Below are 56,866 nucleotides of genomic sequence, written 5' to 3'. Positions count from 1 at the left end.
TTAGCAGCTATTAGAAGTGCAGCTCTATTGTCACAGTAAAGTTTTACAAGTTTCCAGCCCTTCATGCTAAGTTCTGCAAGTAAGCCTTGCAACCATACCAGCTCTGATGTGACAACTGCCATAGCTCTATACTCAACTTCTACTGAAGATCTAGCTACAACATTCTGTTTCTTTGATTTCTATGAAACCAGTGAATCACCAATCTTAATACAAAAACCAGTCACAAATTTTCTTTTCATTGGACATGATCCCCAATCTGAGTCACAATAAGCTGAAACTTGACAACCTGAAGAAGACTTCAGCAGGATTCCCTTTCTTGGTTCTTCCTTCACATACTTAACTACCCTTAAGGCTGCCTCCATATGAGATCTCTTAGGTTGCTGCATGAACTGACTGAGTAGATTAACTGCATATGTAATATCAGGTCTTGTATATGTCAAGTAAATCAGCCTCCCAATAAGTCTTTGATAAACTGATTTTTCAACCAGATTGTGTTCATCTTCATTATTTTGTTGTACAATCTTGTCATAATCCAAAGTAGTCAACTTCAGATTCTGCTCTAGTGGAGTAGCAGCTGACTTTGCTTCCTCCAAACCAGTATCTTTGATTAGCTAGAGTGCATACTTCATTTGATTCAAAAGTATGCCTCCCTTTGACCTCAAATATCTATTCCCAAGAAATACTTCAGCTCCCCCAAATCCTTCATTTTAAAATGGCTATTCAACTTTTGCTTTAATTCAGCAATCAATTCACTACTATCACCTGTGATTACCAAATCATCAACATAGACTAAAATCAAGGTCATTTTACCTTGCTGCCTCTTGATAAACAGTGAGTAATCGTATTTGCTATGAACATAGCCAGTTGAAACCAATGCCTCTGTCAATTTTAGATTCCGCTGCCTAGAAGCTTGCTTAAGGCCATACAATGATTTTTGCAGTCTACACACAATCCTCTCCCCTGACTGCAAAAACCCTCAGGCAGTTGCATATAAACTTCCTCAAAAAGATCACCTTGCAAAAAGGCATTGAAGACATCCATTTGTAATAATGGCCAATGGAAGACGGAGGCAAGTGCTAAAATGGTTCGAATAATAACCATTTTAGCCACAGGAGAAAATGTATCATCAAAATCAATTCCCTCCTTTTGGTTGTAACCTTTAGCAACCAAGCGAGCTTTATATCCTCAACCTCACCTGATACTTTGTACTTAACTCTATAAACCCACTTACATCCAATAGGAACTTTTTCTGTGGTAATAGAACAAGAGACCAAGTTTTATTAGACTCCAATGCATGTATTTCTTCTTTCATTGCTTGAACCCAAAGTGGATTTTGAACAGCCTCAGAATAAGATTGAGGCTCAGAAATTTGAGAAATAGAAGACAAAAACAGTTGAGTATGAATAGGCAGGTGAGAATAAGAGAACTGACAAGAGCAAACAAAATTATTCAACCAAGTAGGAGGCTTAGATACTCGAGAGGATTTCCTAGAAGGAATAGGTGCACTTATTGAAGCAGAAGACTGAACTGGAATTTGAGAATGATGTTCATCAGTAGCAGTACTCAATTCAGTAGTATTATTAGGAAGGGAGCTAGAATGTTGAGGACTTGGAGAATTTAAACCAAGAAATCATCATCAGAAACAAATGTAGTGGATGGGAAAAAATTGGATCAGAATCATAAAATGAAGAAGATCGGTGAAAGGGAAACTGATTTTCATGAAACTTAACATCCCTACTAATGAAGAATTTTTTAGAATCAAGATTGAACAACAAATAACCTTTTTAGGTTGGAGAATATCCCAAAAAAATAGAAGCAAAGGCTCTAACATCAAACTTATCATGGGGAGTAAGATTTGTTGCAAAACAGAGACACCCAAACACTCGAAAATGATCATAAGAAGGAGGTTTATGGTATAGTAATTCAAAAGGAGTTTTCCAAGATAAAACCGAAGAAGGCAACCTATTGATAATATAACAAGAAGCTGACACACATTCTCCCCAAAAATTAAAAGGAACTCGAGACTGAAAACGGAGAGCCCGAGCAACCTCTAAAAGATGCCTATGTTTACGTTCTGTAACTCCATTCTGTTGAGGAGTACGAATACAAGAACTTTGATGAATAATTCCCAAGGATGCAAACAAGGGAGAACACTCAGAGTTAAAGAATTCACGACCATTATCACTACGAACAATTTTAATTGAGACAAAAAATTGATTCTGAACCATTAAGATAAATGTTCTAAGACAGGAAACATCATCATTCTTAAGCTTCAATAAGTATACCCAAGACATTCTAGTGTAGTCATCTACAATAGTTAAGAAAAACCGTTTACCAGCATGAGTAGAAATTCGATAAGGCCCCCACAAATCAATATGAATCAATGCAAAAGGAGTAGCGGTCCTAGAATTGCTGACTGGAAATGGAAGCCTAGATTGTCTAGCTAAAGGACAGACATAACAAGTTTGAACAGATTCATGATGCAAATTCATATTATGAAACATAGGTAATTTTTTAACTGAGAAACTGGAACATGTCCTAAACGAGCATGCCAAAGATTTGTTTTATTTGCATCGACAGACTTACAAGTATTGGGAAAAGTTTCAGAACGAACAAAAGAATTACATGCAGCAACCGAATGATTTAAGGCAGAAACAGAAAAAACAGAATCTGCAAGAAACCTAAGCATGTAAAGACCTCTATATTCTTTACCAATCACCTTCATCATGCCATTGTAAAGATCCTGCAATATACAAAGATCAGGATAAAACAAAACAACACAGTTTAACTCATGGGCCAGTTTTGAAACAGAAATAAGGTTGTGAGTAAACTGAGGTACATGAAGAACATTAAACAATTGAAGACCATTTGGAAACCTAACATAACCTATATGTGAGACAACAAGGGATCTACCATTAGGCAGCTGAACATATTTAGGAGTGGATGTACAAGGCAAGGGATTAAGCATGCATTTAAAATCTGATAAAATATGGTCAGTTGCTCCAGAATCCATTCAAGTGAATTATAAGTAAGAGAATAGAATGTACATGCTAGATTTACAGACGAATCTGGACTGGAACTCTGAGCTGAAGATTGATTCAGAAGCCCCAGAAGCCGCTGATACTGTTCATTTGTAAAAACTGGTGGAGTTGGATTAAGCACCTCACGTGTAGAGGGAGTCACCATGGCAGCTTGAGAAACCTTCTTCTTGTTGAACTTAAAATCAGGAGGAAAGCCAATAAGGCGATAATAATTCTCCTTTTTATGACCCTTCACTTTACAGTGATCACATACTCCAGTAAACCGTCGATGATTACCGGAAGCATTGGAATATAATGCTGTAGAATCCATGAGAGGAACAACGCCAGACAACTGAAAGCGATGGGATTCTTCCTGGCTTATCATGGAATATGCGCTGTTGACTGAAGGCAAGGGATGCATCAATAGCAACTGACTGCGAATGGCAGTGTATGATTCGTTCAACCCCATAAGAAACTGAAACAACCTTTGTTGAGAAACATTGCTTGAACTTAACCGAGCATTTTCGCAGGTACAGTTCGAATAAGGAACCAGTGCATCGTACTCGTCCCACAGAAGCTTCAGACGCGATAAATATGCAGAAATAGAGAGCTCACCTTGGATCATCGTCTTAATCTCCCGATGAAGAAAGAAAATGCAAGAACCGTCGACCTTATCAAAACGCTCCTTGAGATCGGCCCAAACGAACGCAGCGCTGGAAGCAAAAACAATTCCAGCAGACAAATCTTTGCTCACGGAATTGATGATCCAAGACAGCACCAAGGCGTTGCACCTGTCCCACTGAGCTTGAAGAGGAGACTGGAAATCGTCGCGACAGCACCCTCCATCGACGAATCCCAACTTGTTCTTGGCGAGGAGTGCGATTCGCATTGAACGATTCCAGACGGTGTAGTTGTCTGGTTCAGACAGCTGATGCGAGATTAAAACCGTGCCCGGAGTATCCGAGGGATGGAGATACAACGGGTGGTTGAAATCGATGAGCACAGAGTTGGTCACCGGAGCCGTTGTGGATGGCATCGCGACAGATGCGACGGTGATGAAAGAGCTTTAGGAGTGAGGAAAGAAAGAAAGAAAAATGAAGAAGGCCGAGAAAGGAGAAAAGCCCTGGGATTTGGACTAGCCTGATACCATGTTAAAGTATAATAAGAAAATGGAAAAAATTACTTCTCATATATTCAATAATGATAACTTCCAATTTGTTCCTCTATTTATACAACCTTTCAAACTAACCACCCAACTAACTCAAAACTGCTTCTAACTAATTTATAACAGAAAAACTGATTACAAACTCAACATTAAACATGTCAAAATCTCAAAATAATGTTCTTTTTCTTCTAATTTTGATGTCAGCATTAGAAAATAGACACAAATTATTCCGAGCTCGAATATTTGAATTAATTTATTTGGCTCAAAATTTGATATAGACCCAAAAAAGTCGAATTGAATCAAAATTGACTAGAACTTTAAATGAATAGATAATAATTCAAAAGTAATTCAAACAAAACATAATTCGAGTCTAATTTGCTCAAATCCGATCCAAACTAAATATTGACTCAATTTTAATTCGAATAATTAAGTCAAAGTAAATAAATAATCTGTTTTTATTATTATATATTTTTAAAATATAATAGATAGAAAATGACGCATGCTTTATTCTCTTTTTATATTATACTATTAATTAATCATACATTTAGTAATAATTTAATATCCCATGTCCCACTAACAAAACCTCTAAAATTCAGAAGGTAATATCAATGAAAATGTCCAAATCTTTTAATTGAGTATTTCAGGGCTATTGGATTTTACAAAGCCTAAGATTATGTCATCGGTAGCACAACACATGATACAAGGGCAAGGCCACCGACGATGATTCAAATATATAAAAACTCCTTGAAAATCTAACCAATATTCAACAATCGTACCTGAGCCTGAATCTGAGTTCATAATGCAGGTACTGACCAGAAAATTCCATCTGAGAGTTTCAAATCCTTATCTAAAACCACAAGAAACATGATGCTTACCTATGGTACCCTGACTTAAGGTGAGTGCAAACACTAGTATGTTCTGTTTTCCCTTTGTACCAGGTTTTCCCATATATTAGGAAGATCGTACTTCATATCCATGTCGAAATACGTATCAGATATGGAACATGAGAACATTCCATGAATGTGAAAAAAAATATACAAAGTGATGGGTATTTTACATTAATGGTTGATAATCCAACACTGACTTCGTCTATGGGGTGTGCCTATATCTGCTCAGTTCCCTTTGTGTTGCCCATTTTCAATATCAAACACGAAAAAGATCGGCCAAGATTTGTTATGCTGATGAATGATTTCAAACTCACTTTACATATCTTTTCTAACAATATATCTTCATAAATCCCGGTACAAGTTCCACTACAGCAATCCATATTGCTCCCAAAGAACTACGGCTACCATTTGTTACTCCAAAAATAACGACAATCTTCGTTAAAAGCATTGTAGAAGGCTATTAGTTAAGCTAGGATACACCATTGGACATGCTTCTTAAAACCTTTGACTCTGTAACTAGCACACCCCGAATGCTACAGGTTATTAAAAGATTCTCTGATCTCAGAAGTCAGAATCGATATCTACATTTCAAAACTACTTCAGCTTTGTCCTAAAGGAAAGCAAACAAGGCAAAGTACGAAAGATATCATCAAATGCATTTACTTCTCCTAACAAGACGATTTCCATTAGTTAAATGTCCGGAAATGAAATCAAATTTAACTTAACAGATCATAACTTAGAACTCCAATATCAGTCTTTAACTAAGTTGTTTGAAGGCCATAACTTGAATGTTATCGACTTACATAACTACTTCACCTCTGACCTAAAGGATTGGAAATAAGACAAAGTACGGAAGATACCATCGAAGACATTTTCTTCTAGTTACAAGACAATTGACATTAATCCGAAACCTGCAAATGCAATCAAATTTAACTTAACAAACCACACTCTAAACCTCTAATATCAGTCTTTGACTAAGCTCTTAAATGGTCACAACTCCAATGTTTTCTACTTTACTAACACTTGAAAACATGGCTTTGACTTGATTTATATCTACAAGGATATAAACAACTATGAAAACCAGAATAACACATGATACACATCAATTATCAAATATAGGGTCTGTTTCCTGTAAAAATGATTTCCGAATTTTCTACTTTAACTACTTCCAATTGGCAAATCTATTCAAGTTCTACCACACAACCAAAAATCCAAGATTATCATTCACCCAAAACGGACAAAAAGGTACTAATTTAGTAGCCAAGAGAATCATTAACTTCAACAAGAAGAAAATTTGAAAGAAAAAGGAATACCCGCTTATAATAAAAGAAAACAAACAGAACCCAACATGTCATTTATCTCAAACAGTGCATGTATAGCAAAATTCACTTCATACGGTATAAAACTTGAAATTTATCTCAATGAATCAAAGTTTTTCCTTTTTTTATTTCTCAAAGGGATCAAGTCAGAATGCAATGATAAATATTTTTAAGAAGGCTTAATATCCATTATACTTTTGACCTTCGGAGCATAGAGTGAATAAACCAAAGCCCGTCTTTTGGCGACTTCCAGCTGAGCCTTACCGTCGGAGAACGCGGCGGAGAGCTGAGAGCAGTTGGTTAAGATCTTATTGTCTCGAAACGCGTCGATGGTTCGCCGTTTTGTGTACTCCCTTATGTTGTAATCACAGAACTGTCGCGCCACTCGCATGAGTGATCGGTAAAGCTGTAAAACATCTATTCTCGTCGGCGCTGCCGCCATTTGCCTTTTCTTTCCTTTTTTCCCCCTTCTTCTAAGGATATTAAATTTTCCGAGAAAATGAGTGAGATTTTCTTTTTCTAGACCAGTCGTGGGAAAAGGGGACCTTTGCAGTGCCCTTGTTCACGGTGACGGATGATTCGCTACGCTAGGTCCTTCTTTTTCTTCAAATATACCAAAAAAAATATTATAAAAATAATACACTCTCGATTAATTTATGATATAACATTCATTTTCATTTACAAAATTCTTCTATTTAAGTTAATTTTTATTAGTCTTAATAAATTCTATTTTATTCTCCAAAAATGTTTAACTGAATTCTGGATAAACAAACATTTCTGAAATGAACCATGAGACGGAGCTTGAAACACTAACAGAATCTTGGATCTTCCTGGCTATTTCTGATGCTACTAAGAAGGTTTGATTCAAGGAGGACAAAGATGAAATCAACCACGGTTCGGATATGATTACTGATAATCGTGAGACATTACCAAAGTCTTACGCATCGATCTTGGCTGACAATTCCTGAGATAGAACTGGTAAAGGCGGAAGTATCCTGTAGGATGAGGAGGACATTGACATCACTGATGAGGATGTAATGATGGGTACCAAATTTAGTTTACCGTCCATTTAATTTTCTGATCGTGCCTACCGACTCATAGAAGCGAGTATGACTCAAACAATTGTGTTGAAGCTTTTACGACGAAATATTGGCCTGAACGCTCTCGCCAACAAAGCCTTTTCCCTTTGGAAGCCGACCAAACCCTTTACGCTCATGGATCTAGAAAACGAATATTTTTTAGTCAAGTTTCAATTAGAGGAGGATTATGAGAAAGTCCTGTCTAAAGGGTCGTGGATCATTTATGGTCAATATCTCACGGTACAACCATGGATGAGGTAATTTAGCACCACTCAACTGTACCCCACAACGATCATCGCTAGGATTCGCTTCCCAAGACTTCCCTAATACATGTACAAAAAGTCGCTTCTTTCTAACATTGGTAAATTTGTTGGGAAAGATGTGGAGTTAGATTTTCACAAAAACGCGAGTAACATGAGAAGGTTTGCTAGAGTGGTCGTCTATGTCGAACTAAAAAAACTTTTAGTCTCTCAGGTGGTTACTGGGAATAAAATTCAGATCATGAAATACGAAAATCTTCCATTCATATGTTTTTCCTACGGTAGATTTGGTCATTTGAAGGAAGCTTGTACCTTTATCATCCAAGATCACAATAGCAGGGACAACTCGATCAATGTCCCAGACTCGAATCACGATGTTATATCAGATAACAGTACTAAAAGTGGGCCAAAGATAATCTAAACAAACAATCCTGGTACTTTGGTGGAGGAGTCTTACGGCTCGTGGATGATGGTGGAGAAACGGCATCGACGGCCACAAACAGAAATGACGAAAAAGACGAAAAGTACTAAGTCAAGATTCCGTTTCCGGGCTTTGATTGAGAATCCCGCGCCTAAAGGAAGGCTTAAACAATCTAATAGAGAAACATAAGGAGAAAATAATGAAATTGCCATTCCCAGTGTTACTTCCAAGGATAGAGAGATCATGCCTAATTTGACCAACTCTCCCACGGTAACAATGAATGTTGATGAGTGGTTGGATTTGTATATATTTTGTTGGTTATTATTTCTCTATATTTATTTGATGTTACTGATTTGGTTATGTTTTACTTATTTTCGTGACATGAGCTTATTTTTCATAATCAATAGTAAAGGGGGCTAATTTTTTTTTATTTTTTTTATTTTTAGAATCATGACAAGAAACATGAGCACGACTTGGGGCACGATGCAATACAACGTGGCAGAATCTAACGATCTAGTAACCAACAATAATTTCTAGAAGGTCCAGTCAATACTCTTGGAAGGTGGATGAACACATTTATTAAAGTTGTTTTAGGAATTTAAGTTTAAATTTTATGATAAATTTTTTGGATAAATTTTTTAAATTATTATTAGGATATTTTTATTTTACTTTGAATATTATCTTTTATTTTTTTAGGAAGTTTATCTCTTATAATTTTCTAGGCTATAAACAGTGGCAGATCTAGAAATATTTTTAAGAGTGAGCACATATATGTTAACAACATAAAATTTTTAAATGGGATGAGTACAAATAAAATTTCATAGTGGGCACCGTTTGTAAAATAAGTAACTAATCGAAGGAAACTCATATTTTAGGGTGAAAATCATCAATAAAATAAGTAACTAATCGAAGAAAATTCAGATTTTAGGGTAAGTACGTGCCCACTCTCACCAAGTTGTGGGTCTGCCACTGGCTACAAATACCTCTTAGGGTGAAGCTTGAAAGGTGTATTGAATATGACTTTTTTCTTCGGGTTTTTTTTATAAAATTTTTCTTTTCTTTCATCTTCGTTTTAACTTTAGTTTTCTTCTTACTTCCTTTTAAAAAAGGTTAAGCATGATTTCTATCATGCTTAGCTAAATTTTCATTTAGCCAAATGCTTAGCGATGACTCAATTTTGTTTGTGAGAATTGAAAAACACTTAACATCTTCAGATGACATTCTCGATTTTCTGAAAACTTGATTTGGCAAATGACTATCTCTTTAATAATCTTAACACTCTCAATTTAAAAAGACATCTTAGATTTGAAGGGTGTTTTAATTTATAATTTGGGAGAAAGAATCGGTTGGTTGTAATTCAACTTCCTATAAACAAACTTAGTGGCGGCTCACTAAGGTGAAACGTGATCGGATTCGATTCTCAGTGAGACACCATAACCCGAGCACGAGTTTTTTCAGTGCTTAAAGTTGTATTAATGCTAATGGTGATAGCTGTGATTAGTCCAAGTAAGGATTGAATTCTAGAGATAGACTTGAGAATATTCATTTACCGAAGAAAAAAGTAAGTTACAAAGGTTGAGCCTTGTAGACTGTAACATGCATGTATCTAGAGTAAAATCTTTCGATGATCAATTTGAAATTGAGACAAAGCGAGACTAGGCTATTTTTAATCTATCATTACCTTTCTCAAAATTTACTCTCATTTTATTTCACAACTTTTCATTCTACTTTGATTTATTTTACAATTTATTTTCAATTTTTATTCTCCTATTTTAAAACCCATATTTTTCTTTTTACTTTCTCACTAAAAACAGGATCAAGAGAATTTTACGAAGCTCCTTAGGACATGCGGGTCGACTTTTCTTCTCTTTACTTCATTTTTATTTATTTTATTTGAAAATAAAAAAAAAAATTTATTTAACTATTACAACGCTTATCACGTGCTTAATCAGGTGTCTCAACCGATTACTCAAACCAGACCGTTGGCAGCCCAAATGAATAAAGTGGGGTATAGCAAAAACCACGTGCCAAATTCCATCCCAGGATACGCCTCCTCCTACCTCATCTCACGTTAACCCTCTCATGCACGAGAATGGGATGAATATTACCATGCAAAGTTCTATAGCTTTGTACTCCACGAGCATGGATATGGATAATCTCACGACAGAATCTAAAGCAGCGGAAGCGGTTAGTTCGAATGGCTCAAATTTTATTTGCAATACTAATCCCACTTTCGAAAATTCTTTGGGTGCAGGTGAACGGATGTTAACTACGATGCTTGATCCCAAGGAGGCGTTCACGTTCCAATCGATACCCTCTTCATAAAACGAGAACCCATTGAATACTCCTTCCCCTACTATCCGTCGTACGTCCTGGACTAAAGGCACGACAACCCTTTACGTCAATCGCAATAAAGGAATAAGGTTCATAGGAAGCCCTCCGGCCCGACCATCAGTTCAGGAAGCCATGACCGATGTTATCAATAACATCTAGGAGTAGATTAAATGCCAATCCAATGGGACGAAACAATCAAATAATACGTCCGGTTATAGCCAGTAGAAGTATTTCTATTCATTTTTTTGTTATGGATTTTTACCTTCTTATCGTGGAAATGTCGAGGTAACAACGAATGTAAATTCTCGAGTCTTTAAGGAATATATACGAGAGCCCAAGCCAAACATGATGGTTTTTCTTGAACCAAGAATCAACGATTACAAAGCAGACAAAATCATAGCGAAACTTGGGTTCCATAACTCGAATAGAGTGCAGGCCATCAACTTCTTGGGAGGTATTTGGTTGTTTTGGAATTCTACCATTACGGTTGACGTTATAGCTACCCACCCTCAATTCATTCACGCGTGGGTTACATGTACAAATTTTCCTTTACCCATTTTGATAACTTTGGTCAGCAGTAGTCCTGAGAGTTATAAACACAAGGCTTTATGGAGGGACCTTAGTGACATTCAATTGGCGAGCGGAGCACCTTGGACCTTAGGAGGTGATTTTAATGTCATTCTTATTAATTCCGATACCTGGGGTGGTGCAAAAAGAGGTATCGAATGCAAGATTTCCTCCAAAGCTCTAATCTTTTTTAATTGGGTTTCAAAAGGACTGCCTTTTACTTGGAAACGAGGCGGAACTCTAGAAAGGCTTCATAGAATACTGGCCAACGAACACTAGAATAGGATTGCTCCTGAGGCGTTTATGTATCATCTCCCGCACTTTAAGTATGATCATAGGCCCCTCCTCCTCCGGGCTACCTTTTCGTTGAAAAGTATTGGTCAACGATTGTTTCGCTTTTTTCCAGGTTCTTTTGTTCGGGAGAATTAGCATATGGAAGGGAATATGAAACACAACTTAACGAAGTTTATTGATGCCCTCTAGTCTTTGAATAAGAATGTTTTCGTGCATATTATTCAGGAGAAGAAATGGCTGAAGCGACATCTCTCTAGGGTGCAAGCAGCCGTGGGTTTTCACGGTAATGATAATTTAAAAGAGGTGGATATGGACATTCGAGCTAAGTTGAAGGATATCCTTGATAATGAAGAGCTTCTGTGGAAGCAGAAGTCTAAAAGTACTTGGCTGTCGGTGTCGGAGGGTGACCCGAATATCAAGTATTTTTCACTATCGAACTGTTCTCCGCACAAAAAGAATCGTATCCAAGCTTTACGAATTAGCAACGGGGATTGGTGTTACGACGAAGACACCCTTATAAGAGAAACCTTTTTCTAAAGGGCTCTGTCGGGATGAAGGTCAATGCTCAGAGCATTTTCCGATTAGGAATGCCTTCCCCCGTCTTTCGCCCTCAGAGTTTCAACTTCTCAATGGTGATGTCTCGGACGACGAAATAAAACATGTCCTTTTTTATACGAATCCTCTGAAGTCTCCCGGGATCGATGGGTTACATGCTCTGTTTTTTTCAAAATCAATGGGATAAAATTGGCATATCAGTGTGTAATTGGATCAAAGGTAGTTTTGCGAGAATTCGTTAGATCTTGACCTCACTAAAATCATCTTGGTTCTCATTCAAAAAGTGGATGACCCTGAATCATTCTCTGATTTTCGACCAATCAATTTATGTACAGTTCTCTATAAGCTGCTTACGAAAATCATAGCAAACAGATTCAAGTTGATTTTTTCTAAGATAATTGCGTCCAATCAAGTCGACTTCTTTGTCGGTCAAAGCATCACAGATAATTTTCTTATTGCTCAAAAGGTTATTCACTTTATAATGGAAAAAAAAGGGAATACTAAGTAAATGGCTTTGAAAGTTGATATCGAGAAGACTTATGATCCAGTTAGCTGGGTTTTTTTGTCTGATTCCATTAGAGATATAGGATGTCAAAAGAATATCCATCGCATCATCACAGATTCAGTTACATCCTCATCTTTTCAGATCCTTTGGAATGGTTCTCTTTCGAAAGAGTTCAAGCCTTCTAGTGGTATTAGGAAATGGTGCCCTATTTTTTCTTATTTGTTCGTCATTTGCATGTAAAGATTGGGACAGAGTATTCATTGTGCGTTAGATGCTGGTCTCTGGGATCTTATGATTTTATCTCTAGGGGAGCCTTCTCTTTCCCACTTGTTCTTTGCGAATGATTTGATCTTCCTTAGCAAAGGGACAGAAGACCATTTTAGTTGATTCTCTCGGCCAAAAATTAATACGAACAAAACCAAAGTTTTCTTTTCTACTAATGTTGATGATGTCATTGTGGACAAAGTGTGCTCCTATGTGGGCTGTCAATGCTCCAAGGACCTTGGCACTTATATGGGCATGCCTTTGTTTTATAGTAGGGTGATTAAGAGTATGTTTCAGTTTATCATTGACAAAAGTTCGATACAAATTGAACAATTGGGTGGCGACTAATCTATTGTTGGCAGGCAGGGTTACCCTCGTCAAGGTTACTCTTATGGCTATCTCGAATTATTTCATACAAAGTGTGACCGTTCCTAAAGGAGTTGTAAACACTAATTTTTTTTTTCCATTTTTTGTTATTATTATTATTATTAAAATTATTATTATTATTAAATATTATTATTATATTATAATTATTATTTACAAACAGTTACAAACAAAACTGGATCGGCCCAGTTACAAACAAAACAGAACCGGCCTAGACCAACCAGAAACCCTAAACATTTGGGGTTTCAGCTAGGGTTTTCAAACCCTAGCTCCCAGCCGCTACTTCCAGTGATCCCCAGCCGCCTCCAAGATTCCAGAACAACCACGTGGCAGCCGCCGTTGCTTCCAGACGTTCCAGCTGCCGCTGCCCTCGCCAGAAGTCTCCAGAAGGCCAGCTGCTCCCCACATGTCACGGCTATGGGGTGAGTCACCACATAGCTCGGTGACTCACCGAACTTCCCCCTCTAGACCGGTCCGAGCATGGCTCGGTGGTGGCTATAAAAGCCACCGGATCCTGCAAAACAAAAAAAGAGACAGAGAGCAAAAAAAAGGAGAAAGCACGAACAGCAAGCAACAGAGACCAGAAACCAAATAGAGAGGAAGAAACCGAGGAAAACAGAAAGCTACCAACGATCCCAATCAACAACAACAAACCAGTAAAAAAAATAAAAGAGAAGAGAAGAGAGGAACTTACTCTATCATCGGAGAGCCCTAAACGTCGCCGGAAAATCAAAACGCTGAAGGTGAAAATCGTAGATTTACGATATATTATGAGGTTTTAGGTTAAAATAACCTTAGATCGGACCTTAGGACGTTTAGATCTACGCTTTGGGGGTATTTTGTAAATTCCGGCCACCGTTCACGGTGGCCGGCGGCGGTGATCGGCACCGGAGTACGGTGGCCTATGGCTGCCGGTTTCCCTCCGGCGAGGGAAACTAGAGAGAAGCCAGAGAGAACTCTGGTTCTTTCATTTTAGAGAGAGAAAGGAAAGAGGCAAATGAGAAGCTTTGGCCCTTAGGGGCCGGTTATAGGGTTTATATACCCTCATCAAAACGACACCGTTTTGACGAGGGTATGTGCGTAATTTCCTTCAAGGGAAAACCTCGTCCGCGGTCACTTCGAGTTTGTATTATTTACAAATTAGTCACTACAATCAACTTCTAATTATTTAAAATTTAGTCTTTACATTTTATTTTATTTTATTTTATTCCTTATCTGCATATATATTTATTTAGGGTAAATACCTAATTTAGTCCTTTACAGTTTAGTAAATATCATTTTAACCTGAATTAATTAAATAAGGCTAAATTATATTATTAGTACTTAGATCTTTTTATCATTCGATTTAGAACCTTTAATTTTAATGATCATTATTTTAATCACCTATTAATAATTAGGGTTAATTACATCATTAGTAATTATATTTTTATAATACTATAAATAAGGGCTGTAAATTTTAATTTTTAATATTTTTATTTATTTTAATATGTTTTAGTCCCTATTTAATTACAATTTAATTTGTATTATTATCATTTCAAATCCAATATGTTTAAATGATTACTTTAATTATTATTTTATTATTATCTTAGTCATATAAATATATATAATAAATAATATTTATTTATTTATTTTCTTTGTTTTCTATAAAATAAAAATCCTATTTATGAACTATATATGTTTAATTTTATTTTATTAAGAAAATGATTTAGGTATTTATTTATTTTTTAATATTGAAGAAAAGAGCTGTCTTAAAGCACCTAGAAGCTCTTTTCTGATATTTCTAAATAAATAAATATCTTATTTATACATATTAATATATTTTCTTAAAATTATTTGAAATAACATAATTATGAATTAAATATATTTGAATTCTTAAATTTCTAATAATAGAGACAATGTATAATTAAAAAGTACCAATTTTGGGCGTTGTAGGGGTGCTAATCCTTCCCTAAACGTAACCGACCACGAATCCCTTTTTATTATTAAAAAGAAAGAATTTTTGGTTATAAACGCAGATCAGTTCATCTTTTAACTGATATTTTCTTAAAAACTCTTTTAAAAGATAATTTTTAGGTATTCGACCTACCTGACCCAAAAGGCCGATGACGACTCCCAAATTATTTTAAAAACCATTTATTCACATCACTTTTCCCACCAAGTAAAAAAAAATTCGTGCCCGGACGAAAATCGGTTACGACAGCTTGGCGACTCCGCTGGGGACCTGTCAAACTTTAAAATTAATTATAAATTGTCTCTATTAATTAGAAATTAAAACTTCATTTATTTAATTTTTAATTCTTTTCTTTCAATTTTTTTATTACTTATTATTTTTATATTAATATTTTTTTTTCAGGTATTAATTATTTTATTTGTTTGTTAGAGGTTTTAACATTTCTCCTCACACACAACACTTGCATAACATAAAGCTCTATAATTGAGTTTGTCCCTTTTAAGTGGGAGTGAAAGCGACGTCTTCGTGAGAATTTATTCTCCGTGTCAGACCTAGAAAGTAACTTTCGGGGTTCATATACTCTACGTCTTCGTGAGAATTTATTCTCCGTGTTAGTCATAGAGAAATGTATCCCCTCGAATTGAACTCAATCCATTTTAGTCTATAGTGGACTAGGATTGAGGGTTGGCAGCCTAAGGGGACACTAACAAGGACAATTCGAGTACCTTTACTCCTAGAACTGAAACTCTGCATATAATAAACCCTAGAAATTCACCTGATCTAAGACAGTACTGAACCTCTGTTCATAGGTGTACACAAAGGAGAAATAAGCTCTAGCTTTTAATTTATTTTATTTCCTTTTCTTTTTCCTGAATAAATGCATGCGAACTAGAAATCATGCGGTTAGGTTAATTTTTTCCAAACAAAGCATGGAACTAGAAAGCATGAGGTTAAGATTTATACCTTGATAGATAGATTTTTTTCCATTAGTTGGTACTAACTATTCTATTTTTTCTTATTTTTTCATGCATGTTATATTGCTCTAATCTGTTCATATTAATTTCTTTTGTTTACATTGCATTATCATGGCATAACCATAAGGTGTTTACTTGAAAGACTGTTCATCATATTGGAAAGAAATCATAAATGGACAAAAAGTTCTATGATCAAACAAAATATGATGCGGCCAAGAAAAGACATCCTGAGGGAACTCTGAAGATAGAGAAGAGCTATGCACCCAAAGATCGTATGCCCATTAAAGAGCAAAAGGAGATACGAGAAATAAGAGAGCAGATGTCCAAGATGATGGATAGAATATCTGTTTTGGCCAAAAGAGAAGAGATTCCTGCACAGAAAGAGAGAAAGCTTAATGAAGATAATCCTGCAATTTCAGATATGCAAGGGACTTCTGATCCTAACCAATTTGAGAAATTACAGACAATCATCATTCGTATTCAAAAATTGTCTGGAGATACCAAAGAAATGGTGACCACTATAAAAGCTCATAGAGATGAGAAGAAATCATGTAATATGAAATCGTTGAAGTTTAGTCTGCTCCCGACATCTAAAACTCAGGTTCAATCCAAAACAAAAGGTGTTTCTCATTTTGATGCTATCCTTATATCATATAAATAGTTATATGAGAAGCTACTTGAAGCACGAGAAGTGGCTCCCTACTACATAAAACCATTCCAACCTCCGTATCCAAATTGGTATGACATCAACGCTTATTGTGAATATCATGCCGGAGCTCAAGGACATACCATTGAGAATTGCCTTGCTTTCGAACGTCGAGTTCAAAGTCTTTTGAATCAGGGAACCTTACAATTTATGGTAAATGATCAACCTAGTTTGGTAACTGAAGATCCTGCCAGATCAACACCAAATGTATTCAAAGGTAAGAGCATCAGTAGGTGCGTCCAAAAGGAAAAAGATTTGCTTAGATTCGAAGTTCAAATACGTCATTTGAAGGATCAAAACAAGGAATTGAGCACCAAAATTAAAACCATGCAGGAAGATTTCCAGAAGGTCAGTCAAACCTTTCAAAATGCTGGCATAGGAAACACCCCAGAAGAGTGGATCAAAGGGGTCACCAAACTGAAAAAGAATTGTAACATACATGAAGGTCGAGCAAAGAAGTTTTATCATGATTTACGAGTTGCAGAAGAAATACGCAATACGTCTGTCAGTGAATTGAAAAGATGTCAAGTCGAAAATCAAAGGTTGAATAGTGCTATGACTAACATGGAAGCATCATATCAGATCTATCAGCATGAGATTGATACTGAATTAAAAGCTAATATAGACAAGAACAAGACATTGAAGAAATTCTTAGATGATTATGGGAATCTTGTACGACAACTTCTTGAACATAAAGATTTCCTCACAAGAAAAAATGAACAACATTGTTTACAACTCCGAGAATCGACACGAAAGATAAAGGAAAAAGACAATATCATGAATGAAGCTGCTGTTCAAACAAACAATGTGGCTCATAAACTGGTGGACTTAGCTAGCTTCACGAGAGAATTAAAGCAGATAGATAATTCCACATCTGAGTATGAGTGGAAATTAGTTTGGCTTTTAAGTGAAATAGAGAAATTAGGAGTGAAAGCTATTCCCTACATATAAAAGTTTTGTTTGATGTACTGAAGCTTTTGTGTTCAATGAAATCTGTTCTAAGATGATCACTCTTGAGTAACACCTTTTCATACATGCATTTACATTTTGTATCTTTGCATTTCCATTTTGTGTTCTTACTTTTTCATCTTTGCATTACACAGTTTGCATTCTTATTTTTGCATTTATGCATTTATGCATTTTCTCATTTACATTACATTTTTTTTGTATTGTTATATACATTAATTATAAAAACATGTTAATAATTAATGAAAGGTTTTGTAACAGTAAAACCAAGGTCATTCATTCATTTTACTTTACCATCATCATGAAAACAATGGAGCAATCTTATGAGGGACTACAAGATCAGTGGCTAGAACAATTGACAGGGTTACCTCAGGATATAAGGAAAGAAACATCAGATTTAGTACCAGATAGATCAAATCAAATTATTCAGTGTGTGGCATCTGATAAAGAAAAGATAACTGCTAAAGAGCAACCATGCCATCAGAATGAAGAGTCAAGAAGGATATACTCTGGGGCATCCCACTTGAACCCAAAGAATAGCCTCGTTCATTATTCACAATATGAGGAAAGATTTAAGAGGATGGATGAAGCAATCAAAAATATGAAATGTATTGATACTTCCCACTAAGAACTAGAAGCAAGAGAACTCAGTTTGGTTCCAGATTTGATTATTCCCCATGAATTCAAAATGCCTGATTTTGAGAAATATGATGGTACCAGTTGTCCCTTAATCCATTTGAGAATGTTTTGCAAAAAAATGGAAGGATATTTGAGTTCTGATGATCTATTAATTCACTCTTTCCATGATAGTCTTGTTGGCCCAACAGTAGTCTGGTACAATTAGTTGACCCAAGAACAGATCAAGAGATGGGTAGATCTAGTTGATGCATTTTTGGGACAATATCAGTATGTTAAAGGCTTAGCTCCAACACGTATGGATCTTCGAAGAGTAAAGAAGAAAACTAATGAAATATTTCAAGAATATGCCTTAAGATGGAGAGGAGTGGCAGCACAAGTTCAACCTCCCATGTTAGAAGAAGAGATATCACGTATGTTTCGTAATTCCCTTCCAGCGCCTTTCTTCGAGTTAATGCAGGCAAATCCGACAAAGGAATTCGAGAATCTTGTGACAAGTGGAGATTTAATTGAGAATGTAATAAATGAAGAAAACTCAAAATTCACATCCAAGAACCCGACGGATCAAAAAACGAAAGCGGATGATGTAAATGAGTGTCGCATCCAGAGTCCTCGCAATTGCAAAAGAAAAAGAGCAAGTAACTGTTCGGATCGACCAAAGAAAGTCATGCGATCAAGAAAACTTTGGAAGTGTTCCAAACTTCCATTTCAGACTTGTATCTCATTTGGTTAAAGGTTAATACATCACACCAAGACCAACTAAAGTGACATCAAACCCTTCTGCTCATAGCTATGATCAACATAATGTTTGTAATTTCCACTTGGGGGTAAAGGGGCATTTTACAGGCAATTGTAGGCCACTGTTAAAAGAAATTGAGATGCTTGTTGACAAAGGGGTTTTGACACAAGAAATGATCAAGAAATGGGGGGCAAATGAAGAAAAAAACCCTGATCCTATTACATACCCAACATTATAGGAATAATGAGGTATGATACATAAACAAGTGGAAGTGTTATCTACCACTATAGTACTTTTCTATTTTCAGCATCCTGTTTAAACTTTTTTTTTATTCCTTTCTCCGCCTTTTGTGCAATAAATAAATTTGTGTTTCTTATTAAGGTTATGAGCATTCAGTCAATGTTGTAATCTTGCAGTTCTTTGAATATCAACTGGATTAAAAATTCTACATGATTAGAGTTATAATCTTTGACAGAATATCAGGATTGAAAACCAGAAAAACAAGGACCATTGACCTTACCTCAGAAGAAATACACCCAAATACTATCCTATTACAAATATGAGATAGCCTACTCCTATTGAAAGGAATTACAAAAAGGCTTGGTATTTATATATAGGAGCGTACAACGTGGGGCATCATTGGTGTATTACATTACAAAACCGACTAGAGTATTTTTCTATTAATGACGTTCGATGATGAACATAATTTTTACAAATAGGTAAATCTAGTTTAAGTTAGTTGCTTGGGAATTGAACTCTAACAAAAAAAAAATTTTTCTGAATTCCACCAAAACACCTAGACTATAACAGGTTCTTCTTAACAAGCTTAAGAAATTGGATTTGAACATCCATGTTATATTATTATATAATAAAGCTTGAGTTGTCCCTCTAGAGCAATTGGTTAATCGCATTGGCTTTATGGATAATATTCAGCCAACCTATTATACTATTATATGTAATAAAACTGTCCCTCTAGAGCAATTGGTTAATAACCCTGGCTTTATGGATAAGTTTCAATTAACCTGATAAAGGTGATTTATATACAATAAAGCTGAATTCAGCTAGCCAAAATGGCAAATGTGTTAACAAATGGACTAAGGGAGTTGTGAAACACCTGTTATAGTCAACTTCACACAAGCACTCAGAAATTTCATTTTAGACCGATATTTTCGCACTACTTTGATTAGATGAGTCTAAATGAAAGATTCCAGAGAATTGAAATGGAAAGACTCTAGAAGGTCTAGTGATTGGCAATCCTAGTTGCGTCATTTTGTACACATCCGGTTAAAATACCAAATCCTCAAAGTGAGACATGTGACAAAGTTCACAAAGAGCGAGAGATGAGTGACATCTTAAATAGATGTAATCATAGAAAATAGGAAGGCCATCCTGAAACCAAACCAAATCTTGATACTTGTCAAAGAATTATAATTCTCAAACATTACAGAGTTGTTGATTCTTTTGATATTCTTTGAATTCATTCTTATGATTTGATTTTATTGTGAACCTATGATAGGAAACATTCTACAAAATTCTTTCATTCTTCGATAAAGAAAGGAGGAAAAACATTTTCAAACAGGACAGTCTCAAATGGAGAAGGTCCTTGAAGCATTTATTGCTTATTCCACCTCTGTTGTAGAAAAAGAATGAACGAGGCCAGAATAATGAAGCACTTCACATTTTTGAAGGCAAGTGGTCTGAGAAGCCAGAAAGTCTGGAGAATTGAAATTGTGACACTCCCCTATGACATTATTTGAGGTCATCAAGAAAGATTATCGTTTATCTCATGCTGAGGGCGATAAGCATCACCAGACAAATTATTTTCCCCAACCATCAATTCATGTTCTCTAGAAGATTACATCATAGAGCCATGAACAAGTCACTACCTGCACTCTGGTTATATCATGATGTTGGCTCAAGTCTTGATACATTATTGCTACTTCTTCTATGCCGATCATTTTCTTTGTCAAGATGATATCTATTATGTCCTTCAGAAAATTGCTGAATTTGAATTTGAGGACTTATGGCACAGAATAAGACATTGGAACAGAATCTACCCTTATAGCCTTTTATATAGGGTAACATTGGTTACAGGATTCCAAAAGTTGAAGATGACCAGTTTTACTGTCAACTAAATCGTTCCATGATTCGAAAAGAGTGGGATATATTGGAGTAACAGAAGAGACAGTGGTCATAGCAGTCATTGCAAGAAAATGCACCAACAAAAATCTTTTAGTTCATCCTGATGATGTTTATTTCTTCCAGTAAGGTTGTTACGCTGGATGCCACTGACAACAAGGTCGAATTCCACAAATCTAACAAGGTCGAATTCGACAAATCTACTCATCAATTGCTCCAACTGATCATCATTCAGTTCTTGCACATCTGTTTTCAAAGATATGCCAAGACAGTAGAATGCGACCTCTGCATCACTGATTCCAGAAAAAGAGACAGGACATTGATATCACTGGAACATATCTCTAGCAGATCCTCCTCCTCGTGTATAGTTTTTAGGGAAACCTAAAAGCATTTCCACCTCATCAAGTACAAATGGAGTAAATTTATTCCTTCCAACCCATACCAGATTCCATTTTCAGCACTCATCAAGAACATACTTCTGGACACTCGAAGGTGGCTCATTGTCACAAGCTTTAAGAACTTTGTGGATCCTTTCTGTCAATTTGGCACTTCTTGTACATGTTTGTAAACAGTTCAACTTTGTTCTTGGATCCTAGAAAGGCCATCATTTCTTTGTCAATGGAAAATATCATGTATAGTGCGTGGAGAAAACAAGATAAGAGGAAATCTATTCTCAATTGGCAGATTATGAATATAGCCTATTTTCAGTGTAACAGTATGAAAATGCTTCGAATCTACAAATTCTGGCTCTACATCGAATAAGTACTGTGATATCCCAGTCCAAACATTAACTGGAGCAATGCCACGTTCTCGTAGTAGAAATAAGGAGACCCAATAGCATCTTCTGGAAGTGTTCTTTAAGTTATCTGATCTGATTTGGTATGAACCCCAAAACCAATCATTGGATTTGAAAGATGAATTTGCTCATAGTAGAAATAAGAAGACCCAATAGCATCTTCTGGAAGTGTTCTTTGAGTTATCTGATCTGGTTCGGTAGAAACCCCAGAACCAATCATTGGAATTGAAAGATGAACTGCATGATCGTCTTCATTAAGAAGCTTCTTTTCAAGCTTCCTCTGCTTCTTCCTTTTCAAAAATCATAACCCAAGTTTCGCCTTTGCTTGTAATTGGGGTCATTGTATAATGAATTCCTACCTTCTACTGGAAGAAGTACGTCAGCAGCCTTAGCCATTTGATCAGCACATATAAAATCTGTCAACTCTGTAATTGATGAATCTGGACCACATCTCTCCATGGATATTGAAGCCTCAGCCTCTGAGAATCCCATTTTTGTCAAGTATAACAGTTTACTCTCCTCATTAGAATCAGAATTCAGGATTTCCTCAATATCAGAAGAACTATCAATATCTGTGAAATCATCCTGAAATATTGGTTCATAATCAGATGAGTTGTTATCAGAATCAACATGTTGTATGGTTGTAGATTTTTCAAAAGCCTGTACCACTGTATATGTAATCTTGCTATTGTATCAGATTACTGTTCGCATAAATTGGTTTCTCTCCCACAGAAAAGTATATTTCAGAAATGGCTTTCACTGAAAGATGATAAGCCACTGTGTCAGCCTGGAATAGATTACCAAGCTATTTTTACTGCTCTGTCTGACTAGACCCCTCCAGATACAGAAAATGGCCACCTCATTCAAAAGACACATATCTCAGACGTTTTTATCAGAATGGTTGAGTACTTCTTAAGTTTGTGACAACGTGAAGAGAATTCCTCCAGTTACTTAACAACAGTGATGTTTAGTGACACCATAATGAGAGCATTCAAGATAAACAGATTTGGGGCACAAATAAATCCACACAATGCATTGTCAAAATTGGACCTCATAGGGATCATGAGATTAAAGTCAAACAGACATTGAAAATAAACCAGAATTAAAATGTTGGTGGCATTTTGAAAGTCCAAGTCAGACAGATCCATGTGGGGCATTTTGAAGGCTCAGATTAACAAGAAACAAATGTTGGGGCATGCTGAAAACCCTTGTCAATCAGAATCAGGAATGGTTGATGAATCCTGAATGTTTATATCAGCAAAATGCTAGGGCATGCTGAAAGCCCCTTTCAATCAGAATGAAGAATATTGATGTATTTTGAACGCTCATATCAGCAAATATTGGGGCATGCTGAAGGCCCACAACATCCTATGTCAAGATCATTGATTTGAACAAATATTTCCAATGAGACAAAAAGGTATGAAGAATGAAAATGGTGAAACAGTGATAGTCGAGCTGACTATACATAATTGCTTCGTTCATCAGGCAGTTACATTATGATCATATTGTTGAACAAAAATTTTTACTCAGCAAGTATGTTTTCAAATACCCAATCTTCTTAACCATGTGTCACATGATAGCGCGGCCTTTGTTAAGCTACATCACAGTTGCATGAATAAAAATGATCCCCAAGAGACTACTCGATCCAGGGTTCGGTTCCTCAAGATCTCAGCTTTGAATTTTGCATTCTCTGTATCAGTGATAATTGAAAATATTTCTTTGAGGTTCCTGGCAATTAGTTTCAACCATACTATTGAGGTTATGAAGCTGTTTTTCACATCAGTTTTTGTTTACTTGATGACATTGAAGAGAGAAGCTCGACTTACACATATTACCCATTCCCACTGTTACTAGGGTTATCATTTTCAAGCCAGGCTGAACTGAATTTTTATCTATTTTGGGGTTTTATCATGTGCGTTTCATCACCAGCAACAAGAATTCTACGGATATAGTTCTGTACATGGATCCTATAGCTGAAGTGTTTCTACTTTCTATAACACTCAGTTATAGAAGAAAACATAATCAGTATTACATTTGCCTTTGCCAGAGATGATATCAAGATCAGTTGGTATTTCATATTCAATTCAACACCAGCACATTTTGAGAATTTGACCAACTTTTTGGTCATACCAACATATCACTTGTATCCCCATTGAGTTTTGTTCTCAAATGGTCTTGTGACATCATACAAAAGCTTTGAACACTAGGCAAAGAGCTTCAATGATTGAGAAATCTTGGCAGAAGCCACAGAAAAGGATGAATGTGTTGTCAAATGCTTCCTTGACCAATAATCCGAGCAGAAACCACAGGAAAAAATGAATGTATTGTCAAATGTTTTACGAACCAGTGATTATGGTGCTGAACCAATGTTGCAATCATATGGTTTCCATTTATTGATCCAAGATGAAGTTTGTCTTCTTCAACCCCAAGATTAGAAGTGAGATATAATGAAGATTTCTTTCCAAGGAAAGTTGAAATTTTAAACAAGAAACTAATGGGGTCAACTAAGGTTGAACTACAGGTTGTTGTTAAGCATCTCGACATGATATTGGTCCAAGTTGCCTTATTCGAGATCTGATTATATGTGGAGACATGAAAGGAATTGGAATAAATCTTCCTTGTGATGTTTCAAGAGTTAAATTAGAACAGACTCTACTCTCCTAATTAATCCTTGCTGAGTCAGGCATATCTACATCTACACTCTTCAAAGATGATAAATTCTCTTTTTAAAGATGATAGATTATCTTTTCAAAGATGAAAGCTTTATGGGATTTACACACAAGTCCAAGCAAATAAAGTTGGTTTTATCCAAGACAAAATGGGGCATCAGGGTCATAATTTTGACTACAGCAAGAGTTTCACAAATGAAACATTTCTTCTGAGACTTTCATGAAACAAAGAAGACGCCAAGATACAAGTTGATCAGATGATTCTGCAGAAATGAAAGCTTGATAGCATAAGTTTCTACACTGATATCCAGAGATAACCCTGGCAATAAATGATGAAGTGAAAGAAGACCAAGTTCACCACTTTGAAATCAAATGAAGATTGCATCAACATTCATGCATTCATAAGAATATCATTTACACAATAGACAATGCATTACATTGATACAATTGAGTGCATTCAAACATGAAGTTTTACAGATCTTCAAAAGAACAAGAAAATTCATGGTAAGAAATAACTTACAAGAAGAAGGTATTCAAAACCGCAAATACATGAATCATGCAAACATCTGAAGAAAAGATGGATGCAATCCACAAAAATGACCATTATCTTGAGATTGGGGCATTTTACCCAATCAACATGTTATTTTGAAAAATAATGAGAAAACGATTTCCATAGTTTCTCATTCAATCTTTTCTAAAATGAAATTGTTGAAAAGTAAGAAAATGATTTCCTTAGTTTTTTACTTAGTAAACTATTTCCCACATCTGTAAGTCCTACAGTGAATGATGTTTCCAAAAAGCCTTCGGGAGCTTTTTGATGTTTTCAAAGCCTTCGGGTCATCCGTAAGCCCTGCAGTGCAGGATGTTTCCAAAAAGCCTTCGGGAGCTTTTTGATGTTTTCAAAGCCTTAGGGTCATCTGTAAGTCCTACAGTGCATGATGTTTCCAAAAAGCCTTCGGGAGCATTTTGATGTTTTCAAACCTTCGGGTCATCTGTAAGTCCTACAGTGCATGATGTTTCCAAAAAGCCTTCGGGAGCTTTTGGATGTTTTCAAAGCCTTCGGGTCATCTGTAAGTCCTTCAGTGCATGATGTTTTTAAAGCCTTCGGGTCATCCGTAAGCCCTGCAGTGCAGGATGTTTCCAAAAAGCCTTCGGGAGCTTTTTGATGTTTTCAAACCTTCGGGTCATCTGTAAGTCCTACAGTGCATGATGTTTCCAAAAAGCCTTCGGGAGCTTTTTGATGTTTTCAAAACCTTAGGGTCATCTGTAAGTCCTGCAGTGCATGATGTTTTTAAGACCTCTGGAATGATGTTTTCAACATTTCAGTCTTACTCAAAAGAAGAAAAATGAAAAAAATTATTGTTTTTCCGTCTTTGCTCTATTCTTGTTAACACAAGAATAAGCAAAGAGGGGCAGCTGTAAACACTAATTTTTTTCCATTTTTTGTTTTTATTATTATTATTAAAATTATTATTATTATTAAATATTATTATATTATAATTATTATTTACAAACAGTTACAAACAAAACTAGACCGGCCCAGTTACAAACAAAATAGAACCGGCCCAGACCAACTAGAAACCCTAAACATTTGGGGTTTCAGCTAGGGTTTTCAAACCCTAGCTCCCAGCCGCTACTTTCAGTGATCCCCAACCACCTCCCAGCCGCCGTTGCTTCCAGACGTTCCAGCTGCCGCTGCCCTCGCCAGAAGTCTCCAGAAGGCCAGCTGCTCCCCACATGTCACGGCTATGGGGTGAGTCACCACATAGCTCGGTGACTCGCCGAACTTCCCCCTCTAGACCGGTCCGAGCATGGCTCGGTGGTGGCTATAAAAGCCACCGGATCCTGCAAAACAAAAAAAGAGACAGAGAGCAAAAAAAAGGAGAAAGCACGAACAGCAAGCAACAGAGACCAGAAACCAAATAGAGAGGAAGAAACCGAGGAAAACAGAAAGCTACCAACGATCCCAATCAACAACAACAAACCAGTAAAAAAAATAAAAGAGAAGAGAAGAGAGGAACTTACTCTATCATCGGAGAGCCCTAAACGTCGCCGGAAAATCAAAACGTTGAAGGTGAAAATCATAGATTTACGATATATTATGGGGTTTTAGGTTAAAATAACCTTAGATCGGACCTTAGGACGTTTAGATCTACGCTTTGGGGGTATTTTGTAAATTTCAATCACCGTTCACGGTGGCCGACGGCGGTGATCGGCACCGGAGTACGATGGCCTATGGCTGCCGGTTTCTCTCCGGCGATGGAAACTAGAGAGAAGCCAGAGAGAACTCTGGTTCTTTCATTTTAGAGAGAGAAAAGAAAGAGGCAAATGAGAAGCTTTGGCCTTTAGGGGCCGGTTATGGGGTTTATATACCCTCATCAAAATGACACCGTTTTGACGAGGGTATGTGCGTAATTTCCTTCACGTGAAAACCTCGTTCGCGGTCACTTCGAGTTTGTATTATTTACAAATTAGTCACTACAATCAACTTCTAATTATTTAAAATTTAGTCTTTATATTTTATTTTATTTTAGTCCTTATCTGCATATATATTTATTTAGGGTAAATACCTAATTTAGTCCTTTAGAGTTTAGTAAATATCATTTTAACCTGAATTAATTAAATAAGGCTAAATTATATTATTAGTACTTAGATCTTTTTATCATTCGATTTAGAACCTTTAATTTTAATGATCATTATTTTAATCACCTATTAATAATTAGGGTTAATTACATCATTAGTAATTATATTTTTATAATACTATAAGTAAGGGCTGTAAATTTTAATTTTTAATATTTTTATTTATTTTAATATGTTTTAGTCCCTATTTAATTACAATTTAATTTGTATTATTATCATTTCAAATCCAATATGTTTAAATGATTACTTTAATTATTATTTTATTATTATCTTAGTCAAATAAATATATATAATAAATAATATTTATTTATTTATTTTCTTTGTTTTCTATAAAATAAAAATCCTATTTATGAACTATATATGTTTAATTTTATTTTATTAAGAAAATGATTTAGGTATTTATTTATTTTTTAATATTGAAGAAAAGAGCTGTCTTAAAGCACCTAGAAGCTCTTTTCTGATATTTCTAAATAAATAAATATCTTATTTATACATATTAATATATTTTCTTAAAATTATTTGAAATAACATAATTATGAATTAAATATATTTGAATTCTTAAATTTCTAATAATAGAGACAATGTATAATTAAAAAGTACCAATTTTGGGCGTTGTAGGGGTGCTAATCCTTCCCTAAACGTAACCGACCACGAATCCCTTTTTATTATTAAAAAGAAAGAATTTTTGGTTATAAACGCATATCAGTTCATCTTTTAACTGATGTTTTCTTAAAAACTCTTTTAAAAGATAATTTTTAGGTATTCGACCTACCTGACCCAAAAGGCCGATGGCGACTCCCAAATTATTTTAAAAACCATTTATTCACATCACTTTTCCCACCAAGTAAAAAAAAATTCGTGCCTGGACGAAAATCGGTTACGACAGGAGTGTATGATCAAATTAAACGAATTGCTGGCTGGCTCATTTGGGATGACGATAGTCAAGCCAAAGATAACTCTCGTTGGTTGGAATAAATGTTGTTAGCCCACTACTCATGGGGGTCTCGGTTTAAGACTGCTCCAATCCCAGAACAAAGCCTTTCTTCTGAAACTGGGATATAACTTATTAATGCGACTGAAGGCGATGTGGGCCAAAGTTCTTCGCTCAAAATACAAGATGAGTGAGACGTTCCCCATTAACATTAAAAATAGAAATTGTTCTTTTATTTGGAGATCTCGAACTCTGGTCTGGGAATTCATACGGTGAATGCTTGTTGGTCCATTGAAGATGGGTGAAGGATGAATTTTTGGTATGAACTTGGTTCAAGGAATTGAGCAACTTGTCCAAGTTACAAACCCTTCTTCCACGTTTGATTCTGGCATGCTTGTTGTAAGGTATGACTCATAAATATACCGGTAAAGAGGACAGGGGATGGAGCGGAGTGAGCGAAGCGAACATCAACTGTCCTTACAAAGAAATTCTCATAGAGGGGGTTATGATTATGTGGGTTGGGGGTGCGGGGGTTGCAGCCTCGCGGTACGGTACAGGGTTAATTTTGTAATTATGTACCAGGGTTTTCTATTATAAATAGAGATGTAACCTAAACCTATGAGAATTGAATAAAATTTTCTAGCGCCGCCTAGGCACCGATGACGTAAGCACATTGCCGAACCTCGTTAAAATTCTTGTGTTCTTTCGTTTACTTTGCCCGATTTATCAACAATTGGTATCAGATGTCAGGAGCAAAATTCGAAGTCGCGAAATTCGATGGTCTGGGTAACTTCGGATTATGGCAAACGAGGGTGAAGGATCTGTTGGCGCAGCAGGGGATCCTGAAGGCTTTGCGACCTACAAAGCCGGCGTCGATGGAGGAGGAAGATTGGGAAGAATTACAATAACGAGCGACAGGAACCATACGATTATGCTTGGCGGACGAGGTTATGTATCACGTCATGCATCTATCATCTCCAGACGAAATTTGGAGGAAGTTGGAAAGTCAGTTTATGTCCAAATCTTTAACGACAAAACTGTATCTAAAGCAGCGGTTGTATGGGCTGAAGATGCAGGACAATCATGATTTGGCGCAACACGTGAATGTCTTCAATCAAATCGTTTTTGATTTGGCTCGGCTTGATGTAAAAATTGAGGATGAAGACAGAGCGATGATTTTGTTGTGTTCATTGCCTCCCTCTTACGAACACATGGTGACTACTCTTACATATGGGAAAGAGACTATCAACGTTGAGGAGATTACTGCAGCCTTGTTGGCTCACAACCAGCGGAAGCAGAATGCAGGGGAAAACTCTCAAGCCGATAGCTTATATGTCAAGGGTAATCGAGACCGTGGACAGAAGCCAGAGAAGGTAGGGTCTGGCAAGCGGAATTCCAGATCCAAATCTAGGGATAAGAAGATAATTCACTGTTACAAGTGCAAGGAGGCGAGACATATGAAGCGAGACTGTCCGAAGTTGAAAAAGTAGACTGATGAGAAGCGTGATGTTTCATCCAAGTCTGTGAACATGGTCGAGGATGACAATTCTGATTGCAGTGAGGGTGATATGTTTTCTATTTCAACGACTCAATTGACGGATGCGTGGATTCTTGATTCTGGATGTTCTTATCACATCACGCCAAATAGGGAATGGTTTTCGACATACAGGTCGGTTAATTATGGTTCTGTTTATTTGGGTGATGATCGATGTTGCAATATTGTTGGTATTGGTGATGTCAGAATTAAGATGTATGATGGCTCTGTTCGGACGTTGAGTGGTGTTCGACATATCCTAGATTTGAAGAAGAATTTGATTTCTTTGGGCACTTTGCACAAGAATGGTTTTATCCCTAAGGCTGATGAGGATATGGAAACCATTCGGATTGTTAAAGGTGCTTTGACTGTGATGAAAGGAAAGATGACTGCAGGAAATATTTATAGATTGTTAGGGAGTACCGTTGCAGGTGGAGTTCATTCTGTTGAGTCCTGTGATGATACTACAAAACTGTGGCATATGCGTCTTGCTCATCTTAGTGAACGTGGTATGACAGAATTACACAAAAGAAATCTGTTGCATGGTGTCAAAAGCTGTAAGCTCGATTTTTGCAAGTATTATGTTCTTGGTAAATAGACTAAAGTCCGTTTCAAGACTGCGAGGCACACAACTCAAGGGATTCTTGATTATGTGCATTCTGATGTATGGGGGCCTTCCACGACATCGTCTTTGGGTGGATCTAGGTATTATGTTACTTTTATTGATGATTTTTCACGGAAAGTTTGGGTGTATTTTTTGAAACAGAAATCTGAAGTTTTTGAGAAGTTCAAGCTGTGGAAAGCTGAGGTGGAAAACCAAACAGGATGAAAAATCAAGTGTTTGCGGTCTGACAATGGTACGGAGTACACAGATTCATAGTTCTTACACTTCTGTAAGGAGCACGGGATTAAGAGACATTTTACAGTGCGCAAGACACCACAACAGAATGGTGTTGCGGAACGGATGAACAGGTCGTTGAATGAAAGAGCCAGATGTTTGCGGTTGAATGCTGGGCTTCCCAAACACTTCTGGGCCGAGGCTGTTAACATGGCGTGTTATCTTATCAACAGATCGCCAAGGGCATCATTGGCTGGGAAAGTTGCAGAAGAGGTATGGACTGGTCATGATGTTAGTTTTGATAACTTACGGATTTTTGGTTGTCCTGCTTATGTGCATGTACCTGCTGATGAGAGATCCAAACTTGATGCAAAATCGAAGGAGTGCATTTTTCTGGGTTACAAGAAAGGTGTCAAAGGATTCAAGTTCTGGGATCCAGTTGCGAAGAAAATTGTGATCAGTAGAGATGTTGTTTTTGATGAACAATCCATGTTGCAACAGAAGAAAGACACGACAGTGGTGGATTTCGAGGAGTTTCCAGTTGAGAAACCAGAAACTTCTCAACCGACTTCTGGTGGTTCCACTACGGATGATTTGCATGATTATAGTCTCGCCAGAGATAGGGTGAGACGGACGAATATAAAGCCTCCGAGTATATTGGGTTTTGAAGACTTGGTCTCTTTTGCACTTATTGTTAGCAGTGATGATCCGGTTAATTTTCATGATGTTGTTACTAGTCAGGAAAACGACAAGTGGATGGCAGCCATGGTTGAGGAGATGGAGTCTTTGAATCACAATCGTACATGGGAGTTGGTTCGCCTTCCTGATGGTAAAAAGCCGATTGGTTGCAAATGGGTGTATAAGAAGAAACCAACAGTAACAGAAAAAGAGGGGGAGAAGTTCAAGTTCAAGGCTCGTTTGGTAGAAAAGGGTTTTTCACAGCAGAAAGGAGTTGATTATGATGAAATTTTTTCTCCTGTGGTCACGCACACTTCAATCCGAGCAGTACTTGTATTGGTGGCCAGTTGGGATTTGCATTTAGAGCATATGGATGTTAAAACTGCTTTTTTGCATGGTGATTTAGAGGAGCAGATCTACATGCGGCAACCTGAAGGTTTCACTCAACCTGGAAACGAGCATTTAGTTTACAGATTGAAGAAATCTTTGTACGGGTTGAAACAGTCTCCGAGACAGTGGTATAAACGGTTTGACTCCTATATGATCAAGATTGGCTACAACCGATGTGAGTATGATTGTTGTGTCTATGTTAAGAGCCTTGATGATGGTTCTTTTATTTTTCTATTACTGTATGTTGATGATATGTTGATTGCTGCGAAGAACATGGATGATGTTATCAGTTTGAAAACTTTATTGAGTCAGGAATTTGATATGAAAGATTTAGGTGCTGCAAAGAAAATTCTTGGAATGGAAATTTGTAGGGATAGAGACTCAAGGAGACTGTGGCTATCTCAACGAGGTTATGTTAAAAAAATGCTAGAAAGGTTTGCGATGAGCAGCGCAAAACCAGTTAGCACTCCATTGGCGAACCACTTTAAGCTCTCATTAGAACAGTGCCCTAAGACAGATAAGGAAGCTGAAGATATGGCAAAGGTTCCGTATTCTAATGATGTTGGCTGCTTGATGTATGCAATGGTATGTACTCGTCCTGATTTAGCTCATGCTGTTAGTCAAGTTTGTAAGTACATGTCTAAACCTGGTAAGCAACATTGGGAAGCAGTCAAGTGGATCTTTCGATACTTAAAGGGTACTGTGGGACATGGAATTGTTTTTGGTAGTCAACGAGATAATCCTTTGGTTGTAGGATATGTGGATTCAGACTATGCAGGTGACTTGGATAATAGAAGATCTACGACAGGGTATGTTTTTACTCTTGGTGGAGGACCTATTTGTTGGAAGTCTACTGTTCAATCTGTAGTGGCACTATCTACAACTGAAGCTGAGTACATGGCAGCGGCTGAAGCTGCAAAAGAAGCTTTATGGCTCACTGGTTTAGTGAAGGAGTTGGGTGTTCAGCAAGGTGGAGTTCAGCTGCTTTGAGATAATCAAAGTGCTATTTACTTAGCTAAGAATCAGGTATATCGTGCTAGAACTAAGCACATTGATATATGTTTTCACAAGATCAGAGAGTTGGTTGCATCTGAAGAGATTTTGTTTCAGAAGGTACACACTGATGAGAATGCCGCTGATATGTTCACCAAGCCAGTTACGACAGACAAGTTCAAGCATTGCTTGGACTTGTTGAATGTTTCAAGTTGTTAAAGAACTAAGGTAACCCAACCTACATTGAATGTTTCCTAAGGGGCAGGATATTCGCCAAGGTGGAGATTTGTAAGGTATGGCTCATAAATATACCGGTAAAGAGGACAGGGGATGGAGCGGAGTGAGCGAAGCGAACATCAACTGTCCTTACAAAGAAAGTCTCGTAGAGGGGGTTACGATTATGTGGGTTGGTGGTGCGGGGGGTGCGGCCCTGCGGTACGGTACAGGGTTAATTTTGTAATTATGTACCAGGGTTTTCTATTATAAATAGAGATGTAACCTAAACGAATTGAATAAAATTTTCTAGCGCCGCCTAGGCACCGAGGACGTAAGCACATTGCCGAACCTCGTTAAAATTCTTGTGTTCTTTCGTTTACTTTGCCCGATTTATCAACACTTGTACATGACTTTGCTGAAGGCAATGGGGAATGGAACATTAATCTCTCGCGGTTACACCTTGATGAAGAGACGGTGTGACATATTACTGCCATCCCTGCCCCTAGCGACGATATGGGGGAAGATCAACCCCATGTGGAGGTGGAACCACAAGGGTGTTTGCATGGTCAACTAGACTTTCCATGAACTGAAGAACATCGATTGGATTTGAAGGATAAGATTTGGAACATTGCCTGGGATCACGATAGACTGCAACAAGTGAAGCAATATCTCTGACTTGTTCTTCATAACGGGCTTATGACTAACACCGAGAGAGTGAGATGAGGTTTATGCACGGATCCTAGCTGCCTGGTGTGTCATAATGGGGAAGAAACCATAACCATTTTCTTCGCGAGTGTCCGACGGCGAGAATGGTTTGGGAGCAATTTATTCCAAACAACGCTTTATATATATATATATATATATCTAACCTTTTCACTTCCACGGGGCTTGATCGAGATTCTTATCATTAGAGGCATTTGTTTGGGATAATTATTTGGAGATAATGGAAACAACGTAACGCTTTCATGTCTAATGGACAAGTGTGGTCGTCGACGGAGATCGATCAATCTGTTAGACGTGGGCTCAAACTATTAAATCCAATCAAGAAGCTAATCTTCCTAATGCTGTCAAACAAAACACGATACAAAGGTGGCGCCCATCCAGAGTTGGAGTGGCTAAACTCAACACTGTCAGAGCTGCTAATCGACGAACCATGGAGGTGACAGGTGATGGAGTTCTTAGAGATAGCAATGATCAATGGCTAGCTGGCTATCATAAGAACATTGGGAGGTGCTCAGGTGAGATCTGGGCTTTATTCGATGGTTTCACGCTAGCCTGGAACAATGGTATTCAAGACGTTGAGGTGGAAATTGACAATGAGGAGGCTGTGACTACTCTAAACGGTGCTCCCCATATGCACGAGGCCTCTTTGATTCAAAGAGTTCGTAGCTTGTCCAGAGGCAATGAAACGTAAAGCTCTCCTACATTAGACGAGAAGTTAATGAAGCTGCAGATGCAATGGCACATATTAACAGAAATGGGAGGCTGGGGCTTGAGGTTTTCAATAACCCGCCTGCTGAGATCAGGCAAGTCCTCAATCGAGAGGAAACAGCTTTAAGTTGAGGCTTCTCACACTGCTTTGCAGTGTTTTATTGTTACCAAAAAAATCAGTTCTATTTTATTAAGAAAACTTAAAACTGTGTTGGGCTATAGTAATGAAAAATATTAATAAATTACCGATAGAGATTAGTTCAAGCGGTAAGCACCTTAATATCATTTAAGTTAGATCTTAGGTTCGAGTCTTTATGTATGCAGAAAATCTTCACTGCGAGATTCACCCCACCAAAGTCAGGTGTATGATCCGAATCGATCCAGATTAGTCAGGACGAAACCTTGAAACTAGAGGGAAAAAAATAACTATTAATAAATTCACGAGAAAAAATACATTGAAACACATAAATATGAACAATAGTCTAACAATAATATAACACATTTCCATAAAATATATAGTATATAACAATGATTTATACAGTTTGTGCTTATTATCCAGGTAATATTATTGCAAAATCTAGTTACAATTACAATTGCTCAAATATATTCAACCCTTCATTATTACTTATCCGGACTCATGGCCGAGTCCATATATGCCCGATGTCCGATATAGAAAAAATTTTGTATTTAGAGATCATACCACATACTCGTGTTAGAATATGTGCAGGACATAAGTGTTACAGATACTTCGTAAAAGGTAAAGTCGGTAAGAGAAATGGTAAATCATCCGCAAGGTGGAGCTTCGAAGTTGGGGAATACTATGAATGCGATCGACAAAGGCGAGATGGATATCGGAGAATTCACATTAACACGGACAGGGTTTAGCGATGGCATGTTTCCAGCCTCGGTAAATTCCAAAGGGATGCCGTTGAGAACCATAGTTTGGCTTTGAAGGTAGCCGTCTTTAGGAGTTAAATGATACTCCTCTCGGAATAGTGCTTCATCGGAAGCTTTGGTTCCTACCCAGGAAAATGTTTTCTTGAGAGTATGTGCGAAGCCGCCCCGACTAATGTTCTGTTCACTCACAGCCAACTTCAGGCTGATGCTGTTTTGAACCTTCATTATGAAATTCGTTTGATTGCTCAAGTTGATCACCAGTAAAGTTACACCAGCCTGCAACAAGATGTCCAGAATCAAGGTCATAGTCGAGATATTTTCATCTTCGAAGGATTGTTTTATTTATGGGGTGTTTTGGCGGGGGGGGGGGGAGGGATGAAAATAATCATATCGGAAAGTACGAGTCTGTTGCAGACATTTCCAACACGGTCCATTCATGTCGATAAGTTGATGACACTTACCGGAGAATCCATGTTACATGCAAACCAAATTAAAGAACAACTGGTATAAAAGCAAATTTTCGACTTACTCTTCCTTTGGAGCAATGAGCATAGGATCGTAGAAACGGCGAAGCATCACTTTCAACAGACAGAACCACTTTTCCCATCAACCGGTGCCATAGAAGCACACTGTTCCGGACCATCCAAAACAAAAAAAAGTATAAGGGCTCTTCATACCAGTTCAGCACAGTTGTATATGAGATAAGTTTTCGATATCCTCCACTTTGATCGAACATTTAAATGATGCAAAAGAAAAACTCGGATAAAGAAATTTCAAATCTCAAGCTCTTGCCTGTAATAATCAGGGTTCGGAACAAATGTTGTCGCATTGAGAAGACCATAGTTCCCACCGATCAGTGTTTGCCTACAATATACTTTAGTATGGTATTTTGACGACATTCCGAGTTGATCTAAATACCTAAAATCGTGTACAATAGAAAGGAAACTTGAGTATTCATATATGAAAACAATGTATAAGTAATAAAACTTGATTTTTCTACATATTTAAGGCAGCCGAGAAAGTATGATTACCAGAAGCTGTTGACGAATGTATTGGACACGTGAGCACCGCCGCTGTTATATGCCCCACCAGACTCTCCAACCCATGCAGAAGACCAAGGACCGTGCCTCCGGATGACATGTGTAAGATTACCGAATGTATATGCTGCCTTGTTTAAGTGGTCGGGATTCAATATCTTACTAACGAGTTTCGGATCAACACCTGAAATACAAACCGGGATTAAAAATTAACTGTAGGATGGATCAAATAGTAAGACATCCCATACATTTGAACCCATCAGGATTATCCGAACGCACCTGCACCCAAATTGTACATATGGTGGCTCATGAAATCGAGCACACGTGAGCCTGAGGTCAGAAGAAGCTTGACGAACCACTCTTCTTCAAAGAATCCTCCGGGAGCTACGAGAGAAGGTTTAGATTGTGAACCTTCGTACAACTCATTTATAATTTTCTTTAGTTTGATCAAGTCTTTTCCATACTGGTCAGCGAGAACATGTGCACCAATACCATGTCCGCTCAACTCGTTACCTAAAACAACAACGGAAAACATCAGAGGCGGTAAGAGAATATCATATGGAAGTATAATTGCAAAGCGCTTCGTCCAGGATTCTTTACCGAATTCCCATGAATCTATGTGGTATCCCTTTGAAATGGTGTACTTCAAAAAATCTTGCGCATTGCTAGAGTCCCAATCCCCTCCCCAAAGGCTCCTCTTAATTTTATGTCTCCCGTGGAGAGCGTTCAGGCCGAACGTCACTAGTACACTGCAAATGTAAGATTCAAGTGAGTGTTGAATCGGTCTAAGCCAGTTGATCAGTTGAAATGGTATTTTAACTAACAGTGTGAGCACCAATGGACCTTGAAATCTGAGACTCTTACCCAGTTTCTTTGAAGAAACGGTTGAGTTCATCCCACCTCTCCATGTGTAAACATCCCTTCGAAAATCCGAACAACCCGTCTTTCATCTTCTGGAATGGATGGCAAGGAGACTTCAAATTCCCGACATCGTACAACACTTGATCTTGCAAAGAGCCTCCAACTCTTATCCTCAAATTGTTGAAAGCTAACAGTGTGGAACAGAGTAGCATCATGCTTCGGGACATGAAAATTCAACGACATACTCATAAATATATCGCTTTGACTCTTCGTTTTACTTAAAATCTCCATGTCCGACACATATTCGGATGTGGGTTCAGATATATGACTGAAAAAACTTAAAAGAAAGATTGAACAAAACCATGCCGTACACATGCTTGTATCCGACACTCATACCCAAGTTTGAGTAACATATAATATCTTTCACTAAGTGATCTACAAATACAAACCTCGGACAGCTTCGGCAAGGAAAGGATGAGACAAGTTCTGTCGGAAAAAAAACACCAGCAGATTGAACAGTTACCATTAAGTGTTTTGATTTTTCGAATAAGCTTAACCGAATGAGTGGACACAATTCAAAGAAAAACCATTTAATCCTATGAAGAAGTTAGCTCTACTTAAGCCTCACCAGATTAGTTACCGATGTATAGTGCCATGGACACTGGTCGTAATCACACTTATCATGAGGCCACCAATCGATCGTAGCACAGACGAAATTATCATCGGTTTGAGCAACAGTCATAGTTCCATCGACCACAATCGATCCATGACTAATATCATGAGCAAAAATCACCGGAATCAAAGTCAAAAATAAGAACAAACCAAACTGCAGTTCCATTCGGTAAATTGATTGTAACAGCCTCTCTTTCACCTCGGTGTATTAACTGTGACACAATGATATAAATAGTATCAGAAACAGAAATTGAACATCTATGGTAGCATTTTGTATGAAATGAGTTATATCAGAAGTATATTTCAAACTCTAAAAAAGGCGAAAACATTCAAGTTTCAGACAGGAAGATGTCCAAAACTACAGAGTTTATCACCTGTCTTTCCGGATTATAAAACTTGTAACAAATCAAGCTTAAGACCTTGGTCAGCCGTAAAAAATGCGTAAAAGTTTTACGTTGTGTCAATGGATCTATGTATATACTGAGATTATTATCAGCTGCAGATTTTATAGGACTGTGTTTAGAACAGTCAGAGAAACATAGTCCTATAATAACTGCGGCAGATAACAATCTAATTTAGCATTTTCCAAGTAACTTCATGAAATGGCATATGTGAATCTATAGCTTCAGTGGAACTACAGCAAAATACACCATCAACAATCTTTGAATGATGAACATACATACATACATACATCAGATCTTAAAATATCAAAAGCATCCTTAAAAGCCAGAAGAAAGGAACCAAAAATGCTTTATTTCTTCTTAAAGAAGTAGCAGATCCAAAAGCAATCAAAGTTTGAAAATTTAACAATATTAAAAACAACCCATTGATTAAAATAGCCTAAAATTTCCCAGAAAACAAAGAACGCATTCAATAGGCATAAAAGCAACGACAAAGCTCAACTCAAACAGATATATCACAAAAGGGGAAACCCCAGAAAAGAAACTAACCTCCAAAAGAAAATAAGCTAGAAACAGGCACTGGAACAAAAGCAGAAAAAGAGGGAAAATGCAGTGAAGTTTTTCATTTTTCCTTGGAAACAAACAGACCCACCAATAATGTGTGAAAAAGGCTGTAGTTTTATTTTAAGCCAAAATGGAAGGATTGATCAGTTTCTGATGACTCCTTATCCTTGGGGGTGCTGTTCTTTTTCAATGGCAAGATAAACAACCATGTTTGGTGAAACGGGTGTGAGTCAGATTTGTCGGTTTGGCTAAAAATTCATGTTAAGGGACCAAATAAGATTCTTGTCCGAAAACTCAACACTTGGCGATAAAGGGAAAACAGTAAATTTTTACTTTTTCTAGTCCAACCACAAGCAATTTAGCACTTGCAAGAAAAATGATGCAACTGCTTCTTTACTGGGAGTAGGTGTGGGGTCAGACAACAGTCAATTTCGTTACACCAGAAATATATATATATATACACAACAGAACTTAAATAATATTCATCATTAGTTCTAAGCTTACATGGTATAACCATATAATTCAAACGTATATTATCTTTTAATTAAAAATTTAAACAGATGTTTAGATTAAATAATTTTCATAATTAAAGAGATGTTTGCTATCTTTAAATTTTTAGAGTTTGATAACCACATTTAGAGATGTTTAAATATTTGTTGTCAAGTAATTGATAATGTTTCTAATATATATTATCTTGTAATCACCTCAAATTATTTTAAATTCATATAAATTAAAAGAGTACATCATATAAGTGTATCTTTATATATATATATATATATATTATTAATACTTAGATATAAATTTATTTAAAAAATAATAATAGGAATATGAGATGGATAAGAAGCTTTTAATGTTGATTAAGATTCCAAGTTTTCTTAAAAGGGGCTGCAGTTGGCTTTAAATTGAAGTAATGCCTTCACCAAATCTTTACTTATACTTTGGGACATTGGTTTAGTTCACTGTCTTTACGTCTTTATACGTATGGTCGGGGTTCTAATTTATTAGGTAAGTCACCAGATTTGTTACATCTAGATTGTATAAAGTTTCTTTACGATGATTAATTTATATTTATATTTATATATCTATATATATATTTATCTTTTTATAATTAAATTATTTTTAATTTTGAATATTTTGCTCATTTTATTAATAGATTCAAATTAACCAACGTGGTTGATTCAAGTGGTAAGCAGTTTGATATCACTTAAACAATGCCTCATATTTGAGGCATTGTGTATGCAAAAAATCTCCTTTGGGAGACTCACACACCAAAACTAGGTGTGAGACCCGGGTCGATGGTCGATCCAAATTAGTCACGACGAAGCCTTGGAACTTGAGGACAAAAAAAAATAGATTCAAATTTAAAAATCTATTTTTTATATTATATTTAAAAAATATTATTTTTATAAAAATAAAAGAAAGGAACTATCATGATCAAATATGAGGCGATTTTCCCGATATATCACTGGTGAACAGTATAATTCCTGATTTAACACCGGTCAGATTATATTTTTTGATCTAGCACTCTTAGCAGTAAAGCGCGCCCCCTGTACCGCGTTATATGATGATTTGGCGCCACATGGGTATAGCGCGCCCCCTATCCCGCGCTATACGGTGATCTGGCATACACGTGGGTATAGCGCGACCCCTGCAGCGCGTTATATTTGGATATCTGACACGTGAGGTATAGCGCGGTGCAAGGGGCGCGCTATACCCCTAATTACCGGTCCCATATGACAAGTCTTCTGACGCTACAGTAACCAGCACTTGCCCAGTAGCCCCCATTAACCATCCGCTTATACAAATAATAAAAAATATTATTCTTAATATAGTTTTTGTTTTTAATTCAAATGTGATCAAACATATTTTGTAACATTTTGTTTTATTAATTTTAAAGTATGTATTTTTTATTATTAAAAATAAAAAATTTTAATTGTACGAATGCTAGTTTTTTCGAGTGTAAATAAATAATTCATAAGATAAAAGTTGAAAAACGAAAATAAATACCTCTAATAAGAAAGATCAAAATACTTGAATCTAACGAATCTCGACCCGACCTTACAAAAGCAGTTTTTTTTAAAATTTTAGGGTTCAGGGTGGGACGGAGCCGGGTATATACGTGTATATATATATAGATAGAATAATAATTTATATCAGGTTGGGTCGGATTGATTTTTTAAAATTAAAAAAAACTACTTTTGTAAGGTCGGGTCGAGATTCGTTAGATTCGAGTATTTTAAAATTTTAGGGATCAGGGTGGGACGGAGTCGGGTATATACGTGTATATATATATAGATAGAATAATAATTTATACCAGGTTGGGTTTGATTGATTTTTTAAAATTTAAAAAAAACTGCTTTTGTAAGGTCGGGTTGAGATTCGTTAGATTCGAGTATTTTAAAATTTTAGGGATCAAGGTGGGACGGAGCCGGGTATATACGTGTATATATATATAGATAGAATAATAATTTATATCAGGTTGTGTCGGATTGATTTTTTAAAATTTTAAAAAAACTGCTTTTGTAAGGTCGGGTCGAGATTCGTTAGATTCGAGTATTTTGATCATCCTTATTAGAGGTATTTATTTTCGTTTTTTTCACTTTTATCTTATGAATTATTTATTTATACTCGAAAAAACTAACATTCCTACAATTAAAAATTTTTATTTTTAATAATTAAAAATACATACTTTAAAATTAATAAAACAAAATGTTACAAAATATGTATGATCACATTTCAATTAAAAACAAAAACTATACTAAGAATAGTATTTTTTATTATTTGTATAAGTGGATGGTTGATGGGGGCACTGGGCAAGTGCTGGTTACTATAGCGTCAGAAGACTTGTCATATGAGACCGGTAATTAGAGGTATAGCGCGCCCCTTGCACCGCGCTATACCCCACGTGTCAGATATCCAAATATAGCGCGCTGCAGGGGCCGCGCTATACCCATTTGTATGCCAGATCACCGTATAGCGTGGGATAGGGGGCGCACTATACCCACGTGGCGTCAAATCGGTGTATAGTGCGATACAGGAGACGCGTTTTATTACTAAGGGTATTAGATCAAAAAAATATAATCTGACCAGTGTTAGATCAAGAATTATACTATTCATCGGTGATATATCGAGAAAATCGCCCAAATATGAGACCTAATGTTAATAAAAATTAAATTAATATTCTTTGTCGTTCTTTTCGACACAGACATGTTGATATGTTTTCTTGGGTTTATTAGTTACAGATATTTAGTACTTTAAAATAATTAATAAATAATTTAAATAGTATTCTTTAATTTTTTTTATTAAAGTAATATTTAAATTTAGATTGTAGAGTTGATTTATAAATCTAAAGTTTACCATAAGAAAAAAAAGGTAAATTACACATTTAATATATAAATTATCAGTTTTATTTTATTTTAGTACATAAACTTTCAATTTTTTCAAAATCATATCCAAAGTTTAATTTTTATTTCATTTTAGTACCTCGTTCAAAGTTTAACGCTAAGTTTTGAAAAAAATAAAAGTATATGTACTAAAATGGACTAAAATTTATAGTTTATGTACTAAATGTGTTAAGTTCTTAACGATGGGATACTAAAATGAAACAAAAACTAAATGTTATGTATGATTTTGAAAAAATTAAAAGTTTAGATATTAAAATAAATCAAAACTAATAATTTAAATACTAAAAACGTAGTTTACCCAAAAAAAAATAAAGTCGGTGTTGGGCAAATTGTACTTGATGATGTGCTTGGAAAACAAAACAAAGAAAAAGTTGAACCTCCAATAAGAAGAAAGGATGATTACCTTTTTTCTTTATCTTTTTAACAATAAAGTTGTCTTTTTTTTATATATATTTTAATCTTTTTAACAATAAAGTTGTCTTTTTTTTATATATATTTTAATCTTTTTAACAATAAAGTTGTCTCCTGTTTCCACCGAGTTGCAAGTTGGGGTACTTAATTTCAGCAACTAAAAAGTTAATGGTTTTGGAATTTGATTTCATCTGTTCAATTGAGTGTTATATATATATTATATAGTTTGCGCGGTAAAACTCACGTAATAATGTATTGGAAAAAAAATTCACAAGATATTACTTTCGAATAATTATTATTGAAATAGAACGATTGTTACAGTAATTATGTTGGTCGTCAGGTGATCCAAACGACCTATTTAGGTTGCCATGCAAGCTGTGCGCCATTGTTGGTCGCCATGCATGCCATGCCATATTCTATCAGATACTGCTTAGTTCAAAGCGAACAGTCAGGGAAGAATTGAGGTTTTCATTTTAGCATTATATTAAAGTGTAAGGTGTAAGAGCATTATATTAAAGTATATAATATTTATTAAATCCATTAATAATAAAATATTATTATTATTATTAATGGTTCAACACTTGGGCCACATGGGATATATTGATTGTTAGACACCATATTATTATTGTTATGGTAAAGTATATAAATATTTATTAAATTATATTAAAATAATATTTTATTATTGAACCCATTAAGTAGTTTCAATGATCAATGAGAATATTGTTTTCCCTAGTAATCATGGGTTCGAGCAACTCTTTCTACAGGGTGTGTACGCGTTATTAATGGTTAACTTCCGACCTTAAATAATTGTTAATTTTCAACGAAATGAATAATCGGGATCATCTGTGTACTTTTTACTCTTATTATAAATATATTGATCAAATTAGTATAAAATGATCACTAAAACTTATCAAACTATTACAAGTGATCTTTAAACTTACTAAAATTTGTAACTATTTTGTAACACGCAATGACCATTTTATAATGGCTTGATAAATTTAATGATTATGTTATAAAAAACATCAATAACCAAAATATTTTTTACCACAATTTAATGATCATTTGTGTACGTTATCGTTGTTTATGATTATGTTATAACAAACATCAATAACCAAAATATTTTGTGAATTGATTGTCTTGACGTACCGTGTTCATACTATATATGCATTTTATATAGTTTGCGCTATTATTTTAATTCTAAATAATTTATGTATTCTATTCAAAAAAATAATTTATATATTTATATTATTTTATTCATCTAATATTTTTCTATAATTTATGATATCAAATTACATTAATGTTAGCATTAATTAAACTACTGAGAGTTTATTATACAAGCTGGTATAATATTATTAACTATTTATGTAACTACATGAATTTTGTATGTATTGTATAAATATATTATTGAAAATTTGTTATACAAACTGGTACAGCAGTATTATAGTTGAGCAGTTACGTACAGATATGTAACTCCTGGAACTGTGAATGTGCTATATAAGTAATGACGTTGATAAGGAAGCAGAACATTTTATAAGTAAACATTATAATATATAGAAATTTTATGGTAATAAGATTCTTTCGATCCTGGTGCTTCTTTCTTCTATCATCTTATGGTCATGCTTTGTTGTGAGGATGTCGCCACAATTCTGTCGCAAAATATTCTAGGTGATGAGATGTTCACTAATAAGAAAATTAGTGTGATTTTTGATGAATTTAACATTTTGCTATAGCAACAATAAGGTTATTTTAGTTGTGCGCAGCCATCAGTTGGAAAATATATTCATCGAAACAGTCCATCCCTTGTGCATTTCACACTTGACAATGACGAAGCGATGGATAATGTGGAGTACAAGGTATTCGTTACTCAGGATAATGCTTTTGTCTCTTAGCTTCTGTCCATTGTAGGGGTGTTTGATTAACGGAATGTAAGATTATCTAGGAATAATATTACTGGAATGTAACATTACTATAAGAATATTGTTTTACTTTGTTTGGTTTGTTTAGCAGGAATGTAAGTTTACAGTGTTTGGTTAGAGGAATATAAGATTACTTGGATGCATATTTTACCAAATTATCCTTGTGATATATTTTTTTAAAGTTAAACTTTAATATTAATTTATAAATATTTGAATGAAAATTTATAAAAATATTTTAATCGTTATACTATCTAACTTTTGAGGAGAAATTACATTTAATATAATTAATATAATTAGTATATTAATTTATATTTTTAAATAATGTTGTAAGTATCATATTTATTTATATAAAATATAATATAATATAAAAATAATATTATGGTAGTAAAATATTATTTTAAATAATTAAATTTTTACAATAATACTATTTTTTTTCATCCCATAAAATTATAAATAGTAAAATATTGAATATTAAAAATATAAAATATTTTAAATTCTCAAAATTATTAATATTTTAGTAAATCAAACTCTTTGTATATTATTTTTTTTTATAATTTTGAGTAAAATATAAAAAATAAGAATTTAGAAGGATCATTATAAAAAGAATTCATTAGTCCAAGGGTATTCTTGTCCAAAGTGGTGGGAATGTAAGATTACCTAAGAATTTGTAGGTAATAACATTCCCAACATTTTAACCAAAAAATGCTACTATTGGGAAAAGATTATATCCGTTAATGTAAGATTTCGTGAACCAAACGTAGAAATATAAGGCTGTAAAAAATATTCTCCTTGATAATATAAAATTCTGCGAACCAAACTCACCCTTAAGGCCTCAACATAAACCTTCCTACCTTTCATCCTTTTAAACTTTCACCATTGACTTCCCTATAAACACCTCATTCCATACAAAGCGCTACACGCCTATCCTATTTAAATATAACTCATTTCTTTCTTTTTACCAAAACGAGTATCACAAAGTTCATTTGCATTCAACAGTATTCCTCAACATCAACAATATACCACTAAATTTTTTTCAAGGGTGCACACATTAGGATCGGTTAACCTTTTTTTTCATTAATTCAATTCCAACAATATTTTTAGTATGATTTACTTATTATTTTTAAAACTCTCCTAAAGTCTACAATAAAGCTTCATCGAGAGTCGCTCTCTTCTACAAATGTTATTGTTGTTTATCATCTAATCACCGTTCTGCCTCCATATCTCCTTTCTCACATGGTATCATTTGTCAATGACCCTGTCACTATCGAGATTCTTTAATCTAATTAATGTTGTTGCCGCCACTGGTGGATGCAAGTTTTGCCTAAGGTGAGCACATGCCCACCTTAAAATCTGAAATTCTTTATATTAGTTATCTATTTTACTATTGGTATCCATCTTGAAATTTTATTTGTACACATTTCATGTGAAAATTTTCTATTATTGGTATATGTATGCCCATCCTCAATAATATTTTTGGATCCGCCACTCATTATTGCTTATTTTTGGGGACCCTGACATCATCTTCTTCGTCAACAACTGACTCTTCCTTCGTTGCAGATCTCACCTACACCGCCATTCATTTACTCTGCATGTTTTTTAAAGTCAGTCTTCACTTTACCAGAAACTTTACTAGGCCAAGATAGCAAGAATCGATGATCATATCGTCGGTGGGGCAAGAGCAGATGCTGATGAAAAAAGAAGAAACGATGAACTAAAGATCAAAGACAAGGCAAGGAAGATAAGAGCCTCAGGGAAGGTTCCTGTTGTGTGTTTCTGCTTCTGAATTAACTAAAGATTCAACTCTTTTAAAATGTTAATTATGGTGACAACATGAAATGTCTACAAGCTACAATATTACTTGTTCTTAATATGACTTCTAGCATGTCCAAATAATTTGTCTAAGTTAAATTCAATGTCAAGTGGTTATATCTATCTATTATGTTTACCTACGAGTAGGCAACTAGGCATGACACTGACAACAACATACATTATAAATTTGAGGATAAACTACGTTAGATACAATCGTACTTTAGATGTTGTATTGTTTATACCAATAAACTTTTAATTTTATCAATTATAACATTGAACTTTTTTTTTTGTTTCAATTATACCAATGAACCTTTAAATCGTTAACAACACAATGATGTAAATGACACCTATCGATGTAGACACCTCACCAAAACAACATCGTTTTGATCCGATTGTTAACGATTTAACGGTCTAGTGGTATAATTGAAACGAAAATTAAAGTTCGGTGCTATTGTCGTAACCGGTTTTCGTCCGGGTACGAAATATTATAATTTGGCAGGGAAATTGATGTTAATAAATAATTTTGAGAATAATTTGTGAGTCGCCATCGACCTTTTGGATTAGGTAGGTCGAATACCTAAAAATTTCTTTTAAAATAGTTTTTAAGAAACCATATTTAAAAGATGAACTGATTTGCGTTTATAACCAAAAATTCGTTCTTTTTAATAATAAAAAGGGATTCGTGGTCGGTTACGTTTAGGGAAGGATTAGCACCCCTACAACGCCCAAAATTGGTACTTTTTAATTATAAATTGTCTCTATTAAAATACAAAAATATATTTAATTTATATTCTATTATTTAAAAAAATATTATTTAAAAATATCTAAAAAGAACTTCTAGGTACCTTAAGACAGCTCTTTTCTTTGATATTGATAAATTTTGATTTAATAATATTGTTTACTTTTATTATAAAATATCAGAATAGGACATCCAGTTGTATTAAGACTGTCCTTTTCTTCGATATCAAAAATATTTATTATATGTATATAAAAATATTTAACAGTATAATAAATAAAAATATCACTAAAATATATATTTTAAACAATAAATGAAAACATGTAAATAAATAACTAAATTATGAATAAAATAAAATTAAATCTAATTCCTAATTAATTGAAATTATAGGGATTAAATATTTTATTTTCTAATTTTAATAACTTAGTGACTAAAATGAATTTATTTAAAATTCAAATTTTATAATAAAATTAATTAAAAATATGAACTAGGGATGAAAACTTTATTATTAAATTAAGGGATTAAATCTGTTATTTATCCTAAATATATTATTTTAATAAAAAGGACTAAAATGAATAAATTTAAAACTCAAAGACTGAATTAAAATTATTATAAATTCAGTTTAGTGACCAAAATGTAAAGTTTACAAATATGAAGGACTGCGGAAGGGATTTAACTATTTTATAATTATGCGAATAGCCCTTCCCAAAACGGCGTCGTTCGGGAAGGGCTATTTAAGCCCAAAATCAGCTGGCCCGAAGGGCCAGTTTCATTTCTCCTCTCTTCCCTCTCTCTCTTTTCTGAGAGAAGTAAATTCTCTCGCTTCTCTCTAGAAAAGAGAGAACTCTCCGGCCGGCCGTCGTTAACCGGCGTTCATCCGCCGTCACCACCGCCGCCGGCCACCGTCTTTGGTGGCCGGAAAATTTTTTCTTTCATCTAAACGTAGATCGGACCGTCCTAATGACGGTTCCGACGTTTTTTCCCGTTAAACTGCTCCCAATCGGAGCAAATCTAAAATAATACCTTCGATGTTTCGAAGGTTCTGACGAGATCCGTGGTCGCGCTTCCTCGGTAAGTCTCTTCTTCCTTTTTCTTTCTTTTTTTCTTCTGGTTCTTGCTGCTGAGATCGTTGGTATAGTTTGTTTTTTTTTTTTTTTCTCTGTATTTTTTTTTCTGTCTCTTCTTTCTGTCTCCCGTCTCTGTCTCTGTTTCAGGTGGTGGTGGCTTTTATAGCCACCACCGGTTGTTCGTCTCGGACCGGTCCGAGAGGGGCCTCGGTGAGTCACCGGACTACCAGTGGTGACTCACCCGTAGCCTTGCATGGACGGTTGGCGTTGATCTTCTGGAAGCATCATTCGGGACGTGGCAGCGGCGGAGGCGTGAGGGCTTCTGGAAGCAGCAGCAGCGGCGGCGTGGCCCTAGGGTATCATACCCTAGGGTTTGTGCTGGATGAGTGTGGCCGTTGGATCTCTCAGATCCAACGGCTGTGATGATGAGGCGGCTGGGATTAGGGTTAGGAAACCCTAACTGGAAACCTACACATTTAGGGTTTCTAGTTAGTTTGGACCGGTTCTGGTTGGTTTGTAACTGGACCGGTCCAGTTGTAATTGGGCCTGTAAATATTATTATGTATTTAATATATTTAATATAAATTATAATAATAATAATAATGATAATAATAATAATAATAATGATAATAATAATAATAATAATAATAATAATAATAATTAATAATGATAATAAATAATAATAATAATAATATATTAATAATAATAATAATATGGATAAAAAATTTAGTATCTTCAGCTGCCCCTCTTTGCTCATTCTTGTGTTAACAAGAATAGGGCAAAGATGAAAAGATAATAAAATTTTTTATCCATTTGACTTTACTTTGATCATTATGGAGATATTGAATAAATTCTTCTTTTTCTCCAAATAAGTTCTTCTTATTATGAACTTTCTGCTGGGGTTGATGATGACCTCCTTTTTGTGATAGAGTCATTCAAAAGGTTGAATAAGCTCTTGATGAGTTCTTCTCATTATGAACTTTCTCTTCCTTCTTCAGATGAGTTCTTCTCATTATGAACTTACCTGGCAATGTTGATCCATCAATGAATTCAAGCAAAAGGTTGAACAAATTCTTCTCATTATGAACTTCTTCTTCCTTCTTCAGATGAGTTCTTCTCATTATGAACTTTCTCTGGAAAAGATGATCCACCAAATGATGGATTCAGGTAAAAGGTTGAACAAATTCTTCTCATTATGACTTCTTCTTCCTTCTTCAGATGAGTTCTTCTCATTATGAACTTTCTCTGGAAAAAAGATCCACCAAATGATGGATTCAGGTAAAAGGTTGAACAAATTCTTCTCATTATGAACTTCTTCTTCCTTCTTCAGATGAGTTCTTCTCATTATGAACTTTCTCTGGAAAAGATGATCCACCAAATGATGGATTCATCTTTGCTAAAATCTTTGAAATTCCTGTTAAAATTTCAACAAGAATAAAAAAGAATGAAAATGCATCTATTTTTGCAAATGTCTAAATATGATGCATGAATGTTAAGTTGTTTGATTTCAGATTGGTGAATTGAGTATTTCTTCAATTGTAGAAACCCAATATATCTGTCTTCTTCAAATCAAAGAATCTATCATCTTTGATAAATGTAGATGTAGATATAAGGTCATAAAACCTCTTGAGAATAAAACTCAATAGTATAAACTCTTGAAAAGCTTGCATTCTGGCAATATGTTGATTCTGATAACAACTCATCTGATTATGAAATGACCTTTCAAGATGATTTCACAGATATCGATAGTTCTTTTAATACCAAGAAATCTTGAATTCTGATTCTGATGAGGAGAATAAACTGTTATACTTGACAAAAATGGGATTCTCAGATGCTGAAGCTTCAATATCCATGTAGAAATGTGGTCCAGATTCATCAATTGATAAATTTTATATGTGCTGCTCAAATGACTAAGGCTGCTGATGCACTTCTTCAGATCAAATAACTCAAAGAACGCTTCCAGAAGATGCTATTGGCAATTCATCTTCCACATTCAATGCTTGATTCTATCCATTAGATCAGATATCTCAAGAACACTTCCAGAAAATGCTATGTTCTGTCCAACCAGATCAGATAACTCAAAGAACACTTCCAGAAGATGCTATGTTATGATCAACCATCAGATAACTCAAAGAACACTTCCAGAAGATGCTATGTTCTGTCCAACCAGATCAGATAACTCAAAGAACACTTCCAGAAGATGCTATGTTCTGTCCAACCAGATCAGATAACTCAAGACACTTCCAGAAGATGCTATGTTCTGTCCAACCAGATCAGATAACTCAAAGAACACTTCCAGAAGATGCTATGTTCTGTCCAACCAGATCAGATAACTCAAAGAACACTTCCAGAAGATGCTATGTTCTGTCCAACCAGATCAGATAACTCAAAGAACACTTCCAGAAGATGCTATGTTCTGTCCACCAGATCAGATAACTCAAAGAACACTTCCAGAAGATGCTATGAGCACATTCATTTGTTCCAGTTAATGTTTGAACTAGAATATCATAGTTCTTATTCGATGTAGAGCCAGAATTTGTAGATTCGTAGCATTTCCCTGCTACCACGAAAAGGGCTATATTCATAATTCTGCCATTGAGAACAGATTTTCTCTTATTCTGCTTCTTCCATGTGCTGATGCTTTTCCATTGACAAAGAAATGATGGCTTCGTGGGATCCAAGAACAAAGTCGAATTGTTTATAAACATGTACAGGAAGTGCCAAATTGACAGAAAGGATCTGTAAGCTTTTGAAGCTTATGACAATGAGCCAACTTCGAGCGTTCAGAAGTATGTTCTTGATGATGCTGAAAATGGAATCTAGTATGGGTTGGAAGGAATAAAGTTGCTCCCTTGAACCTGATAAGGTGAAAATGCTTCTAGGTTTCCTTAAAAACCATATACAAGGATCTGTATAGAGACATGTTTCCCAGTGATATCATGTCTTGTTTCTTTTGTTGGAATCAATGCTACAAAGGTTGCCTTTTATTGTCTTAGTATATCTTTGCAAATAGATATGCAAGAACTGAATGGTGATCGGTTGGAGCAATTGATGAGTAAATTTGTCAAATTCGACCTTGTTGTCGGTTATATCTAGCATAACAACCTTATTGTTCAAGATGGTGATGATTTGCTTATATTGTATTCCATGTATTTAAAAGTATTAACATAAAGTGATATTCAGATATCTTTAATTTATTTCAAAATTATGTTAATTCAATAGAAAAGAATAAATTGAATTTTCAAAAATAAATTGAATCTCAAATAAATTGAACTTGAAATAGATATAATTGTATTCAAAGTTATGGCAAACATAAGAATAATAAAAATTCAAATGTCTCAACAAATTACAAGCATAAGTATTTCTAAATTAATCAAGTTGACACAATTAGAGTAATGATGAAAGCTTTGTCTGGAAGATCTCAAACGTTGTCAAAATGCTTGTGGATGTGAAGTTTCTCCCAAACTGTCAAATCTTAAGAGTTCAATTGCCAGATGCCTAATATCAACCTGCATTTGAGCCGCCTTTTCAGGTTTTCAACTCAAATCTTTCCTTTGGTTACAAGATGCCCTTTGCGGGTTTTCACCTTGACCCCCCTTTTTTTTTATTTTTTATTTTCTATTATTTTCTTTTCTTTTTTTTTCTTTTTTTTTTCTTTTTTTTTTCTTCAAGCATAATATTTCTTGACAGAATCTGAGTTTATTGGATTTTTCAGAATTTTTCCATCCATTTCTGCCAAGATCAATGCTCCTCCGGAAAAGGCCTTTTTTACAACATATGCCCTTCCCAATTAGGCATCCATTTCCCACGGAAATCTTTATGTATAGGCAAGATCTTTTAATACTAGATCACCCTCTTGGAATTCTCTTGGATGTACTTTTTTGTCATGAGACTTCATCATCCGTTTCTGATACATCTGTCCATGGCAAATAGCTTTCAATCTTTTCTCCTCAATAAGGTTCAATTGATCAACTCTAGCTTGGATCCATTCAGATTCATCCAATTTTACTTCTCTCAATATTCGAAGCGATGGAATCTCAACTTCAATTGGTAAGACTGCTTCCATCCCGTAGACTAAAGAAAAAGGCGTTGCCCCCAGTAGATGTTCGAACAGTAGTTCGGTATGCATATAGAGCAAAGGTAACTTCTCGTGCCAATCTTTGTAAGTTTCAGTAGTCTTTGTAATGATTCTCTTGATGTTTTTATTTGCTGCTTCAACTGCCCCATTCATCTTTGGACGATATGCCACTGATTTGCATGTTTGATCTTAAACTGTGCACAAAGTTCGGTCATCATTTGTTGTTCAGGTTCAGAGCATTATCTGTAATGATCCTTTCTGGTAGACCATACCGGCAAATTATCTCTTTCTTTATGAATTTACAACTGTGGACCTCTTAATATTGGTATATGAAGCAGCTTCAACCCATTTGGTAAATAATCAATTGCCACAAGGATGAAGCAATGTCCATTCGATGCTTTTGGTGTGATTGCCCAATGACATCTATTCCCCACATAGAAAAGGCCATGGTGCTGTCATTACATGTAAGGAGATGGGGGTACATTCTTGTCTGCATATATCTGGCATTTATACATTTTCTTGCATAATCAATGCAATCTGTGTACATGGTAGCCCAATAGTATCCATATCTCATTATTTTTCTGGCCATAGAAAGACCATTTGCATGTGTTCCACATATTCCACTATGTACTTCTTCAATGACGTTTCGAGCTTCACTGGTATTTAACATCTCAACAGCATTTGATCACTGCTTCTTCTATACATAATCTCTCCATCAAGAAAATATCCAGCAGCATTCTTCTCAAAGTTCTTTTATCAATTTCTGATGCATTTGGTGGATAACTTTGATTTTGATATATTGCAGATATCATGATACCATGGTTTACCATCTACCTCTTCTTCCACACTATAACAATGTGCAGGAATTTCATACACTTGCATTTTGATTGGCATCATATCAACTTTCTTATTTGCCTGAAACATAGCAGCTAATGTAGCCAAAGCATCTGCCATTTGATTTTCTTCTCGAGGGAGATAATTGAAGGTAACTCTTTCAAATTCTTTCACTAATTTGAGTGTAAAATTTCGGTATTCCAACAATTTGGGATCTTTTGTTTCCCATTCTCCTCGCAATTGATACACCACTAAAGATGAATCTCCATATATCTTGAGAAATTTGATCTTTCTTTCTATAGCTGCTTTCAATCCCATGACACAGCTTCATATTCTGCCATGTTATTGGTGCAAAAGAACTCCAGTCTACTTGTAAAGGGATAATAAATATTTTCTGGAGAAATTAACACTGCCCCAATTCCTCGTCCCAAAGCATTAGATGCTCCGTCAAAATAAAGCTTCCAAGTTGCAAATTCATCATTTGTTCTGACTTCTTCATTCATGGATATGTACAACAGATCTTCATCGGGAAAATTGAAGTTCAAAGGCTGATAATCATTTGATACACGACTGGCCAAAAAATCAGCTATGACACTTCCTTTTATTGCTTTTTGGTTGACATAGATAATGTCAAACTCAGATAATAACATCTGCCATCTAGCCATTCTGCCTGTCAAAGCTGGTGATTCCATTAAGAACTTTAAGGATCAAGTTTGATATCAACCAAGTAGTATGGTATAACATATATTGTCTGAGTCTTCGAGTAGCCCACACCAAAGCACAACATAATTTTTGTATTGGTGGATACCGAACTTCACAATCAGTAAATTTTTTGCTCAGATAATAAATAGCTTTTTCTTTCTTTCCTGATTCATCATGCTGTCCTAGTACATATCCCATTGAATTTCGAAGACCGTCAAGTAGAGAATTAATGGTCTATCAGGCATTGGTGATACTAAAATGGGGCATTGGATAAGTATTTCTTAATAATATCCAAAGTTTCTTGACATTCTTCATTCCAAATTTCAGGATTGTTCTTTCGAAGTAATTTGAACACTGGATCACATTTGTCAGTCAATTGAGAAATGAACCGAGATATATAATTTAATCTCCCCAAAAAGCCTCGAACTTCTTTTTTGTGTTGGTGTGTGGAAGATCTTGAATTGCTTTTACTTTATCTGGATCAATCTCGATTCCTTTTTTACTAACCACAAATCCCAAAAGTTTTCCAGAAGTTACCCCAAAAGTGCATTTAGCGGGGTTAAGCTTTAATTGATACTTCCTCAATCTCTGGAAAAGCTTCCTCAGATTTTGAATATGTTCTTCCGTTCTGGATTTGGCAATCATGTCATCATATACTTCAATCTCTTTGTGCATCATGTCATGAAACAAAGTTACCATAGCTCTTTGATATGTTGCCCCTGCATTTTTCAATCCAAATGGCATCACTTTATAACAGAATGTGCCCCACATGGTTAAATGTTGTTTTTTCCATGTCTTCAGGATTCATTTTTATCTGATTATATCCTGAAAATCCATAAATGAAAACCATGCATGCCCTGCAGTATTGTCCACCATGTGTCTATGTGGGTAATGGAAAGCTATCTTTCGACTAGCTTTGTGAGATCTCTGTAATCCACGCACATTCGAACTTTTCCATTTTTCTTTGGTACGGAACAATGTTGGCTACCCATTCTGGGTATTTAGATGCCTGTAGGAAACCTGCATTGATTGTTTCATCACTCTTCTTTGATTTGCAACAACATTCTGGCCTCATTCTTCTGAGCTTTTGTTGACCGTTTTATATTCTGGATTAATTGGAAGCTGTGTATCACTATATCTGTGCTCAAACCAGGCATATCTTGATAGACCAGGCAAATATATCTTTGAACTCTTGAAGGAGATTTATCAATTCTTGTTTTATCGGGTTGTCAGAGTAGTACCAATTTTCACCTCTTTTCTGTCTTCATCTGTTCCCAAATTCACAGTCTCAACCCTTTCCTTGTGGGGTAGAATTTGTTTGTCTTCTTTTTCTACCAATCTTAATAGTTCAGTAGGAATATCACATTCCAGTTCATCTTCACAACCATTGATTTCTTCCAGACATATAGGCTGCTCTAAATTATCACTGGATTAAATCTAGGAATAACATGCTATTAACACTGTGACACCTGCAAATTTAAATCGGACATATTTACGAAAGAATATAGTAAATTTATGAAAATGTAATAAAATGTAAAGAATGATTGCCATCTGAAAATTTTAAAAAAAGTTCCTTATATTAACATAATTTCTTTTACAAGATAACAAAAAGTTTCATATTTTGAGCTAAACATAAAGATTAGTTCTGAATATTACTCTGCATTAATATTAAAAACTATAGGAAGATCTTCAGTGGTCCAATTGGTGAGTGTTTCTCCAGGAAGACATGGTCGAATCCTATCCAAGTACTTGCCAGTCTTGTTGTCCTTCGTGATCATGTGATAAATAATCCATTCATAGCTTCTTCAACTATGTCTTGATCTTTCGTCAACTTTTCTTCTTTAAAGGCTTCAACAAGCGCTGTTCCACATTAATTGTTCCCCCTGATCTGAATATAGTTTTCAACTGTGGGAAGACATGTGTTTCCAAAGGATTTCTCCTCCTTTCAATTTTGCCTTTCTGTCTTCACATCTTCTTTCATCTCTTTATTCCTTTGCTGAAAATTGGGCTTAAACCTAGCCCAAAACGTCTCTTCATCTTATACTGATGGAACTGAAATCCCTTGAAGATTCTTTCCTAGACCTCTCCCAGTTTAGCTCCGATGCCTAAATTGTTGTACCGTCATCTTGGTGCAATCAGACAATCTGGGATATGGAATTTTCCTTCCTTCTGCAACAAAGTTGTATTTACAATTCAAGAGCTCGAAAAGAGCATTCAAGAGCTTCATCATTGGTGTCGATATATGGAACATCGCTTGTTACAGACGCAATGATTTCTTCTTCAGCATTGACGCATATTAGTTGTCCATCAACAACAAATTTCAATTTCTGATGTAATGAAGAAGGAACGGCTCCTGCTGAGTGAATCCATGGCCTCCCTAATAGACAATTATATGTGGGGTGGATGTCCATCACCACAAAGTCAATATTGTACACGACTGGGCCAATTAACAAAGGTATTTCCATTTTCCCAGGCACTTCTTTTTGGGTACCATCAAAGGCTCGTACCACATCTGATAACTCTTCATGTGTGATTGATCCAGAGGCATTCTTTGAAGTGTAACTAGAGGCATCAAATTGGGCAGACCCATTGTCAATCAATACTCCTGGCAACACATGACCATGACAATGTGTCGTGATGTTTAAAGCTTTTACTGACCCCATTCCGCCTTCTGGTATTTCATCATCTGTGAAGGTTATGTAATTGTCGGCGGCTATATGTCCCACAATTCTGTCAAGTTTATTGAGGGATATATCTTCGGGGATAAATGTCTGATTGAGGATTTTCATCAAAGCATTCCTATGCGCTTCTGAATTCATCAAAAGATCAAGATAGAAATTCTCGCCTGTTGTTTGTGTAGTTGTTCAACCACACTATACTCACTATTTTAGAATTTCAAAAATTCTTGAGCTTGTTTTCTGTCACAGGTTCTCATTGAATGCTGGAAGGGATTCATCTTCAATACCTTCTGAGGTATTGCCACAGCTTTTCCTTGCTTTCACTTGTTCTGAAGCATTGATGTTTCGGGAGAGTAACATCTCCACTTCTTGTAAAGAAACCGACTCGCTCACTGCTTCAGATGTCGATGTTGTACTCAAACTCTGTTTTTCTCTTCTGTTTTTCTAGAGAAACAGATCTCTTACCATGAAACATTGGTAGTATAATTCCAAGGTACCCTGCGGGTATCTTTGTATGG

General features: G+C 35.6%; 2 protein-coding genes across 3 annotated transcripts; both read right to left on the bottom strand.

Annotated features, from left to right (window-relative positions):
• Positions 1–6,398: 6,398 nt before the first annotated feature.
• LOC120122012 (LYR motif-containing protein 4-like) lies at positions 6,399–6,946 on the bottom strand. The gene has a single exon (XM_039141274.1). It carries the CDS (start codon positions 6,831–6,833, stop codon positions 6,561–6,563), a length of 273 nt encoding a protein of 90 aa, XP_038997205.1. The 5' UTR covers positions 6,834–6,946; the 3' UTR covers positions 6,399–6,560.
• Positions 6,947–13,075: 6,129 nt separating this feature from the next.
• On the bottom strand, positions 13,076–38,999 carry LOC120122010 (heparanase-like protein 1). 2 transcript variants are annotated; one of them, XM_039141273.1, is made up of 12 exons: positions 38,699–38,999; positions 37,705–37,960; positions 37,526–37,562; positions 37,080–37,263; positions 36,816–36,964; positions 36,495–36,728; positions 36,210–36,399; positions 35,971–36,096; positions 35,708–35,807; positions 35,043–35,454; positions 18,136–18,157; positions 13,076–13,089 (listed from the first exon to the last, which is right to left on the bottom strand). In XM_039141273.1, exons 2-10 carry the CDS (start codon positions 37,912–37,914, stop codon positions 35,065–35,067), a joined length of 1,620 nt encoding a protein of 539 aa, XP_038997204.1. In that variant the 5' UTR covers positions 37,915–37,960; positions 38,699–38,999; the 3' UTR covers positions 13,076–13,089; positions 18,136–18,157; positions 35,043–35,064. The 2 variants fall into 2 exon arrangements, with proteins under 2 accessions (XP_038997204.1, XP_038997203.1); XM_039141272.1 differs by lacking the exons at positions 13,076–13,089; positions 18,136–18,157 and having other exon boundaries at positions 34,765–35,454.
• Between the last annotated feature and the right edge of the window lie 17,867 nt (positions 39,000–56,866).

This window comes from Hibiscus syriacus, unplaced genomic scaffold, assembly GCF_006381635.1.
Source record: "Hibiscus syriacus cultivar Baekdansim isolate YM2019G1 unplaced genomic scaffold, ASM638163v2 tig00110384_pilon, whole genome shotgun sequence".
Classification (NCBI taxonomy): domain Eukaryota; kingdom Viridiplantae; phylum Streptophyta; class Magnoliopsida; order Malvales; family Malvaceae; genus Hibiscus; species Hibiscus syriacus.
Note: the sequence above shows the minus strand (reverse complement) of the source record. Positions and strands in the feature narration are given on the sequence as shown.

Coding starts and splice junctions, on each gene's coding strand:
- LOC120122012 (XM_039141274.1), bottom strand. CDS start 6,833: ATGGCGGCAGCGCCGACGAGAATAGATGTTTTACAGCTTTACCGATCA.
- LOC120122010 (XM_039141273.1), bottom strand. CDS start 37,914: ATGGAACTGCAGTTTGGTTTGTTCTTATTTTTGACTTTGATTCCGGTG. Junction 37,264..37,525: donor CCTTGCCGAAGCTGTCCGAG/GTTTGTATTTGT, acceptor CCACACTGTTAG/CTTTCAACAATTTGAGGATA. Junction 36,965..37,079: donor CGTTTCTTCAAAGAAACTGG/GTAAGAGTCTCA, acceptor TTACATTTGCAG/TGTACTAGTGACGTTCGGCC.